This window comes from Triturus cristatus, chromosome 6, assembly GCF_964204655.1.
Source record: "Triturus cristatus chromosome 6, aTriCri1.1, whole genome shotgun sequence".
Taxonomy (NCBI): Eukaryota; Metazoa; Chordata; class Amphibia; order Caudata; family Salamandridae; genus Triturus; species Triturus cristatus.
In genome coordinates this window covers 563625960-563698048 of record NC_140589.1, presented here as the reverse complement: position 1 = coordinate 563698048, position 72089 = coordinate 563625960, and the positions used below count along the sequence as shown (strand labels likewise).

General features: G+C 44.2%; 1 protein-coding gene across 1 annotated transcript; it reads left to right on the top strand.

Annotated features, from left to right (window-relative positions):
• Positions 1-45683: 45683 nt before the first annotated feature.
• On the top strand, positions 45684-67200 carry LOC146817403 (nuclear receptor subfamily 0 group B member 2-like). The gene is made up of 2 exons (XM_085611010.1): positions 45684-46483; positions 65521-67200. The coding sequence occupies exons 1-2, from the start codon at positions 45862-45864 to the stop codon at positions 65760-65762; spliced, it is 864 nt and encodes a 287-aa protein (XP_085467136.1). The 5' UTR covers positions 45684-45861; the 3' UTR covers positions 65763-67200.
• Positions 67201-72089: the final 4889 nt, after the last annotated feature.

Genomic DNA, 72089 nt, shown 5'->3' with positions numbered 1-72089 from the left:
CCTCTGAGTCTGGTGAAAAAAGGCTGGATCTGGACACCATCCTCGTGGGTTCTCCTCGCTGCCCAGCCGAGTGGCCGCCATCTCTCAGGATCTCTCCTGTTGCTCAGCCAAGTGGCCGACGAGTCTCTAATGGCTAACGGCGATCTCCATGTTGTGGTTTCTGGCTCCACTGCGGCTTTGATTCCCCCCCCCCCCCACACACACACACACAGCCTCTAGCTCTGCGGCTCCTCCGTCCTGTCTAGATCACGCTCGACGGACTGTGGCCGATGACACCAGGTGCCCCCCAGTTTTCTGACGGACTCTGTCCTGATCCTACAATTCCTGCCTGGAGCCCGGTGGCCCAGTAACGAACACCAGTCACCCAACCTCTGGTGCCACTCCTCTCTGTGCCGCCTTGTCCTTCGGCTGCGTTTCTTTCCTGCCGGAGCGTAGCCAACCGCAGGGAAATACATGAGATTACATGGGCCAGTGCGTGACCTCCGGTTACAAGCTCACGGTGACCTCCCTTGCAGCCAGCATCTCTTGGCGGCTTTCCCCCCCCCTGTCAGCGTCCCTGGGGATTTGGTTGGCACTCGATCTGGACTGGAGGTGGGTGAGTGAGGAGCCCGGCCTCTCCGCCTCTGGTGGCCCAGGGAGTGCCCGGCCGCAGATATATTCATATTGGATTATTAATACGAGCATTGGTTGAAGGCTGCCTGGTCCCAAAATGGTGGCGCCTCGCCATTACGAGGATTTCTGTTTCCCCTCAATACTGTCGCCGCATACTTTAACAAGGCGATAGTGAATGCCTTTGTGAGACCCTAACGTTTCCAGCCTCTGTGAATTTGACACATACCCAGGACCGACCCCAACTAGCACCGCAATCCGTTCGCTGCCTGACCCTAAGATGGCAGAGGTTCAAGGACATTGTACCTGCCTCCCATTGCCTGACCTTAAAAATGGCGGCAATAACAAGTCAACATGACTACTCTCACCCCTGCTAGCTATTGGAATTGCTACTTTACCTAACAGCTTCCGCAAGCCCAGTTAGTTGCTGAAGCCATGAACTGACTTCCGAGCCTTATAAACTCGATTCCCTGGTGCCTCTGCTGCGCTGCCCCGGAACAGGACCCCGGTACCCCCTGTGGTCCGGTGAGCTCCGACGGCTACTAGCCCCTGTCTGCCTTGTCATTGCCCAGGACCAAGGCGTCGTGGCTGGACTAGTCTCTCAGTTCTCTACTGCAGCCCTACCCTTGCAGACGGCCTCTTCCGCTAGCACGCTTGGGCCTTTGCCCCAACGATCAGACAGCGGCTCAACTGCTTAACTGACCTTTGTCGCTCCTATAGTACCCACTCTAGCCAACATGGCAGGGACCAGCCTAATTGCTACTGGGGAAATCCCTCTTACTCTGGTTTACCCTCCCAACCTCTCCAAAGCCGCTGCAAGAACCTTCACGTACTCCACCCTGAAGAGTCACCCTGAGACATTGATTTCTGACCTACATTTCAGCGCGGACAATGGCACAGTCATCAATGACCTAATCTTCTACTCCAGTAGAACCCATTCTTGGCTCAAAACCTTTGTGCACCTCCTCAACGTACGTGCAACCAGGAACATTCCACACGGCACTAAGCTTACAATAGCACCCTCCGCAACCCTGCGAGCTGACCTCACAATCACCCTCTACAAAAGCGGCATTGTCTTGATCCAAGCCTCATTCAGAAACCTTAACAAACTTGCGAGCCTTTCTACCGTCCTCAGTAAACATGTGCGCGACATTAACAGGGTAACTAACACTTGCCCCAACGACCCTCTGACCAGCCTGCCTAGCATCCCTAGCACCCACAAACTACCCCTCTAAGGGTTCCCAACACAGATCATCCCATCTCCTCTTGCATGGCTCCTGACCACACCAGAAGAATCATCCCTACACCTCTGATCTCCTCCTCGCCAGTTCCCCACTCTAACCGTGAGACCGATACACCTCCAAACACCTGTGACACAGACCGAACTTGCCCATCCAGCCCATAAACCAACCCTCTTAAGAGTCTCTACCACTGATCTTCCCAACCTCGCTAGCTCATCTCCTAGCCTTGCCGATCGATTAGTCTCTAGACCTTTGGTCTACTCCCTGCCAGCCCCACACGCTGACCGTGCGACTGGTTTGCCGCCGAAAACCCATGATACAGGTCGAGCTACCCTTTCTACCCGGTCTCCTATGCATGCCGATATTATTGCTCCTCTGCCCTCTAACGCCTCCCCCTTATTGGGATACCGATAGTACTGTCCCAGAGTTACTGCCCCCCTGCCCACTAACACCTCCCTCTTATAGGGATATCGAAACCCTACACTCCAGAGCTGCCAAATTAACTCAGAGTATCCCTATCTCCATACTGGATCTAATGAACCTCCTTCACCTCGCTGAACTCTCCTTCGCCAACATCAAAACCCAGTGGAACTCCACCCCCCCATACCACAGAGATCCCCGAGCACCCACTACCGTTACCCTTGAGACATCTTCACCCTCGCAAGCAACCATGCCACCTCACGGAGGAAGAAACTCTAGCTCTCGCCCTCCCCTACAACTCTACACCTGCCACCCCAAGTCCGCTAGACCTCACTGAAGAGGATATCCTTGCCATCCTCAGCGACTGCAACTCAGCCCCAATTACCCTTTGCCCTCTAGACATGAGAGCCGAACATGCCATCTGCACGGTCACTATCAACACCAACAGATCAGCTACCTTCCGCAACAGAAGTGTGGTCAAGAGCAACCTAGCGCCTGTACACCTGTCCACCCCGACTCCTGACACTCCCTCTGAGTCCTCTCTGTCTGGCCTCTTAATCAACTGCCGATCGTTGTTTAAGCACGCTGCCGACATTACTGAACTCATCCTGAACAAAAACTTCGACTTAGCAATTCTAAAAGAATCGTGGTTCAACAATTCTTCATCTCCATGCCTGGACCTCTTAGTCCCTCCCAGCTATAGCATTGCCCGGCTGGACAGGCAATCTAGCAAGAAAGGAGGAGGCATCGCCTGCATCTACTGCTCTAACGTCAGTGTCACAGAACTTCTGGCGGATTCCACCGACTCTTTCGAATACCTCGCACTCTACATTTGTAGCAACTCCACCCTACTGTGTGATCTACACATCATTTATCATCCCCCAGGCACGAAAGACTCATTCACTGACCACCTCATGGAACTCAGTACAGCTAAGTTCTCCTCCAACTCTAAAGGTATTTTCCTGGGTTATTTCAACCTGCACTGGAACAACCCCAATGAACCCCATGTCAATGCCATCAAAGACCTCCTGACTGATCATGCCCTGACCCAAGCCTGTTCACTCCCAACATACTCGAAAGGGGCCACCCTTGACTGGATCATCTCTAAGGAATCAACAGTCAATCTTATCTCTATAGACCCGTGCGACTGGTCTGACCACCACGCCATCGCATTCCTACTACCTGGCACCCACAAGATAAGGGCACCTCAACCAGTGATTCCTAAACGCTAGATTAGAGACACTGAGAACATGGACCACAATGAACTGAAGGCTCGCTGCAAATCTGACCCCCCCCCTCGCATATCATACCGGTCAATGACCTCAATAATCACTACTCTGCAACTATTTCGAACATTATGGATAACTTAGCCCCACTAAAGCTAAAAAGAACCCAAATCAAAGACAGGAACCCCTGGTTCACTGGATCCCTCAATATTGAGAGGAGATGCCACCAGCAATCCGAAAGAATCTAGGGGCATATTATCAAGCGGCAGTGATAATTATCGCTGGCCGGTCTTAGCAAGAAACTATTTATCGCCGGCTATCGCTGGCAATTATCGCCATGCTATCGTTGTATCAACAACGCATAGCGCAATGGCGATAATTTTCCAGCGATAGTGGTGTTTTCCATGGAACATCGCTGGTTTTTCAGCGATGTTCCATGGAAAACAGTGATAATCTTGCTGATACGACCCTGTGGTCGTATAAGCATAATCCACCCCCAATGGTAAGTATACCTAAGTCAGCATTTTTGCAGACGTTACGTCTGCAAAAATGTGTGGGCCTCCTTGTAAATATCGCGATGTGCACATCAGCGATAATTTACAAGTACTGCCCAGTGACGCCCACTTTGCATCTCATTAGAGATGCAAAGCGAGGCGTGGGTAAAACGGGTGCTAACATGCGCTAATGCATGTTAGCATCCCCTTGAAGATCGGGCGATGTCATTTTTGCCGCTTTTTTGGCTTTTAAAGCCAAAAAAGCGGCAAAATGGCCCTTGATAATATGCCTCCTGGATACAGCACCCCTCCTCTGCACATCTAAAACTTCTCCGTCAGGCCAGAAATGCCTACAACAAGAACATCCTCAACTCTAAAAAATAATTTTTCAGATCTGAACTTAAGAACGCCAAGAATAGACCCTGCAGGCTCTTCGAACCGGTCAAACACCAATCCAATAAACTGGCCAAAACTTCGAAAGAAACCCCCAAGTCCTTAATATCATCTGAGGAATTCTCCTCCTTTTTCCATTATTCCTAGCTGGACTGTAATAATTAACGCCTCGTTCCAGCAGGGTTCCATTCCTGACTCTCTGAACGCCGGCCAAGTCCTCCCTATTTTGAAAAAGCCGTCACTGGATCCAGCCTTCCCCGACCACTTCAGACTCATCTCCAACATCCCTCTCCTAGCTAAAGTGTTGGAAAAGTGTGTACAACAGCAACTAAGTCAGCACATCAACAACTTCCACCTTCTCGATGACTGCCAATCTGGATTTAGACCTGGGCACAGTACTGAAACGACCATGCTCCACATCGTTGACGATGCCCTCCAAGCCCTGGACCAAGGGAAAACGTGCCTTCTAATCCTCCTAGATCTATCCCCGGCCTTCGACATGGTCAACCACGAAAAACTACTCGAATGCCTCAAACTCACGATGGATTTGGATGGCACTGTTCTAGAATGGTTTAGTTCCTTCCTCCAAAACTGATCGCAGCGATTCCTAATCAACGGCAACCTAAGTGCTCCCTCTCCGGTCAGGGTCGGAGTCCCTCAAGGATCAACCCTGTCCCCTACTCTCTTCAACCTTTACCTTGAACCTCTTGCCAAAGTACTACGCACAGCGAATATCTCCTACCATATGTATGCTGACGACTCTCAGCTCCACATCAAAACCTCTTCTCTCGAGGAGATTCTCTCCCTGAATGAGGCCCTGAAATCAACCATCCATTGGCTCACCTCCAATCAACTCAAACACAACTCAAAGAAAACAGAATTTCTCCTAATTTCCCCTCCAAAAACCAATCCCAAGATGCAGATATGGATCAAGGCTAACGCAGCCTTAGATTGCCCACCGACCATCGTGGACTCAGCAAAATCCTTGGGAATAACCCTGTACAGCAATTTGAACATGTGAGACCACATCAACTCGATGGCCAAATCAGCCAGATTCCACTTGAGCTACCTTAGGAAACTGAAACCCTTCCTCGACGCTGCCGACCTAAAAAGTGCAGTCCAAGCGCTAGTAATCTCCAGACTGGAGTATGGCTGTTCTACCCTCTCAGGTTTACCCAAGATCTCCCTGGCACCCTTAAAAGCCTGCCTTAATGCTGCCACCAGACTTCTTACAAGCTCAAGAAAATTCGACCATATCTCTCCACACATGAAAGCTTTGAACTGGATTCCGCTCGAGGCCAGAATACAACTCAAACTGGCCTGTATCACACACAAGGCTTTATACTCAAACTCCCCTGCTTATCTCGCACAGAAATTTGTGTTATCCGGCAGAATCAAAAACTATCGGTCCGCCAGAGACCTCTTACTCCAACCTGCACGGTTACGGAAAAAAACAACTTTCAATCGGGCTTTCTCTGGAGCCGCTCCCAGAATATGGAACTCTATCCCGCCCGCCATCAGAAGAATCTCTTCTCTGGCATGTTTCAAAAAGGAGGCCAAAACGTTCCTGATGAGTAAATTCCTCTCCTAAATGTTGCCTCCTACCAACACAGAGACCCTGACCAACTACTGACTACCGCCTCCCTTCGGAGTATCGAGCTACCTCACCAAGAAACCTGGGGCCTTATCTTGAGTAACTTAATTGTAAATTGTACATACGTGTCCTCTATCCATTATGCATCCAGCACCCCAACCTCTCTTTACCTTTTGTATACTTTGTGATTCCATGCCTATTGTACACTGACATGATCCCTGTAAAGCGCTCTAATACCCTAATCGGATCAAGTTCGCGCTCTATAAAACACTAAAAATAAAATAAATGAATAAAATAAAATAAAATGTATATAGCTACATGCTGGCCTTCAGAAACTAGACTAAGCACTTCAGGCAACTCGCTCAGGCAGACCTGGAAGCCAGCCAGGAGGAAATGAAACACTGGTATGATCAGAATGCCACTCTGATCGAGTTTCAGCCTGGACAGAAAGTTTGGGCCATGGCCCCAGTGAAGCCCTGTGCGCTCCGGGATAAGTGGACCAGGCCATTTGAGGTGGTGGAGCGCAAAAGCAATGTCACCTACTTGGTGGACTGACAGTCTCCCAGGAACCCTTTGCTGGTCCTGCATGTGAACCGCCTGAAGCCCCACTTGGAAAAGTCCGAATTGGGCATTCTGCTAGCAACAGATGCTGGGATGGAAGAGGATGCTGAGCCTCTTCTTGACCTCCTGTCTGTAAAGGAGCAAGATGGGTCAGTGGACGTTGTGAACCTCTCTACCACCCTGACCCCTGAACGGCAGAGTGACTGTCACCAACTGTTGGGACAGTTTTCTGACCTGTTCTCCCTGACCCCCGGTGTCACTCAGTTTTACAGAGTGACTGATGGGGTCAGAGCTTGCATCAAGATGCTGACACAAGGGGTGACTGAGCCCTCAGACAGCCCTTGGGCCAGCCCAGTGGTCTTGGTCTCGCAGGCTGCCGCACCCCCGGTGCCACCCCAGAACTCCGGTTCTGTGTGGACTGCCGAGCGCTCAATTCAGTCACCAGGACTGACGCACACCCCATCCCCAGAGCTGATGAGCTCATCGATCTGTTGGGGGCTGCCCCGTACCTCCGTTTTTTTTACTTAATGTCTGGGTAATGGCAGATCACCTTAACTGGTGGGGCAAGAGAGAGGTCAGTATTCTCCACGCTAGATGGGCACTACCAATTCCAGGTGATGCCCTTTGGAATGAAGAATGCCCCTGCCACCTTTCAGAGGTTGGTGAACCAGATGTTGTTTGGGCTGGAGGATTTCAGTGCTACCTACCTGGATGACATTGCAGTGTTCAGTGCCACTTGGGAGGAACATCTGCACCACCTCTGGGAAGTGTTGAAGGTGCTGTGGAGGGCAGGTCTCATGATCAAGGCAAGCAAGTGCCAGATCGGGCAGGGTTCAGTGGTGATCTTGGGACACCATGAAGGGAGCGGCCAGGTTGCGCCCCTACAGCCCAAGATTAATACCATTCTAGGTTGGGAACCCCCCAAGACCAAAACAGAGGTGAGAGCCTTTTTAGGACTCACAGGGTATTACAGGAGATTTGTCAAGGGGTATGGCACCATTGTAGCCCCCTTGACAGAGATGACTTCCAGGAAACAGCCCAAGAAAGTGAATTGGACTGATGCCTGCCAGAAGGCTTTCGATGCCCTTAAATCTGCCATGTGCACCGCACCCATGCTTAAGGCACCCAATTTCTCAAGGAAATTCATTGTGCAGACAGATGCTTCAGAGCATGGTGTGGGGGCTGTGATCTCACAGCTGAATGAGGTGGGCCTAGACCAACCTGTAGCCTTCATTAGTAGGAGAGTACTTCCATAGGAATAGAGGTGGAATGCGATTAAGCATGAGGCATTTGCTGTGGTCTGGGCACTGAAGAAGCTGAGACCATACTTGTTTGGGACTCACTTCCGGGTTCAGATGGACCACAGGCATCTCAGATGCAAATGAGGGGTGAGAATCCAAAGCTGTTGAGGTGGTCCATTTCCCTACAGGGGATGAACTTTACGGTGGAACACCGCCCTGGTACAGAACACGCCAATGCTGATGGTCTGTCCAGATTTTACCGCCTTAGTGAAGAGAACTCCCAAGACGGTGGGTAGTTCTCCGCACATTTCAGCTGGAAGGGACACGTGTTAGACCTGGCACCATTGGCGTGAGTCTCCCTTCCATTTTTTGCCTTTACCTCCTGTGTTTTGCTGTGTGTTGGACTCCATGTTTGCTCGTCTAGATGCTTTGGGCACTTTGCCACTGCTGTTCAGTGCCAAAGTGAAAGTGCTCCCTTTGTAAATTATTGTAAAGGATTAGTGATTACATGATTGGGTTATTTGATTTACTTGTCAGACCATTGTACAGTGCACTATGTGCCCCCAGGGCCTGTAAATCAAATGCTGCTGGTGGGCTTGTAGCACTGATTGTGCCACCCACAGAAGCAGCTTGTAAAATGTGACGACTCAGGCCTGCCATTTCAGAGCCTGTGTGCAGTCTGGGACTGCCATGTCGTCTTGGCAAGTGCACACACTTGCCAGTACCTAAACCTTCCCTTTTCTATATATGTCACCCCTAAGGTAGGCCCAAGGTACCCCTGTGGGCAGGGTGCATTGTATGTGAAAGGTAGGACATGCCCTGATGTGTGTGGCATGTCCTGGTAGTGAAATACTGCCAATTTCGTTTTTCTCTATTGCAAGGCCATCTGTTCCCATAGGACAGAATGAGGAGTTTGTTTATAACATCTTATAAACATATCTGACCCTGGGAACACAAATGTTAAAGTTCATCTTTTAGTGAGGGTGATTTTTACATTTTGTGTTTGAAAATACCACTTTTAGAAAGTAGGTATTTTCATGCCTAACCATCCAGTGTGACTCTGCTAGGTTTGTGTATTGCATGTCTGGCTTTGGGATGATAGGGACTGGAGAGGGGCAGTTGCTCCAGAATTCAGATGATTCAGGACTGGGCTGAAAAGACCTGGGCTGCATATAGGGTAGGGGGAGGAGATTTCCTTTTCACCTGAATGAGCCTGGTCTGCCTACTACAATGCTGTCTCCACCTCCTGCCAGGAAGCTGCACCAGTGAAGACAGAACTGCATTTGGCTGGGTACAGACACTCTCTGCCTTCAGAGAACAAAGGATTTTGTGGTATAAATATTGGGGCCCAGACCCCAGACTTGTAGGTCACTTATGGGAAATCAATAGGAACCTTTGCCAAGGAGAAGAGCTGAATAAGCTGAGGAGGAATAATGCCCCTGTGCTGTTTGCTGTCTGGGGTTGGCCTGCAGAAGCTGCTTGCTGCCAAGGAAAGGAGAAAAACGACTTTGCTGTTTGCTTTGTAACCTGCTTGAAGAAAAGATCTCCAAGGGCTTGAAACTGAGCTTGCCTCCTGTTCTGAAGTCTCAGGGACACAAAGACGTTCATCCCTTCTGTCTCTCTGCATCTGGAACTCCTGTCTCAGCTGCTAGAGAAGGAAATTGCAACACCGACGCCGGCAAGAGACGCCGTATGCTGTACCAAAGCCGTGGGCACCGCTCGTGAAGAGCACGATGCACCACCCCAACTTGCACCATGGGCCCGAAGCCTGCTGACGCCGCACCGCATCGACTCCGAAACCGTCATCGAGGCCGCTGCCTGCACCGGAGCCGAGGACACCACTCGTGAGATCCACGACGCACCTTCCCCACTCGCACCGCAGCCCCGACTTCATCGACGCCGGTGCTTCCTCAACGCGGAGCCAATCCTCGACGTGGGTGACTCCTGAATCCATTGACACAGCACCGTAGTAAGGAACCGACGACTGCCATCATCCGTGACGTCACCTCCCCAACACAGTAAGGAACCAACGTCTCACCTCCCCTGCACTGCAGTAAGGAACAGAGGCATCACCTCCCCTGAGGTCTTAAGGAACCAATGCCACAGGCGCCAACTAAGCATCACCTCCCCGACGCCGAGCACCGTCTTTGCTTTCATTAATTCCAAGGTACTGTTCTTTGTGGGTCTGCTTGACTCCGGGCCCGATGCCGCACACCTCTTGGTCGGCGCCGTACTTTGGAATTTTCATCTGTCACGACGTCGTAATAACTCCAGGTGGAGTTATTTGTTGCTAGAACCTTTATTTGAGTTAATAACCTATTCTTAAGGATATTTTTGATACTGTATTGTGGATTTTTGTCATTTGGTCTTGTTTTGGTTTAGAGAAAGATTACTTATTTTTTTCTAAACTGGTGTGGTGTCCATTTGTAGTGATTTCACTGTATTACTGTATGTGTTCACAAATGCTTTACACACTGCCTCCGAGATAAGCCTGTCTGCTCGTGCCAAGCTACCAAGGGGGTGAGCAGAGGTTATTTTAGAAGTGTATCCCCCTACCCTGACTAGAAGCAAGGGTCCCTATTTGTACAAAGGTACCTACCTCTGCCAACTACAGAACCCCATTTCTAACAAAATGCATACTAAAAATACTGTTAGCATTGTTAATAAACTGTATAACATGAAAAGACCTGTCATTTTATAGGACAGATTAGCTTAAACCCCCTCCTCTTCTACTGGAGCTTAATGATTATATATAAAAGATCTCTGGAATTAGATGTGGACCCCATACCTTAGAATACACAGATTGACTCTCTACATCTTAGCAGACGCAGTGATCTTGTCTCAGAACTCCTGTTTCGTGTGTGTGTTTTTAGCTCCTGTGTTACTCTATACCACAAAACATTTGTGCACTTAAACAACAGCTGCATTTCTGTGTTATGACAAGGTACTAGTGCCTGGCCAGAAAGAATAACCAGGGACATTGTTGTTTTACCTTGTCTATGATGTTCCGATCAAATACCGGGAAAAGAACAGAACACAAAACATATGCAGGTTCCGTGTAAAAGTACCATGTGGCACAAAAGCCAGTGTGTTTATATAGTAATGTGTGGAAAAGGAAATGAGGCCCACAACATGCATAGTCAGGCCAACATAGGGAAAACCACATTGGGCCATGCAGGAAACACATGACCGTATATCACTGTATTGAAATGATAATGTATTAAATGTAACAGTTTTTAAACAAGAACTAAAAATATTCCTGTCTTCCCAATCCCCCAGCATGACAGCAATGATATTAGTGAATTACAAGTCAAGTCAGTGGTCATCCGCACCCTGTATGTGGCCTAGATTCTTACATGGACAAACATTTATCTATTTAACTAGACACAGGGGAGGTGCTCATAAAGCACACACCCGTAAATCACGTATTTCAAAGTGCTCTCATATTCAATAAGGAAAAAGGAAGCAGAGTGAAATAAAATATTTGCCTAGAATCACACAATTTGATGAAGCCTGGAAAAATCCAAGGTTTTTTAAATTTCACATTGTACCTTTCAGCCACTAGATGGGTATCTATTTCCCTCTCCTGTTTAACATCATAGGTTAATGTTTTTTTTTTAATTCTTGGCACCATAGGTTAGAGCATGGGGGCACGCAAAAGCCATATTAATGCTCAGTTTGTTTTGGGCTCAAGGGTCCAAGAGGACCTCGAGCGGACCTGGAGTCAAGCATCTGGATTGAGTTTTCAGTGGCTCGTTCACCTCTAATCTTATATAACTCAATTGAGTATGATAAACCTCTAGCATAATGAGAACAGACTAGCAAGATTACTATGTCAAACAGTGAACTGTGGTTTGCTCATGAACCACCATACAACTGACAGTCCACTGGTGATGCATTGTCACTATTTTTCATTTTACTTAATATATGTCTTTAATTGCACCGCATATACAACAATAAAAAGTGTGATTTTCACCTTAAGGTTAACCATAGTTAATGATGTTCATGTTATGTAAGCCAAAGTTAGTGTAGGCCTCAGTTTAAATGACTCATGCTAGCAAGAAAATGTACCTTTCGCTACTGTGTTCTTTCTCTCTTTCTCTCGTTTCAAGAGCCAAGCTGCTGTAGTTTGTGTTAATGAGATTGTTACAAAGGTTTTGGTTTCAGAGAAAATTGGTTATCTGTATGTGTTACATAGAAAGTGAATAGTGATTTTCTACACCTGTGACTGGGACAAGCTGACTGTGATGTATCACCCTGCTACGAAAATTTTCTTGAAGGTTGTGCAGCAGAAAACTTCAATTTTGAGATGGCAGTGAAGAAGGCTTCAATCACCTTATTGAGGAACGTTCAATCCTGATTGGTCCATTCTGCCTGAAAACTGTGTGGGGGAGGGGGGTTGCATCTTGTTGAGTATTGTATGATGTAATTGTGCATTGCTGAGCTAGTTAGATTCAGATGCTCCTTTCCACTCTCTTGAGAATGTATTCCTTAATTGCTCCCTTTCAAAGAGTAAGACTCCTGAGTAAATCCATACTCACTTACCTGACAGAATCTTTATTTGATTCTGCCTTTTAGAAACTTAACCTGCTGACACCTTCTGCTTGACTTCTATGGCAAATGTCCTGGTTTCCTTTTGGCTCAGCATGTTAGGGAATCTCCCATTAGGGGCTTGTAAAGTATTTTTATTTGCACAATTAATTAAAATCATTGCAATTCATTCAAAAACAAGTTAAAAACACTGACCATATTATATTTAAAAAGAGGTATTCATGAGAGCAAGGGGGATCATAGCTGGTAGGGCAAAGATTCTTGGTGGTCGTCTTCTGGTAATAGGGAATTATTCTCAAACATGAATTTTACAAAACGGGCAGCCATCTGAGCTGAGTCACACCTTATACACTCCTCTAGAGCTTCTTGGCATGTCCGGACATTCAGGATCCGCCAAACTGGGGGCAGCAAAAACGTTTGTAAAGGGAGTAAGGTTCTGCAGATGCACCGGACGTGGATTAAGTTTTCTTCCCCGTTATTACAAAAACAGCACTGTGTGGGCACGTCTTCCTTGTACCTCCAGCCATACTTATACGTCATCAATGGGATTAGGCCGAAACGTAGTCTCATTAGGTGGTGTTTCACAGGTGGTTTCATGGATGATGACAAATAGTATGGCAGGGTTTTAGGGGCATAGAGTTTTGATGCCCAACTGCCATGGGAGAGATTCTTCACGGTTAGCCCATCATGTTCGAGTGACAGGGTCTTTGCTTGTTTGGTCAGGATTTTTGCAATAGTCCCTGTGGGCAGCGTGCTTGCCCATATATCTTGAGCCTCTAGTGCGTCCAGGCAGAATGTTAAGAATTGGCTCCAGGGAGTGCTAGGGTTATTTAACAGAGACCATATGCAACTCTTTAAAGTAAAGTCACAAGCCTTTTTGGTTTTTAAACAGTATGCGATAAATCTTGCTTTCATAACCCAATGTTGAGATGACAAGGAAAACTCCATGCGGATTTGGGCATGAGAGGTCGAGTTGGGTAGGTGGAACACTCTGCGAAAACACATTGACTGCGCTCTGTCAAGCCAGGTGAACATTTACTCTTTAAAGTTATTTGGCACCTATCATCCTAATTAGCGGCGAAAAATCTGGAGAGTGAAGGACTTTCTTGGTTCTTACGAAAGCCCCCTCCAGGCTGCGGGCGACACCGTGCATTGTGGTGATATGCTGCGCTGGTCTCCCTTTGTGATCCATCCAGACTCCCAGATACTTGTATGCAGTCAGTATCTCTATTGACTTCCCTTCAATGTACCAAGAGTGCTTTCTGACTCGTGAGCGCGAGACTATCATTACCTTAGTTTTAGAGATGTTGATCTCCAAAGCATTTGTTTTGCAGTACGGGGCCAGAGAATCGAAGAGTCTTTGAAGGCCCACCTGGGTTTGATCGAGAAGTATCGTATCGTCAGCATATTGCATCGATTGAATTTTAAAGGATTCGATTCGAGGTGGAAATGCTCGGGAGATGGCCAGCCACTCAGGCAGGTCTGCTAGATACAGATTGAAGAGTAGAGGAGCCAGTATGCATCCCTGCTTTAAGCCTCTGTTAGTCATGATTTTGTTGGTGGTTGACCATCTCGAGGAAACTCTTATTTTTACCCAGGTGTCAGTATATAGGGCTATGAGAGCCTTCAGTAGGGGCTGCGGGATGCCCCATTTTGTTAATTTTTTCCAAAGTTTGGGGCGAGCGAAGCTGTCAAAGGCTTTTCGGAAATCAATGAACCCCAAATATAGCGATTTTCCTTTGGTAGTGAGCCTACTCTCAATCATGTGAACTAGACAGATCAAATTGTCTTTGATGTGGCAGCCCTTTTGGAATCCGGTTTGTGTGAAGGGTATTCATTTACGATCTTCCACCCAGGTAGTCAGTTCTTGTAGTAGGACACTTGCATATGCCTTCCCTTCCACATCAAGGAGGACAATCATCCGGTAATTGTCGGGGTTGGACCGCGAGCCTTTTTTGTGGATGGGGACGAGAAGAGATCCTCGTCCGGATTGGGCCCACCCATTCTGGTTGCCTCAAATAAGGTGGCCAGCAATGAGTGGATGCTTTGTATATCTGTGTTGCTATGCCATTTGGGCCTGGTGCTCCTCCTGGACGCATTTTATTTATTATAAGTGCAACTTCGTTTGAAGTTATCTTAATAGTGGGTGCCAATTTGGGGTAAGAGTTAGGGTAGTTAGGACTAAGGAGGTTGGGCCAGTTGGTTCTGGCTAGCTCTACATAGAGTGCTTCAATGTAGGCCTCTCATTCAGCAGGAGAGATGTTTGTTACTGTGGGGGGTTGGGCAGATCTGACACCTTTGTTTACCCAGCTCCAGAATCGTCTTTGATCCTTTGATTTTATAATTTCATAGGCGGTTGCCCAATGATGTTCTTCAAGGGGCTTGTAAAACTTGCTTGATTTGCTTACGACAACTTAAAAATGTTTGCCTTTAAATTTGCTATTTTGAATCACTTTGATATATTCTGATTCTGGCCAGTGCATTTATATGATGCTCATTGATTTATGACTGATGGAATGATTTTAGTTTGTAACTTTACTAATCTGCAAATAAAAATTCAAGGTTTGTAAATCTGATACTCTGTCATCATTGTGGAGCCCAATGTGCTTCACTGTCCTTGATGTATTGTTAATTTGTTGATGGGAAATCTCAGCATGGAACTAAAGGTCCATCCACTCCAGTGCAGCTTGTACTTGAGTTTGCATCAACAATTTGAACCCTGGCGAGGAAGTCTGTATACCACGGATGAGTAAGGTAATGTACAGGTGGGACTCCCAAACATATCAGAAAATCGTTAATATGAACAAAACTCATATTATTATTGACCAATTGTGAAGTGCTACAGGGCCCTATAGCACTGATTGTTAGGAAAACATGGGGATACTAAAAGTGGGCAACAAGAGATAATGGAGAGCATAATAAAACAGCAGTGTTTTCTGAAGGACTGTTTCATCCGATTGTATTTTAGTTCCTATGGAATACAAAGTGTTGTTGAAAATGCAGTCTCACTCTTCTATACAGATGGAACCACTTTTTTTATAACAATGTCATGTAACACAGTATTTCACACAATTATAATGGTACTATTGATGCCAATGATGCAAACATTTTCAGAAGGGGAGAAAGCCAAGGTGAACCCAGAGTTAGCATCAATGTTGTAATTGTAAATGTGGGTGAAGACAATAGTATGACTGATGTTCTAGAGTCAGTTGAACCAGTAGTGAAACAGAAATCTTTATCCACTGTGTTGCTCAGAGTAGTGCATGGAACATCAGCATACTGAGCAATAATAAGGGCAAAGTTTGACAAAGGAGATTCGCATGTGAAGGAGAGAAACAAAGGCAAGTCAACCTTTATGTTCCCACCCCAGTCTGAAGAATAACACTTTTGTTCAGAAGAGAGTACTGAAGCCAAAATGGGATCAATTCATTTTTGATCTAGTGAATTTAAAAACTAAGCCTGTGAAACTGGAAGTATTCAATGATGTGATCTGACATTTTTCATTAGCAATCAGTCATGAAATGAACACTCAAGCTATTGTGATAAACTAAGCTGCGTTTGAAGTTTTGCATGATACTTTGAAGGTACCAGGGAGAATCTTGTCTGACTCCAGCTCCATGCTGTAAATGCTAAATCCAACATTATGCAATGTATTCAATAGATGACTGGGAAGGTGCCATGCCACTAAATAGTTCCATCAAGTTGGTGCTTGATAGTTCTGAAACGTGTCAGGCTTCTGATCAGTACCAGTTGGAGTAGGCACTGTACCCACAATAAAGCCAGACAGAAGTCTGATAGGTCCAAACCAAGGCCCATCAGCAAACAGACCTTAGATACATAAGAATTGTGTTGGCTTCCTGTTCTCTCCCCCTTCATGTGCACCCCAAGTGTTATAGGTAAACCCAGAAGAACTGGTAAGCAGGATTTGTCACTGAAGCAGGATTTTACTGTAGTGTCAAACGGCATTCCCACAGCCTCACCCGGCATGTCCTCTGGAGTTCAGAGGGGTCATCTGTGCCCATCAATGTCAGCCTACTGTTTGCTTCTGGGAAGCAGTTCACACACTTTTCACCCCTTTGACGCAATATGATCTAGTCCTGGTGTTCCAGGGGCCTGCCACCATGACATGGGAATTAGTAACATTAGTGTTTAAGTCGAGACTGTCCATAAATTCCATGAATTGTTTGAGTAAAACTTCTAGTCCAGGCCAGTACATGAAATTAGGACAGCGTTGTCTGCTAATAATAGTAAATGAGTCGAACGAGAACTGACTTTGGACAAAGCTTTGCCAACTTTAATGATTTTTCAAGGTAATTGCTATATAAAGTGAACAAAAAAGGAGCCGAGATGCAGCCTTGGTGAACTCCCTATTAAGATCAAAATGGTCAGTGTATTCTCACCATCATGAATTTCACTGAGGCTGACAAACTACAATGTAAACTACGCGAAACCAAATATCTGAGTGGTCGGACCCATCTCCGACATTAAAGACTAAAGTTTCTCCCTGTTAACCCTTTCGCAAGCTGTGCTGAGGTCCATAAATGCAACATGCAGAGCCCCTTTTTTCGCAATAGTGTATTTGGCAATAAGCAGGTACAGATTAAGTCCCTCATCAATGGTCCCTAGGCCCTGGTGGAAACCATACTGAGTATCCATTTAAACATTCTGTTCTGCTGCCCAATCCCCTAGTCTATTCAATATGCTGCAGCTCACAGTCTTTGCTGTTGAGCTAATAAGGAATATGGGCCTGTAGCACATAGAATCTTGTCTATTGCCTTTCTTGGAAATAGGAATGTCAGACCTGGCATCTTCTGGCGTGTTTCCCCTGTCTTTTTGATTTCTGACCTCCCAGTTTTTGCTGGTTTAGTGTCTCTGCACACATTCTCACTGCAGTTCAGTGTTAAAGTGCAAGAGCTCCGACTGTAAATTATGTTCTGGATAGGTGTTTCCATGATTGCCATGTTTGATTAACTGGTAAGTCCCTGGTAAAGTGCACTGAAAGTGCCAGGGCCTGTATATCAAATGCTACTAGGGGGCCTGCAGCACTGATTTTGCCACCCACAGGAGTAGGCCTGTAAAAGTATCTCAGACCTGCCACTGCAGTGTCTGCCCGCAGTCTGCCAGGCCCTTACCTTCCCTTTTATTACATGTAATCACACCTAAGGTAGGCCCAAAGGACCCCCATGGGTAGGGTGCAGTGTATGTGAAAGGTAGGACATGTACTGGTGTGTGTAACATGTCCTGATAGTGAAATACAGTGTAATTCATTTTTCACTATTGAAAGGCTATCTGTCACGTAGGATAAAATAGGGAATACTTTGTAACATCTTACAAGTATAACTTCCCATAGGGACAAGATAGTGAGATGGAGTTTAGTATGCCTGAACTCAGAATAATATAAAAATGCATCTGTTAGTAAAGATGATTTTTATATTGTGTGTTTGAAAATACCACTTTTAGAAAGTGAGTATTTTCTTGTTTAGCCATCCTGTGTGCCTCTGCTGAGTTGTGGATTGACTGTCTGTCTTTGGAGTGACAGGGGCTGGGGATGTGCATTCTCTTCAGACAGCCACTGGGGGGGTTGAGGTGTTTCCTGCCTTTCCTAGATGAGTCAGGGCTTGGCTGAATAGACCTGGGCTGCATTTAGAGTAGGGAGAGGAGATTTCCTTGCACCTGAATGGGCCTGGTCTGCCTTGGACAATGTTGTCTCCACCTCCTGCCAGGAAGCTGGACCAGAGAGTACAGAACTGGTTTGGACTTAGCACAGGAACTTTCTGCCACAAGAGAACAAAGGGAAATGTGGTGTAAATATTGGGACCCAGACCCCAGGATTTTCGAACTCTTTTGGACTCAGAAACCTGCCAAGAAGAGCTGGAGAAGCTGTGAGGAGGAACTACCACTTTGCTGTGTGCTTTTCTGCGTCGGCCTGCAGTAGCTGCTTCTGTCTTGGGCAGAGAAAAGACTGAACTTTCTGCAACTTCTTTGTTTGAGTTTCTCCAAGGGCTTTAGGTAGAGCTTGCCCCCTGTTCAAGAAGTCTTAGGAACAGCAAAGACTTCAAGTTCATCTGCTACCTGCACTGGGAACTGTGTTTTTTGTGCTGCAACAGAAGAAAAAGCAACCTGGTGCCGTCACCGACACCGCTGCCAGCTCCGTGTCCTGAAGCCACCGCCGCAATTTGCACTGAAATGCTGGTCTCCCCACCGTGCGATGCCGCCACTGAGCCGCTGCTTGCACTGCGACTTGTGGGCACTGCACTTCGCACTGCCTCGCTTCATGACGGCACCCTGCTATCCCTGATGACGAAGCTCCATAGCACCATGCTTGCACCGTGGTTCGAGGGAACTGCTCGTACGTTGCACAATGCACCGCTCTCATCTCACACCGCAGCCTTGGACTACCAATGCTGGCACCATAGACTCCAGTTTGTCAGCCGACAACAGCGTTTCCGCAACGATGACGACGCACGGCATCACTTTGCAATACAGCCCTGGTCTCTGCGATGCCGCTGGACGACTGTCACTGAGCCACTGGCTGCACCTCAACCTAGGGGCACTGCACGCCGCACCGCTGCACTTCGCACCGCAGCCCTGACGCCTTGCGACGCCGGCGCTTCCGACTTTAACCGTGAGTAGTTCGATCTGCAACATATGTGACTTGAAGGGCCCGACGACCTCTGCACTGACCTCCGGAACCAACGCCGGCTCTTCGGAGCTGAATGAGAGGTCGCCGACACCCTGCATTTCTATAGGTACTGTTTTGCGGGTCTTCCCAACACCGTAGCTGGCCTGCGATGCCGCAGTCATCCAGAACTGTTTGTATTAGTCGTTCATGACGCCATGATAGCCCCAGACAAAGCTATTGACTTCAAGGAGCTGTCATTAAAGTTTATTTTTGCTTATTGATATTTCTAAGAACTGTATGGTGGATTTGTATTGTTTTTACTCTTGTTTGCACAGATAAAATATTGGTTATTGTTCTAAAACTGGTGTGGTGTCCTTTTGTAGTGTTTTTACTGTATTACTGTTGGTTATGTGCAAATGCTTTACACACTGCCTCTGAGATAAGCCTGACTGCTCATGCCAAGCTACCAAGGGGGTGAGCAGGGGTTATTTCAGTAGTGTAACCCCCTTATCCTGACTAGGAAGATGGGTCCCTACTTAGATAGGGTAACAACCTGCCAACTAAAGACCCCCATTTCTAACATTGGTTGTCAGCTATGAGGATAGGACCTGCGTTCGCACTTGACCTACAGTGAATGGTGTACACTACTACCAGATCGCAGACCACCACGTTCCACATACTAGTTCGTTTTGGCCTATTTTTGATCTTGCCTTTGTGAGAACTTAAACTTGCTATTGAATCATGCCTGAGTCAAGAGCATCACCCGTTGCATCCTTGGAAGTGGCCTTTGAGGAGGAGAGGTTAGAAACATACAATGTGAAGGAGTTGGAGGCTATTTGCAAGAACCTCAAAAGTCCAAATCAGAGGCCTCACCAGGAAAGAGGAGCTACAAAAGGCACTGAGGGCCTGGGTAGCAGCCAGACATGCCAGTGGGCAGTCTGTGGATCTCAGTGTGGAGGTGGAGGAGCCTTTTCCCAGAGTGGATGTGCTTTAGGCAGGGGGGAACCCACCAGGCTAGGCAGCAGTGGCTTGTCCCCAGAGGAGCTGGAGGACAGGTGGGAGGCAAGGAAATTTGAGCTATAAAAACTTTGGTTGGAGAATGAGAGGGAAGATAAAAGGATAGCCATGGATGAAGGGAAGATGATCTTGGATCATGAGCGTGGTATTAAGGAGCTGGAGCTAAGAATTAGGTCCAGCACTGATGGTGGCAGCAATTCCTCAGTGCAGACAGATAGAATTGTGCACATCTCCAAAAATTTAGGAAAGGTATTCAAGAAGGTGGACTGCATACAAAGGTGGTTTCAGAGTTATGAGGCATCTATACGCATGAAGGGGTCCCTGAAAAGAATTGGGGAGAAGGATTGTGACCTCATTTCCCAGAAGAGGGGAGGGACACTTTAGTGGCTTTGGGTAAGGGGCAGAGCCTCACCTACGCTGACATGAAGGAAGCCCTTCTCACCAGGTATGGTCTCACTCCTGACAAGTACAGAAATCAGTTTAGGTCCAGTAGGAAAACTGATGCAAACACTTGGTCGGAATGTGTTGATTCTTTTTGCAGGTCACTGGATGGTTGGGGCAAAGGAAGTAATGTGACAGATTTTCACGGACTCTACAATTTGATTGCATGGAAACACTTGTCTAGTCTATGTTTTGCAGAGCTGCGCCAGCACTTGACTGATAGTAAGCTGGCTGACCCCAGGAAGCTTGTTAGGGAGGCTGACTGCTGGGTGAGTACCAGGGTCCACAAGATGGTGTATGGGGGAGACTCTGCCAAAGGTGGGCAGGGTCCCCAGCAAAAGAGTTGGGGAGACAAGGGTAAAGCACAGGAATTCTCTAATGGGCCCCAACTAATACCCAGGTGTAGGAAGTTGGCTTGGTATATGGTGAACACTCATTCAAGTGCAGCACCATGAACCAATCCAGACAACTCTTATGGTGATTTTAGTGGTTTAGAAAACCTTAGAAAGCTCTCTAAGTGGTAGCTGTGGAGAGCAGCCTTCAGGCTTAGTCTAGGAGGAGTGTAAAGCACCTCGTTTCACTAGTATCTAACCGTATAGTACAGATTAAGTGAAAAAGGACCACACTGTGTAGTTATACAAATTGTTATTTATTACAGACACTCACTAACTCAATGCAATATCTCCTACCCATGGATATAATTACACTACACACCATGCTTTACTAATACGACTTGTAAGTAGCACGAAAATACAGTGGACTCCCGGGGGAAACCAAACCATATACAAAAATAGTGGAATGCGACTACGACCAAAGTCGTTAGTGGACCCAGAGGAATTAGAAGTGCTGGTGGACCAAGGAACCACCCATGGTAAGGATCCCGGAACCCAACGAAGGCCATGTGCTAAGTGAATACACAACCTTGTGCTCAAGGTAATTCAATGGGGGAAGTCGCAGTTATAGTTTTTACGAATAAGGACCCTTTCAAGAGGACTTGGAAGGCACCCTGTGGAAGATAGACGGTTCGAGAGTCACCCCACCCCTGGATAACCAGGAGACCAGGTTGCGTGCCCCATGGAAGCCCGGTGCATAGGTAAGCAGTGACATCAGGAACTGCCGCTATCCCCAATAGAGGACTTCAAGTAGATGCTTCTGATGAAGAAGCGGGAAGAGTCTGTTGGAATCTAAGGTTGGATTCAAGAAGAAGAGTACCTGTAAGCAGAGGAGACAGAGTTGAGGTCACTCAGGGGTGACCAGGAGGCATAGGCGTCGAGTGTCCACCAATACAGGCTGTTACAGGAGAGTGGACGGTGCTCTTGTCTCTGCAGCTGTGTGGACCAGGTTCCTCTGAGGATGACCAGGACAGGAACGGTGTATGAGCTGTCCCACGTTCGATGTCGATATCCATTGGGTCGGTGTCAAGCGGGAGCACCAGTAGGCCTTGGCAACGGCTACATGTGGAAGGAGATAAAAAGGTACTGTGTCAGGACCAGCAAGGTCCAAGAAGCTCACCACGTCCAAGTAAGTCAACGTAGGCCTGAGCAAGTAGGGGAGCCTATTGGAAATCAAAAGTAGACCCTAGACAGGGTCTGGAGATCACTGGAGATGAGAGTCGCTCAACCTTAGCAAAGGCCAGCCGACGCGATGCACAGAGACTCGGTTCCGGCAGTGTCACTTGAGAGTCCTGACCTCAGACTCGGTCTGAAGATAGTGCGGGCCTTGAAGACGTTGTAGAACCATCTTGTATGTTACTGAGCCTGTTGGAGTCCCTAGGAGCCCAGGATCAGCGATTCATTCAGCTGTGTTGCGGGGCCTGTAGAAGCAGGGGAGTGATTCCTTCACTCCAAGGGAGATTCCTTAGGATGTCTTTGGATGTCCACAGGCCTAGGATGGAACCTGTATGGAGCACGGACACTGATGGTGCAGCGACTTGCAGAACGAAGAGGTCCAGAGCAGACAGAGTCTTCCCGGTTGCAGTCTCGGTTCCTGAAGCAAAGTTCAATGTGGTCAACTTGGTCGGGATGTCCAGAAGGTTTGAAGAGGACGCTGGAGTTAGATCTGAATTAAACCCCACGACAAATCTAGGGACCCAACCACAGGTTAGCCCTTAGGAACCCCAAGTTGAGGGTTGGATTCAGTGCTCCCTCCCAGAGAAGGGGCTGGACAGCGGGGAGGATACTCCCATGTCCTTTGTCCAGTTTTGCATCAGAACGGGAGCCAACAGCTCACTGAGCTGGTTTGAACTGGAGTATGAATATTACACTGAGGAGTAGGGAAAGGAAGAAGTGTACAAAAATGTGTACACTTAGAAAACACTAGCACGTGTACAATGTGGAAAAACTGCCCTCACTCACAAACTTGTGACATGCTTCATCATATGGCATGCTACAGACACCCCCGCGCAGACCAACATCTGGGGTGGAGCAACAGGGAGGGGAAGTCAATACAAGCAATGAGATATTTTGGGATCACCAAAAGAAAAAAGTGCAGATAGTGAAGGTTAAAGCTAGCACAGATGTACCCACTGCCAAATGTATTCCAGGCCATCTGGCTAGATTAAGAAACGTGAAGGATGGAGGTGAAAGGAGAAAATTAAGATTCCTTCACCCCTCCTTTACTGCTAAAGTGTCGACATGTTTCTGCCGTGGAAGGTGTGCCCATAAAGAAGGGGTCACTTGGCATTCATCAGGACCCTTCGGGACCCGAAAAGGGAGGTCCCCTCTGATCCTACCTCCGGTATCTGTGGAGAGTGCTCCTAGTCATGCAGAGATACCTTGAACAACACACAAATCGTGCGTGTTCGAGTTTCATAGATAAATTCTCTAGAACTGGCAAGGTGTGGGGGTGACCCCCTGTAGTCACACTTACATCAAGGTGGGTGTGCTGGAGCAGAGTTTTCTGTTGAAAATTTATCAGGTTTTAAACTCCAGTTTCGTTTATATGTTTTGATTAAAAATACTAGTTTATAATTACTAATTAATAGTTTTGTTATAAGTCTTGACTAATCAACATTACTAATGAGAGGAACTACACGTGGGAATGCATATATGTTGCTTAATAATAATGTGCGGTTCTAATTAAATGAATGTTGCAAAGTGCTATTTGTTTAAAGCACAAACGCTTTTTAAAATAACGTGTACTAATGCTTGATTGCGTTGCAGAAGGCTAGATAATTACATACATATAAGGGTATTAGTGGGGTTTAACACTGTACAATCATTATGATGTGGTAACGTTGTTTTGTGTTTCTTTTAATTAAGATGGTCCGTTTTGGCCTAGAACAAGATGGCTGCCTTTTACAGCCTGCACTCGAGTGATTGAATTTTGATGAAAGGCCTTGCTGAATATGGTCGAGAGTCACCTGATCGCAGCCTTTGCCTGGTTAGAAAACTTTCTGTGAGGACAGTAGCTCTGGGAACGATTCCAGCTGCCCTTGGACTAGGATAAAGTCACAATGGACAATAACCAGCCTGCGGTGGCTCTGCTAAGATATCAAGGAAAGAACATTTACGAAAGATACATTTGCAAACTCGAGTTTCCTTCTTCCGTCTTTTTATTTTTGTGATTTTTCCTGAGCGGAGGTTTTCTAGATGTAACTGAGTGACATCCTTTCCTGCTCGCTCTGCTCAGCGGCTCAACGGATATTCAACATTTGTTTGTTACTTTTTTTTTTGTTATTTTTCCTATAAATATGTTAGACTAGAGAGGGTCTGTGTTCGTTCATTCTTTGGGTTTCCATTGCGTCCATCGCGTTCATTGCGTTCACATGCGTTTGGACTTCTTCCTGAACCTATGCTGAGGACAGCAGCTCGAGAGACTTTACCGAGAGACCTGTCCTGACCCATTTAGCTAGAATAGGTAACTATGAGAATAATGATTTTGCTAATGATTGACTTTCATTTGAATTAATTTAGATAAATAAGCATTTGTTTGAATTACAGTGTTGGGTGTTCATTTCTTGTCATTTATTGAGTTTCCAATGTATCTTCTATGTTTAAAATCATGACTCAGGACAATAACCTTACGGTTATATTGACCTCATTGTAGATGCAGATTGGTTTAGGTTTTCTCTCCTATATTCAGTGTGGATAGAGTAATAGCGTGAATTTAGTGTGATGGGCCCTAGCGTATGATGTATGTATGTGCGTGTGGCTGTAGATTTACTCTGTCCGTGGAAGCAGGGAGATTTTATATGTGCCGATCTGCAGCAGTTTCCTGGTAGCAGTATGATGGTTAGATTATTGTCTTGATCTGATTAGATTGCTTGTACATTGGCTTTTGATTTATTGATTATTGATTGATGTTGGTATATGTACTAATACTATATGTTGAAGTCGTCGTGTTGAGTTTTATGTAGTGCTTCTGGAATTTGGGAGCTGGTAATGGTTCCGTAGTAGGGCAGAGGGAAGTGTGTGCTGCTCTCGGGAAAGACGGGATTGTTGGAATTACCTGTACGTATGCAGGAAAAACGTGTGACAATTGAAGTTGCGCGTCACATTGTCTGGGTTCGGAATCAGTGACATCGTCGTGTGTTACTATTAGGGACATATTTTCGGTATAAAAGGAGTGCGTATGGTAGTGAAGGTTATCTGTGAAACTCTGGTCTTAAGTCCCAGGGATCTGTAAGGTTCGCCGTTAAAGCTTATTGCTGGAGAAGTAATAGGTATTCTCTGAGCTTGTCTGAAGGACTGGGCAGAGGTAAGCGCTGCTTGGTTAATGTGTGTTATAATTCTGTAGTGGGACAGACTTTTTGCTGTTCTCGGGAAAGGCAGGAGTCTGTGTGATTGTGCTACATTTTCTGGTGTGAAAGTGCGTGAATGTATGAGCATTTAGTTGATTGTAAGACTCTTTGGAGCAGTCCTAGAGGAAACAGTAAATAGATGCATGTTAGAAGGGCAGAGTAGAGGGATGTGCTACTGTGTCAACGAGAGTAATAATTCCGTGGTAGAGCAGAGGTAAGCGCTGTTCTAGAGAGAAGCGGGATTCTTGTGAAAAAGGATTTCTTTACTATTCTGTGGTTAGCGAAACAGACAATGGAGAAGTTTATATGTTGTAACTAATAGATTTTGTAGAGTCTGAAACAAAGTCTACTGAGAAGGCTTTGTAAAGGAGGGGTAGACGAGTGACAGGAGACAGAGCAGAAGCTGCAGTCAGCGACTGTTGACGTCATACAGACCGCGCTCTGATTGGGTAGTGGATCAGAACAGTGCTCGCGCTAGGATTGGTGCGTTAGTGTGAGCCGCGCAGGGATTGGAAGGAGTACAGAGTGACGTAGACGCTCCAGGATTGGTGCATTGGTGTGAGTCGCGCTTTTTGGACAAAAGATCCGTAACTGTACGGAAGGGACTAGAGGATATTGGTAAACATTAAAATGTATTACCAACCGGAGGAAAAGAAGAAGAAATCCTTGTTCGGTAAAATTAAGAGGTGGTTTGACAAGGATAAAAACATAATAACTAGAGAAGGTGAATTGCTACCTCCGACTAGAACTCCTGCATCCTTCATGGTTGCGAAATATGGGTATCATACCTGTATTTGGTTAGATAACTGGGCTAAGTATACTAAGGAAGATGGTGTCTTAGCGTTCCCTGAACATGGTTCATTTAATCTGGCCGTGTTGAGAAATTTACGAGAAAAAATGATGTGTCTAGAGCCTAGACCAAGGCCGACACAGTTCGAGGCGTTGGTGGAATGGGAAGATGAGGTGCATGAGCGAGAGAAGCAGAGGAGTGGAGGCAATTATAGGTACTTTTTTGGGAGGAAATATGATCGTGAAACTCATCATGATCGAATGAGGAGATGGCGAGATGCTAGTATGTCAGAGGGACTATATCCTATGAGGGCAGTTGAAGAAGCGGAAGGGAGGAAAGGTGCAGCGAAGGTGTCTGATACAGAAGTGAGAAGGTATGGGGTTAATGATTATGAGGATGAGGTCTTGGATGACATGATTTACAAGAGACCACCTCCATATAGACCGGAACCAGAAGAGAGTACGTCAGTTGTTACTCCAATAAGAGATACTTTGCGGATTATTAAAACTGAGGTTGTGACACCAGATCTGAAAAGTGATAGCTCTTTCACGGAAAGAGAAAGAGAGAGAGAGCGAGAGAGAGAGAATCAAATCAGTGACGAGAAAACAAGAGAATTAGCCAGAACAACATCTGAGCTGACTGAGAAAATCCGAGAGCTGACGAAAAATCTTGAAGCTGTTACGGTGCCTGTAACTATTGGTCCGGTTGTACCTATTTTTGATAAGCAAAGAATGGGTGAAAATGGTTTGACAGTTCCTTATGTTGGAAATGGTTTGGTTGGTACTTGTTCTTTGGAGGAATCAAGAATGAGAACTGGTGAAAATAATTTGAGACAGTCAAGACATGACACATGTAGTGGAGGATTAGATGTGCGGTCTAATTCAGGATTGAATACTGGTTGTTTGGGAGGGACAATTCTGGAACCACAGAGGGTGACAGAACAAGTGGGTGCAGTGAAAAAGTCTACTGAAATAACAGCTGAGGATTTGAATGATTGGTTGAAAGTTCTTCAAAAGAAGGATAAAGATTCACAGGCAATTGATGTAGCCAGGTTGCGCATAGAACTGGAGGAGCTTATTGCAGGAACAATTCCTACAGATATACTCAAAAATCATCATGATGGAGAGTTGTTATTCATGTGTAAGAGCATCACCTGGAGGGCTAAAAGTACCCATGACAGGTTAAGGGCAATAGCGAGTGAACAAGGAGTTGACATGGATAAGGTGAAGGTTTTGCAGAAGTCTTACAGGATGGATTTCACCGACAAGGATATTGAAAATCTAAATGGTACTGGCAGAACAGGACAGATTAAGGAAATGATTGCCTTATTGCGAAAATGGGGTGACGTAGAAAAATGGAAGGATAGGTGGTACAAGAAAAGGGAAGATTCAGTGGATAGGACTTATTCAGCTTTTCCCATGAGAGAAAAAGAGAAAACAGTGGATGCTTATCCTATGAGAGAAATTCCTGGAGGTGGATATGTACATGTCCCATGGACTAGACAGGATATTTTGTCATTTACGAATGATTTCCCTCGACTGAGAGAAAAGCCCGTCGAGTGGTATAGGCAGGTAGATAGGTTTGTGAAATTGTCAAAAGTGCTGTGGATTGATCTGAATAGTCTGTTTGATATAATTGTTCCAGCAGACTTGTGGGCTGAGTGTAAGATAGTTATAGATTGGCCTGCAAAGGAGTATCCAAGAGATCCGAAGATAGGAGCACCAGATCCAGAGGTTATGAAGAAGTATGATCAGGTTATTGTGTTCCTGAAAAATAAAGTACCCCCGAAAGAGACAGATTGGGTTAAAATAGATCGAACACATCAGGAAGCAAAAGAATCAGTTCATGCTTTTTACGAAAGGCTGATACTAGCTTTTAAACAGTTCAGTGGAGATGAACACCTGGGTGACAAGGATTTGAGTCATTTTGTATATAGATTTGTATATGGCTTGAGACCTGAAATAAGTGAGAGAATACGTGAACATACAGTGGACTGGCAGAGTAAAAAGATTGATGAAATCTTGAGACATGCAAAATACTTCAGTGATGAGATTGAAGCAAAACAGAGAAAGTTGAAAGAAAAGGCAATGTGGGCACAGGTGAAAGTTGCTGAGAGACAAGAAGCACAGTTGATGGAACAGGCAAATAATCCAGGGATTAGACCCAGATATGCGGGAAAAGGGAAAGGGAATTTAGATGAGGCCAAGAAGAAGTTCCCTTGTCACAACTGTGGACAATTGGGGCATTGGAGATCCGAGTGTACCAATCCACCATTAGTGAGTAATGAGAATAAATCCTTAAATCAACAGGTGCAGAACGAGGGGTGTAATCAACAGCAGCAACAGCAGAAGGTTGTCAGACAGCAGAGCCAAGAGCCAAAACCGCCTTTGCCGCAGAATAGAGGGTCCCAAAAGTATAACCAGGACTGGAGAAGATGTGGGATTGATGAATAATGTAGATCCAGTGAAGATTTCAGTGAAAGAAGGGATTGTTTATCCTAATATTCCTCAGTACAGATTGACACCAGAGATAATTGAGGGAATAACTCCTATAATTGACAAAATGATTCAACAGGGTGTTTTGAGAGAGATACTGAGTAGCCCGTGTAATTCACCGATAATGGGGCTAAAGAAACCTAATGGAAAGTTCAGGATTGTACAAGATTTGAGAAAAGTTAACAAAATTGTGGTGGCATGTTGTCCCATTGTGCCAAATCCTTCAGTGATTTTGTATCAGATTCCTCATGATGCTGAGTGGTACACAGTGATTGATTTGTGTCATGCTTTCTTTTCAATTCCATTGCATCATGACAGCCAGCCGATTTTTGCATTTCGGTTTGGCCAGCATATTTTAGCATGGTGTCGTATCCCACAGGGGTATACAGAGAGTCCTTCGATATTCAATCAGTTATTGAAGAAATCTTTGGAGAGTTTGATCATGCCTGAAAGCTCAGTGCTAGTGCAATACATCAATGACTTACTTGTGGCATCGAAGACACGTGAAGCTTGTGAAGTAGATACCATAGCTTTACTGAATCATCTGGCAGATGGAGGGTTAAAGGTATCTCCAGCCAAATTGCAATTTTGCAAGAAAGAGGTGCATTATCTTGGACACAATATTGAAAAAGGTCTGAGAAAGGTGACCGATGACAGGATCAAAATTATCAGAGGAATGAGAGCCCCAATGACCCAGAGAGAAGTGAGGATGTTTCTGGGGATGGTGGGTTATTGTCGTCAGTGGATAAGTAATTTTTCCCTGATAGCAAAGCCACTGATTAAGTTGACAAAAAGTGAGGTGAGAGACCCATTGGAACTGGATGGGGAACAAATGGCAGCATTTGAGGAGTTGAAGAACAGAATGTGTGAAGCCCCTGCTTTGGGAATGCCAGACTATGAGAAAGAGTTTGAGTTGTATTGTAGTGAGAGAAATGGGTGTGCACTTTCAGTGTTAATTCAGAAACATGGACAACTGAGAAGGCCGATTGCGTACTTCTCATCAACACTTGACCCCGTAGCTGTGGGTTTGCCAGGTTGTCTGAAAGCAGTAGCTGCTACATGCAGAAGCTTGAAACAGAGTGAGGGTATAATAATGGGATATCCCGTAAGGGTATTCGTACCTCATGATGTGGCTATTCTTTTGACAAGAAGCAGGACTCAGTACATGTCACATAGTCGGTTGACTAAATATGAGAAAATCATTCTGGGAGCATCAAACGTGACTCTTGAGAGATGTGTGAATGTGAATCCAGCAACGTTGTTACCAGATGCTGATAATGTGAATGTTGGAGATGATGTTGATCATGATTGTTTGGATGTGCTTGATTACTGCACAAACCCAAGACCAGACATAAGAGATTTGCCATTGCCTGAGAGTGATCATGTGTTGTTTGTGGATGGATCATGTCTGAGGACTGATGATGGTGTGCTGAGTGCAGCATATGCAGTGTGCAAGGTTTCAGAAGTTATGGAAGCTTCGTCTTTGAAAGGAGTGAGATCTGCTCAAGTGGCTGAATTGGTGGCATTGACGAAAGCTTGCAAGATTGGGAAGAATCTGAGAGTGACTGTGATGACTGATAGTCAGTATGGATTTGGAGTCGTTCATGACTTTGGACAGCTTTGGCTACAGAGAGGTATCTTGACGTCGAGTGGGACTCCAATAAAGAATGCTGAGGTGATTGGAAAATTGCTTGAGGCGATACAGCTGCCTAAAGAACTAGCAGTTGTGAAGTGTGCTGCTCATGGACAAGGAGATGATTTTGTTACTCTTGGTAATAGATTTGCCAATGACATAGCGCAGTATTGTGCGAAGAATAATCATTCGATTAATATGGCACGAGAAAGGGAGATGTCTTTTTGTTCTGTGATGTTTACTAATGTCCTAGAAACGTGGGATGAAGTGAAACAGTTGCAGGATGAGGCGAGAAATGAGGAAATGAGAGATTGGATCAAGGCAGGTTGTGCCCCAAGAGAGACAGATCATGTTTGGATCTATAGAGATGGTAGACCAGTCATGCCAAACTCCATGCTGTCGACAATGGCAAGAATGTATCATGGCCAGGGACATCTGGGGAGGGACGCAATGATCAGGTCATTCAGGCAAACCTGGTATAATGCAAAGTTCAGGTTGATTGCAGAGAGCATCTGTCAGAGATGTTTGATTTGTCAACAGTTCAATACTGGGAAAAAGACAGTGGTGAGTCTAGGAACAATAGGCAGAGAAGGAGGTCCTTTTACCAGAATGCAAATAGATTTCATTGAAATGCCCCAAGTGAACAAATTGAGGTATGTTCTAGTGGTAGTCTGTTTGTTCTCAAGATGGGTGGAGGCCTATCCGACTAGGAGAAATGATGGAATAACAGTTGCAAAATTACTGTTGAGAGAGTTGATTCCTAGGTACGGGTTCCCAGTGACAATTGAGTCAGACAGAGGTGGACACTTCTATAATGAGCTCATGGGTTTAATTTGTGAAGCATTGAGCATACAGCAGAAGCTACATTGTGCATACAGACCAGAGGCTTCTGGAGTTGTTGAACAGATAAACGGCACAATAAAAAACCGAATTGGTAAGATGTGTTTAGCCACTGGAATGAAATGGCCTGATGTCTTGCCTCTAGTGTTGATGACTATTAGGTCTACTCCAGATAGAACCCCAGGTTTGAGTCCGCACGAAATCTTAATGGGACGTGCAATGAGACATGCATTTGTGCCTGTCAACAAGTTGATGACAATAACTGATGACATGATTTTGGATTACTGTAAAGGCCTGGCTGACGCAGTTCATTCTGTGTTTCACCAGGTTGGAGAAGACGCTACCACACTTGAGAAGAAGCAAGCCCATGATCTGAGTCCAGGAGACTGGGTGAGGATTAAGGTACACAGAAGAAGAAATTGCTTGGTTCCAAGGTGGGGAAGGCCAAGACAAGTTATTCTAACTACGACAACTGCAGTAAAGTGTGCCGGTGTGAAGAACTGGGTGCATGTGAGTCATACTCTGAGAGTTCCAAATCCAAAAGAAGGGACTGGTAAAGAGTATTTTGAAGAGTCAGACTCGAGTGATGATGAAGAAACTGAGCCAGTGAGAAGGAAGAAGAATCCTGAAAGAGCTGAAGGAGAAAAAGAGTCAGGTGATTCTTTCCTTCCAAAAGAGACTTCAAAGGAAACATTGAGAGTTTCAGAGGAGAGGTCGGATTCTGTAAGAGTGCCTGAAATTCCAACGAGCAGTGGAGAAGAAAGAAGAGAAAAGAGCAATTCCACAGGGAATACTCCTGAATTGGATGAGGAGGTTGAAATTCCACTTGAGATTACACCTGAAGAAGCAGGGTCAGTAAAAGATAGAGAGGGACAGATTGTGGAAGACCCCCGAGGAGGTGTAGGGAACACTTCTGATAAGCTAGGTGAAGGGACAAGTAGACAGCAAGAAGATTGCGTATCGGAGACCCGAGGAGGGACAGAAATAGGGAAGTCTCAATCAGTGGTGGTAAAGACTGTGGAACAAAAGAAAATTGCGGAAGAACAAAGGGCAAATGAAACAGAATCAGATGAGAGTGAAAATGAGAAATCAGAAGGTCGAGTTCTGAGAAAGAGAACTTGGATCAGAGAAAGAAATAATAAAGAAGTGAGACCGAAAAGGAGTGTAAGAGGAGATCTTTGGCCTAACAGGATAAAGAGGCTGAGGTATCGACTGACACGAGTGGATTCATCAAAAGCTGAACAAGTGAACGAGGTGTCGAGTCAAAATCAAGCGAAGGAAGAGGAGCAAAAGAAATCAAAAGAACCAGAGGAGATCAAAAGAATTAGAAAACCCAACCAAAAGTACAGATCACCGGAATGGTCTTATGTGGCACTGTCTGAAGGAGAAGAAGAGGCAGAGAGTCAAGACAATCCGGAGGGGATCTTGAGAAAAGTGGTTGAGGGAGAGGGAAAATCTGTTGGAATCCTGAAAGTTATCCTGACTGACATTGGAGAAGAGTCGGATGCACAGGATGTTGTTGAAGATCTGATACAATTTGATGTTGCTGAAGAAGAAGTGAAAAGTGATGAAAATCCAAATTGAGTAAACTAAAGGAATCACTTGGAAAAGTGAAAGAGAAAAATCTGAAATTAACTGTGTGAGATAATCTAGAGTTCCAAAACTCAGTAGTGGAGTAGAAGAGGCTAAGTCAAAAGACACTGCCAAAGTAGTAAAATGGCTAACACAGAGAATAATAAAAGTAGATGTGCCTTTTTGAAAAGATGGTGTAGAATGTGCTGCTGCTGTACTGGATTATTAATGCTACTATGGGGTGTACTAGCTTTACTAGTTACTTTTAGAGTTACAATAGTCACTTTTGGAATACACACTGAGAATATGACAAATGTAGAGAAGAGTTCACAAAAAGTAGTTCCAACTAGAATTAGTAACATTTACATACATAAAGATAGGTCAATTAATGATTTTTCTAGCAATGTTTTTTCAAAGTTGTTGTACGAATACGTAAAGACAATGGAAGTTAGGGATTGCTACGTCTGCATGCAATTACCTGCATCTGTTTCAGAAGGTGTTACTTATCACCATTTACCAGCTACGTATGGAATTTCATGTAGTGTGTTAAGTAGTGTTTTTTATTTGTTAGGGAAAATAGATTATGAGATGTCTAACAAAGATAACATTTTTGGGCAATTGCCTATGAACCAAAAGCTGAATCCAGCTAAAGAAGCTAACATTTTTGGTGAGATTTTTATTGAGAAAGAAGAATTAACATTAGATTACATTTTTAGAAACAATTTAACTTGCAGTTTGAAAGAAGAAAAAAAGGCTTTCCTAAACATGGTAGAGGAAAGGAGAATGAGCATACATGAAAAGGCAGGGAAATATAAAGTGAGTGAGACAATCTGGGACATTGAAATGGGAAGAGACTTGATGAATGGAGCTAGTCCGACTTTAGCTTTAGATGCACCACAGAGGGGTAAACTATGTATTACCAGAAAGAAGTCTCAATATGATACGTATTTTGTTGGGACTAGTGAGTGTCATGATACATACTTCATTGCAACAGGATGGGGTTTTAATGGTGGAGAAGATCCAGTTTTCCCAGGAGTGTATTATGTTTGTGGGAACAAGGCTTATTACAAGTTGCCTGACCATTGGTATGGCACATGTTATGTGGGCCTGGTCTTTCCAAAGATTTTTCATATAGATAAGATAGAAAATGTAGAACACATTAATTTACTAACACGTTTTAAAAGAGAAACTTGGTCAGAAATAGTGGGTGATATTTTTGGTGCTTTAATTCCAGCAGTGGGAATTTCTTTAAATGCATATGGGATTCGGAAACTGTCAACAGTGGTGGATCGCTTATCGACAAGTACCGCTGGAGGGTTTCTTTTGGTGAATACGGAGATGATTGCCGTACGTGCCATGTCTATGCAAAATCGACTTGCCCTTGATATTCTATTGGCCAAAGAGGGTGGAGTCTGTGGAATGCTGAAAGTTCAACATTGTTGCACTTACATTCCTGACGAAAGCAAAGACCTAAAGGTCTATATCAAAAATATTACTAATTTGCATGAAGAATTGGTACCGCTGGAAGCTGAAAGTGTCTGCACTAAAATAGCTAATTAGATAGTTGCTGTAAAGAATTTTATTGCTAAAATAGGTAGTACCTTTATTGGTAAAATATTATTTCCTTTGACATGTGTAATTGTTGCTTTATTGTTGCTAAGATTGTTGTGTTTGTGTTGTAAAAACAGGGGAGGGAAAAAGAGGAAAATTGGGCAGAATACTGCAAAGAAACAAAAGAGGTCAAAAAGAGACCCACAAGAAATAGAATTAGAAGAAATGAGGGAGAGTGTGTATTTGGAGACGAAGAGAGATGATGAGAGAGAGTCTGGTGTTTAATGTTGTGTTATAAAAGACATTTCCGATTTCTCCTAAAAAATTGGGACTACATTTTTTTTTGGGGTTGGTTTTTGTGGTGATAAGTTATCACCAAAGGGGGGATTGCTGGAGCAGAGTTTTCTGTTGAAAATTTATCGGGTTTTAAGCTCCAGTTTCGTTTATATGTTTTGATTAAAAATACTAGTTTATAATTACTAATTAATAGTTTTGTTATAAGTCTTGACTAATCAACATTACTAATGAGAGGAACTACACGTGGGAATGCATATATGTTGCTTAATAATAATGTGCGGTTCTAATTAAATGAATGTTGCAAAGTGCTATTTGTTTAAAGCACAAACGCTTTTTAAAATAACGTGTACTAATGCTTTATTGCGTTGCAGAAGGCTAGATAATTACATACATATAAGGGTATTAGTGGGGTTTAACACTGTACAATCATTATGATGTGGTAACGTTGTTTTGTGTTTCTTTTAATTAAGATGGTCCGTTTTGGCCTAGAACAAGATGGCTGCCTTTTACAGCCTGCACTCGAGTGATTGAATTTTGATGAAAGGCCTTGCTGAATATGGTCGAGAGTCACCTGATCGCAGCCTTTGCCTGGTTAGAAAACTTTCCGTGAGGACAGTAGCTCTGGGAACGATTCCAGCTGCCCTTGGACTAGGATAAAGTCACAATGGACAATAACCAGCCTGCGGTGGCTCTGCTAAGATATCAAGGAAAGAACATTTACGAAAGATACATTTGCAAACTCGAGTTTCCTTCTTCCGTCTTTTTATTTTTGTGATTTTTCCTGAGCGGAGGTTTTCTAGATGTAACTGAGTGACATCCTTTCCTGCTCGCTCTGCTCAGCGGCTCAACGGATATTCAACATTTGTTTGTTACTTTGTTTTTTGTTATTTTTCCTATAAATATGTTAGACTAGAGAGGGTCTGTGTTCGTTCATTCTTTGGGTTTCCATTGCGTCCATCGCGTTCATTGCGTTCACATGCGTTTGGACTTCTTCCTGAACCTATGCTGAGGACAGCAGCTCGAGAGACTTTACCGAGAGACCTGTCCTGACCCATTTAGCTAGAATAGGTAACTATGAGAATAATGATTTTGCTAATGATTGACTTTCATTTGAATTAATTTAGATAAATAAGCATTTGTTTGAATTACAGTGTTGGGTGTTCATTTCTTGTCATTTATTGAGTTTCCAATGTATCTTCTATGTTTAAAATCATGACTCAGGACAATAACCTTACGGTTATATTGACCTCATTGTAGATGCAGATTGGTTTAGGTTTTCTCTCCTATATTCAGTGTGGATAGAGTAATAGCGTGAATTTAGTGTGATGGGCCCTAGCGTATGATGTATGTATGTGCGTGTGGCTGTAGATTTACTCTGTCCGTGGAAGCAGGGAGATTTTATATGTGCCGATCTGCAGCAGTTTCCTGGTAGCAGTATGATGGTTAGATTATTGTCTTGATCTGATTAGATTGCTTGTACATTGGCTTTTGATTTATTGATTATTGATTGATGTTGGTATATGTACTAATACTATATGTTGAAGTCGTCGTGTTGAGTTTTATGTAGTGCTTCTGGAATTTGGGAGCTGGTAATGGTTCCGTAGTAGGGCAGAGGGAAGTGTGTGCTGCTCTCGGGAAAGACGGGATTGTTGGAATTACCTGTACGTATGCAGGAAAAACGTGTGACAATTGAAGTTGCGCGTCACATTGTCTGGGTTCGGAATCAGTGACATCGTCGTGTGTTACTATTAGGGACATATTTTCGGTATAAAAGGAGTGCGTATGGTAGTGAAGGTTATCTGTGAAACTCTGGTCTTAAGTCCCAGGGATCCGTAAGGTTCGCCGTTAAAGCTTATTGCTGGAGAAGTAATAGGTATTCTCTGAGCTTGTCTGAAGGACTGGGCAGAGGTAAGCGCTGCTTGGTTAATGTGTGTTATAATTCTGTAGTGGGACAGACTGTTTGCTGTTCTCGGGAAAGGCAGGATTCTGTGTGATTGTGCTACATTTTCTGGTGTGAAAGTGCGTGAATGTATGAGCATTTAGTTGATTGTAAGACTCTTTGGAGCAGTCCTAGAGGAAACAGTAAATAGATGCATGTTAGAAGGGCAGAGTAGAGGGATGTGCTACTGTGTCAACGAGAGTAATAATTCCGTGGTAGAGCAGAGGTAAGCGCTGTTCTAGAGAGAAGCGGGATTCTTGTGAAAAAGGATTTCTTTACTATTCTGTGGTTAGCGAAACAGACAATGGAGATGTTTATATGTTGTAACTAATAGATTTTGTAGAGTCTGAAACGAAGTCTACTGAGAAGGCTTTGTAAAGGAGGGGTAGACGAGTGACAGGAGACAGAGCAGAAGCTGCAGTCAGCGACTGTTGACGTCATACAGACCGCGCTCTGATTGGGTAGTGGATCAGAACAGTGCTCGCGCTAGGATTGGTGCGTTAGTGTGAGCCGCGCAGGGATTGGAAGGAGTACAGAGTGACGTAGACGCTCCAGGATTGGTGCGTTGGTGTGAGTCGCGCTTTTTGGACAAAAGATCCGTAACTGTACGGAAGGGACTAGAGGATATTGGTAAACATTAAAATGTATTACCAACCGGAGGAAAAGAAGAAGAAATCCTTGTTCGGTAAAATTAAGAGGTGGTTTGACAAGGATAAAAACATAATAACTAGAGAAGGTGAATTGCTACCTCCGACTAGAACTCCTGCATCCTTCATGGTTGCGAAATATGGGTATCATACCTGTATTTGGTTAGATAACTGGGCTAAATATACTAAGGAAGATGGTGTCTTAGCGTTCCCTGAACATGGTTCATTTAATCTGGCCGTGTTGAGAAATTTACGAGAAAAAATGATGTGTCTAGAGCCTAGACCAAGGCCGACACAGTTCGAGGCGTTGGTGGAATGGGAAGATGAGGTGCATGAGCGAGAGAAGCAGAGGAGTGGAGGCAATTATAGGTACTTTTTTGGGAGGAAATATGATCGTGAAACTCATCATGATCGAATGAGGAGATGGCGAGATGCTAGTATGTCAGAGGGACTATATCCTATGAGGGCAGTTGAAGAAGCGGAAGGGAGGAAAGGTGCAGCGAAGGTGTCTGATACAGAAGTGAGAAGGTATGGGGTTAATGATTATGAGGATGAGGTCTTGGATGACATGATTTACAAGAGACCACCTCCATATAGACCGGAACCAGAAGAGAGTACGTCAGTTGTTACTCCAATAAGAGATACTTTGCGGATTATTAAAACTGAGGTTGTGACACCAGATCTGAAAAGTGATAGCTCTTTCACGGAAAGAGAAAGAGAGAGAGAGCGAGAGAGAGAGAATCGAGTCAGTGACGAGAAAACAAGAGAATTAGCCAGAACAACATCTGAGCTGACTGAGAAAATCCGAGAGCTGACGAAAAATCTTGAAGCTGTTACGGTGCCTGTAACTATTGGTCCGGTTGTGCCTATTTTTGATAAGCAAAGAATGGGTGAAAATGGTTTGACAGTTCCTTATGTTGGAAATGGTTTGGTTGGTACTTGTTCTTTGGAGGAATCAAGAATGAGAACTGGTGAAAATAATTTGAGACAGTCAAGACATGACACATGTAGTGGAGGATTAGATGTGCGGTCTAATTCAGGATTGAATACTGGTTGTTTGGGAGGGACAATTCTGGAACCACAGAGGGTGACAGAACAAGTGGGTGCAGTGAAAAAGTCTACTGAAATAACAGCTGAGGATTTGAATGATTGGTTGAAAGTTCTTCAAAAGAAGGATAAAGATTCACAGGCAATTGATGTAGCCAGGTTGCGCATAGAACTGGAGGAGCTTATTGCAGGAACAATTCCTACAGATATACTCAAAAATCATCATGATGGAGAGTTGTTATTCATGTGTAAGAGCATCACCTGGAGGGCTAAAAGTACCCATGACAGGTTAAGGGCAATAGCGAGTGAACAAGGAGTTGACATGGATAAGGTGAAGGTTTTGCAGAAGTCTTACAGGATGGATTTTACCGACAAGGATATTGAAAATCTAAATGGTACTGGCAGAACAGGACAGATTAAGGAAATGATTGCCTTATTGCGAAAATAGGGTGACGTAGAAAAATGGAAGGATAGGTGGTACAAGAAAAGGGAAGATTCAGTGGATAGGACTTATTCAGCTTTTCCCATGAGAGAAAAAGAGAAAACAGTGGATGCTTATCCTATGAGAGAAATTCCTGGAGGTGGATATGTACATGTCCCATGGACTAGACAGGATATTTTGTCATTTACGAATGATTTCCCTCGACTGAGAGAAAAGCCCGTCGAGTGGTATAGGCAGGTAGATAGGTTTGTGAAATTGTCAAAAGTGCTGTGGATTGATCTGAATAGTCTGTTTGATATAATTGTTCCAGCAGACTTGTGGGCTGAGTGTAAGATAGTTATAGATTGGCCTGCAAAGGAGTATCCAAGAGATCCGAAGACAGGAGCACCAGATCCAGAGGTTATGAAGAAGCATGATCAGGTTATTGTGTTCCTGAAAAATAAAGTACCCCCGAAAGAGACAGATTGGGTTAAAATAGATCGAACACATCAGGAAGCAAAAGAATCAGTTCATGCTTTTTACGAAAGGCTGATACTAGCTTTTAAACAGTTCAGTGGAGATGAACACCTGGGTGACAAGGTTTTGAGTCATTTTGTATATAGATTTGTATATAGCTTGAGACCTGAAATAAGTGAGAGAATACGTGAACATACAGTGGACTGGCAGAGTAAAAAGATTGATGAAATCTTGAGACATGCAAAATACTTCAGTGATGAGATTGAAGCAAAACAGAGAAAGTTGAAAGAAAAGGCAATGTGGGCACAGGGGAAAGTTGCTGAGAGACAAGAAGCACAGTTGATGGAACAGGCAAATAATCCAGGGATTAGACCCAGATATGCGGGAAAAGGGAAAGGGAATTTAGATGAGGCCAAGAAGAAGTTCCCTTGTCACAACTGTGGACAATTGGGGCATTGGAGATCCGAGTGTACCAATCCACCATTAGTGAGTAATGAGAATAAATCCTTAAATCAACAGGTGCAGAACGAGGGGTGTAATCAACAGCAGCAACAGCAGCAGAAGGTTGTCAGACAGCAGAGCCAAGAGCCAAAACCGCCTTTGCCGCAGAATAGAGGGTCCCAAAAGTATAACCAGGACTGGAGAAGATGTGGGATTGATGAATAATGTAGATCCAGTGAAGATTTCAGTGAAAGAAGGGATTGTTTATCCTAATATTCCTCAGTACAGATTGACACCAGAGATAATTGAGGGAATAACTCCTATAATTGACAAAATGATTCAACAGGGTGTTTTGAGAGAGATACTGAGTAGCCCGTGTAATTCACCGATAATGGGGCTAAAGAAACCTAATGGAAAGTTCAGGATTGTACAAGATCTGCAGCAGGTGCACCGCTCTGAAGATTTCCAGGTCCTCGCCGCAATGTTGAACTGGAGTATGCAAGGAGGACACCAAATGTGCCCTTCTAGCAGACTTTGTGCCGCTGGCAAGCACCCCCACCCCGGCCTAATAAACATAATCCTTTCTGGGAGGTGGTCACACCTCCCTGTGAGAGGAAACCTATTGTCCTACCTTCCCCTGCTCGGGCTTGACCCAGCAGCAGGAGGACAGAATCGTGTCTGTGGTCGGCAGTAGCCCTAGGTTGCTCTCAGGCTCTGTAAGATCAGTCCCAGGAGCATTGAGGGCTCCCCTGAGGTGCCCTACCACGGATCGAATCATACCTCCAGCACTGGATACGGTGCTGGGGTATGATTCCAACATGTTTGATAACAAACATGCCCAGGTTCGTTCCAGCCAGTTTAGAGATGGCTCTCGCATACTGACGCATGGCCTCTCTATATCATAATGGCTGATTCACTTACAAAGCCTGGAGAATGGACTCCGGGATTTGTAGGGGTGGTCTGCTCATGCAGGATCACCCTCACACTCAGGACAGAGCTCTCTGCCTTTGGGACTGAAAGGACTGATAGAGGGGTGACTTATAGGTTTCAAGTGCAGTGATGTTAGAGATAAGGAGACTTATATCTTTCGTGAGAGATGCATGCACCAACTTACACAGCCTGCAATGGCAGGCCTGTAGTCAGAGTTTGGAGGGTCCCTTATGGGAGAGATAACACATGCTGCAGCCCATGGGGGACCCCTGGTGTACCTAGGCCCTAGGTACCTTAGTACCATATACTAGGGACTTACTATGGTAGACCAGCAACCAATAAGGAATGTATCAAGATACTCGCCATAGCCATTTTAGGGAGGAAGCACAGTGACTGGGGTCCTGATAAGCAGGATCCCAGTCAGACTAGTATAAAAAACAGTATAACACCAGCAAAAAGTGGGGTGACCATGAAAGCAGATCCTACTTTCCTACACCAGGGTGAAGGTTCCCATCCCCCAGGAGATAAGAAACAAAGGGAGTCTGCAGGGAAGCCTGCAGAGACAAACACTCGCAAGGGCTATGCCTGTGAGCAGGTGGGTCCCTTGAAGGGGACCCCAAGTGTCCCAAGAGGGCACAGCCACCCACTGGTGAGCAGTACAAGGTGTTGGCTAGTGTAGCGCTTGAGGAGGAGGGGCACCCGCAGGAGGGTGGGGATCCTGCAGAAATGACCCTCATCTCACGAGGGGACAGTGAGATGGTCCCAGAAAACCAGATGCCTGCTAACACTAAAAAATACAGCGCCTGGGTGACCATCAATGGGAGAAGGTTAGAGGCTCACAGAGATACTGGAGCCAGTGTGACCTCAGTCCAGTGTCACCTGGTCTCTGAGGAGCAAGTAGTCCCCGAAGCATTCCACCAAGTAGTTGCTATGGACAACTCAGAGCGCCACTGTATGGTGGTGCGGGTTCCCCTTGAATGGGGGTTCTCAGGTCCCTTGAGGGTGGTTGTGAGCCCTACCATGCCTGTAAATTGTTAACGAGGTAGGTAACGAACTGGAGCAGTCCTTGTGGAAAGATGTTGAGCTTAGGTCTCACTTGGAGATGCTTGTGAGTGGGCCTGTGTGACCACTCAGTCTATGGCAGCCAGTAAGGGTCATAAGAAGTACCTGGAGCCTGAAAAAGTGGCCCAGAGGAGGGGGCCCGGGTAACCCGCCCCTGAGGTTCCCACTGTCCGGGAGGAGGCTGGCCTTGAGGGGGACGCCCTGGTACCTACAGGGGAGCAGGTAGCTGAACTGGGGGACTTATCTGAGCTAACCCATTGGCAGCAAAAGGGTGGTCCCACCAGGGAAGAACTCTGCAGGGAGTAGAAGGAATGCCCTTCCCTAGAGGGTTTGGGGTTAGAGAGAGAGAGGACGCCGGCATGCCTTCATCCCGAAGAAGGGTGGGGAACCCAGCTTCCAACACCTTACCATCCCGAGTCCTAGGCTTAGATGTAGCCATCGGCGTCTGGGCTGCTGCAAGCACGGTATCAGGCCGATCCAGTTCAGTTGTTCCAGACGCTACCTGCGTCTACCGATCCTGCTTCCGAGCTGACCCCTTCAGCAGCTCCACCACCGTGGGGCCATCTGGATGTTGATTGCTGGTGGCCCTTCTTCTCCCCTTCCTCTTGCAGAAGGCTCCATGTCCTGGGTCGGAGGAGCGCGTTGTCCACTTGGCTGCGAAGTCAGCCCCCCGTGGTCTTGTTCCCCTGCTCCATCGAGCCTGATGCAGTCATCGCAGGGGGCGGACGACCTGCCCCTTGTGAGCTCCATCCCTGCCATCAGCGTGGCGGAGCGTGGCTGTGTAGCAAAGAGTGCAGTATAAATGGCTCAGGACGGCAGCTGCGAGACGCCTGAAGGCAGAGAGGCTCCCCAGGATCCACGCCACCCGAGAGCAGCTCCTAGGATTGCAAGGACGCCCGCAAAAAGCATTGAGGGACATGGGAGCATTTCAGGTCAGTGTATTATCAGTTTAAGCCATCCACGGGTCAGAGTGCTGCTGCCGGCCACCTCAAGCGATTGCCATCTTGCTTCTAATTGGAAACTCCAGTGTGTCATTCTCCATGCACAGATACATCTTACACAGCAGTGTGTAATTCCCTATGCACAGGTGCATCATATGCAGCAGTGTTTTACTCCCCATACACAGCAGTGTGCCATTTCCCATGCACAGGTACATCATACGCAGCAGTTTGCCATTCCACATGCACAGATGCATCATACACAGCAGTGTGTCATTCCCTATGCACAGGTACATCATACGCAGCAGTGTATCACTCCCCATACACAGCAGTGTGCCATTTCCCATGCACATGTACATCATACGCAGCAGTGTGCCATTCTGCATGCACAGATACATCATACGCAGCAGTGTGTCATTCTCCATACACAGGTACATCATAGGCAGCAGTGTGTCATTCTCCATGCACAGGTACATTATACGCAGCTGTGTGTCATTCACTATGCAAAGATACATCATACGCAGCAGTGTGTCATTCACTATGCACAGACACATCATACGCAGCAGTGTCATTCCCTATGCACAGATACATCATACGCAGCAGTGTGTCATTCCCTATGCACAGGTACATTATACGCAGCTGTGTGTCATTCACTATGCACAGATACATCATATGCAGTAGTGTCATTCCCTATGCGCAGATACATCATGCGCAGCAGTGTGTCATTCACTATGCACAGATACATCATACGCAGCAGTGTCATTCCCTATGCACAGTTACATCATACGCAGCAGTGTGTCATTCGCTATGCACAGATACATCATACGCAGCAGTGTGTCATTCTCCATGCACGGGTACATTATACGCAGCTGTGTGCCATTCACTATGCAAAGATACATCATACGCAGCAGTGTGTCATTCACTATGCACAGATACATCATATGCAGCAGTATCATTCCCTATGCACAGATACATCATACGCAGCAGTGTGTCATTCGCTATGCACAGATACATCATACGCAGCAGTGTGTCATTCACTATGCACAGAACCATCATGCGCAGCAGTGTCATTCCCTATGCACAGATACATCATTTGCAGCAGTGTGTCATTCTCCATGCACAGGTACATCATTCGCAGCAGTGTCATTCCCTATGCACAGATACATCATTTGCAGCAGTGTGTCATTCACTATGCACAGATACATCATACGCAGCAGTGTCATTCCTCATGCACAGGTACATTATAAGCAGCATAATACGCAGCAGTGTGTCATTCTCTATGTGTCATTCCCCATGCACAGGTGCATCATACGCAGCAGAGTGTCATTCCCATTGCACAGATACATCATACGCAGCAGTGTGTCATTCTCCATGCACAGGTACATCATACGCAGAAGTGAGTTATTCGCTATGCACAGATGCATCATACGCAGCAGTGTGTCACTATGCACAGATACATCATACGTAGCAGTGTCATTCCTCATGCACAGGTACATTATAAGCAGCATAATACGCAGCAGTGTGTCATTCTACATGTGTGTCATTCCCCATGCACAGGTGCATCATAGCAGCAGTGTGTCATTCCCTATGCATAGATACATAATACGCAGCAGTGTGTCATTCTCCATGTGTGTCATTCCCCATGCACAGGTGCATCATACGCAGCAGAGTGTAATTCCCTATGCACAGATACATCATACGCAGCAGTTTGTCATTCTTCATGCACAGGTACATCATACGCAGAAGTGTGTCATTCGCTATGCACAGATGCATCATACGCAGCAGTGTGTCACTATGCACAGATACATCATGTGCAGCAGTATCATTCCTCATGCACAGGTACATTATAAGCAGCATAATACGCAGCAGTGTGTCATTCTACATGTGTGTCATTCCCCATGTACAGGTGCATCATACGCATCAGTGTGACATTCTCCATGCACAGGTACATCATACGCAGAAGTGTGTCATTCGCTATGCACAGATGCATCATACGCAGCAGTGTGTCACTATGCACAGATACATCATGCGCAGCAGTATCATTCCTCATGCACAGGTACATTATAAGCAGCATAATACGCAGCAGTGTGTCATTCTTCATGTGTGTCATTCCCCATGTACAGGTACATCATACGCATCAGTGTGACATTTCGCATGAACAGGTTAATAAGTATCAACTACTGCGGCTCATCTACTACCTCTTTTTCTAGTACTCCAGCTTGCAGCCATATTTTCAATAGCAACCTTCAAAATACTTATTCTAATTAAAATTAAGAAATGCACGTTCTTTATAGACTTATACATAAATACCTTACTACAGATAACATAAAAACAACTTTTGATGCACAAAACTCGAATGCCCGCATGACAATCTTTACAAACGTTAACACTGAAATTATATGTGCATGCAACTTTTCCTATATGTTGCATTACATATAACAATTTAACATCACATAGTGTGCTTCTATTTGAACTACGTCAACATGCCTCCCCTCGTGCTGCCTTCTCCGCTTGCCCAGATGCACTCATTAAAAGCTTGAATTACCGGCTTTCTCAATGAATCATTAACGTGAAGAGGGGAATGATACAGCCATTTCAACGTACATTTCTCATTGTCAAAACGTGCATGACAGGGCTATCTATATCCAAATGTTATTTTTTTTTTAAAAAAAGGGAATAAACAATGTGGCCACCTTGCCCGCTTTATTTACTTCACAGTGGGACTGTCACAGACCCCTGGCAGCATATGACACTGGCTGGCATGAGTTGAGGGGCGATGGCCTATCGAGAACGCCACCCAGAGAAGCGGCCCTCGACTTCCTACCACCCCAACTCTCTGTCTGTCGATAGTGCTTGCGGGATTGCCGTAGAGCACCATGGAGGCACTAGATTAAACAAATCCGAGGTAATCGCCAGGGTTAACGAAAATATGCACATGCAATTTCTTCGAGGGCTCTTAAATTGGGCAGTTTATCGTAAAACAACCCGAGGTACAGGATGTTGACGAGCAAACAACAGTTTCAAATATGACTTTCAACCTGGACGTCCCTGAGCATGCTTGCTAATAAACAAGGTCATCTATCTTTAACAAAAAAGAAATCACAAGGGGTTTGCTGCTTCGGCAATTAACATATTTTTCTGTTGACTTTTCTCTCAAGGCCAGGCTAAATATGATACATTACTCGCAATTGTAAACCGAGGACTGTTGGCAGCCTCAGAAGAGAGTCCTTGGTCGCTCGGAGCCCAGATAGCTGCAGCATTTCAATGATGTCAAATAGTAAAACCTTCACATCCCCCCGGGCCCTTTGTTCCGCCAGGCGCGCGCGGGCGACAGTCACAAGCCCTTTCCATTCAGATAATCATAGGCTGCAGATACCGCCGCTGATTCGCGCGGGCCCCGCCTTGTTTGGTTATGAATGAAAACACTCCAGAGCAAATAAAGTTCAAGGCGATTTCGCTGCACAGGGTCACAGGCTGCCGTTCAACTTGGAGCGGGTAATAAAAAGCGCAGGGCGCCTACCGGTTTGGCAAGGACAGCCCGCGGGCCTAGACGCACGCACACGCGGCGCAGGGAGGCAGGTGCTGCGCGCCGGCTGGGGCTCAGACGGCGCAGGCAGCTCGAGGAGCGACATGGCCTGTGATGGGAGGCATGCGAGCGTTGGCAGATGTCAGTGCAAGGCCGCTCCTCCTGACAGCATCTTGCTCGGTATCCTCAGCGCGGAGCAAAGGTCAGAAGGAAGATGGCGACCTCGCGCGGAGCAAAGGTCAGAAGGAAGATGGCGACCTCCTTCCCTCCGCTACCACCAGCAGCAGCGCAGGTCTCCGACTCGGGAGGGCTGCCCCTGTCACGAGAACCGCCAAGTGGTCCTTAAGTCCCCGGAGCTCACCTGCAAGCGGGCCTCGGAGGTGCTTCTGAAGACCGCGGCCTTCATCCAGAACCTGCCCTCTTTCTACCAGCTGCCAGCGGGGGACCAGCGGCTCTTGGTGCAACAGTGCTGGGCCCCGCTCTTTGTCCTGGGACTGGCTCAGGAGAAGGTGGATTTTGACACGATAGACCTTTCGGCACCCAGTTTGCTGAAACAGATCCTCATGAACCAATCTGACACTGAGGATGACATACGGAAGCTTGGCCCTCTTGGCGCGCCGTTCGCAGAAGTTCAGAGGATGAAGAGTTTCATGGGCAAGTTGTGGAGCTTGGACATCTGCGCAAAAGAATACGCATACCTTAAGGGCATTGTTCTCTTTAATCCAGGTAGGAGCTCCCGAAATATTTGTAGCACAAAAGCAACGCAGGTGCAAACCTGAGCAGATAATTGCACTGGAAATGTAGAAATCGGGTGTGCATCTGTAGAGGGTTTGCTCACACAAACACACTCGATAGGCTTCATATACAATGTATATATTGACACAAAACGAGAAGGATGTTGTATCTAGAATGTACGCTTATGTTGCAATGTGACTGTAGACATCACAGTGTAGCACGTATGAGGCCTAAGTCTATGCTGAACAAATATTGCTCCAGACATCTCATACTGGGCGCAGGTGGATCATTGGGTTGGTGTAAGTTGTAAAATTGTAAAAACGCCTGCTGCTGGTATAGCACAGCCGCAACAACACAGGCGTGTCATCCTTATCCAGCCCTTCAGCCTTCGGAGGATGATCAATTGGGTATTATTCAGTTGTATTAAAAGTACAGTCAAATATGTAGAATGCTTTTAACCTGCACGCTAAGATTGTAAGGGGTGATTGTTTGAGCTTTTTATAAGGCAGACAAATATAAACTAACACTAGCATTAAGCACATGAAAATAAAGTAAAACCCAAAAAGGAGCCATTATGATTTTAAATGGAGCGTTTGCTTCCCTACCTACTTCTTGCCTGTGGCAGCCAAATATTTGCAGCGCTGCATAGCAGATACATAGATTGCTAATGACAACCAGGCTGCTGTCCATCGTCTTGTTGGTGCGTGTAAATGAATGTGTTATATTGCTGCGGATGACTCGTTCAACCAATCACAAAATGAGTAACCGCCAAGATAAGTTTATGATTCGCACTTTAAATATTTTCAGTACAGCACAAGAACATGAATGCTCAAATAGGGGATGGGCCGCTGTGTTCTTTACCACACCGGACACCGTTTAAATTGTTGTCAAAATGTCCCAGACTTGGCCAAACAAATATCATTTGATGACTCGATGTCTTGTAAAACTGGGCGAGTACCAGAAAAAACAAAATACGAAAGAAGCAGAAACAATCAAAGATACTAACATAAAAAATACGCTTTCTGCGCCCTCCTAAATGCCACTTTTAAATTGCATTGATTGGCCTTTCTCTTGGTCCAGTATCAGTCTCTGTTGCTCATGTGTCTCTCTGCTCGTCAACATGTTTCTCGACAGTGTGTTCTTCACTAGCTGCAAGTCTCTGTTCTCACTCATATTTTTTGTAACGCTTTCTTATGACAGATCATTATTTCGCAGCGCTGTTGTTGGCGGAATTGGTGACATTTATTTGATTAACCAACCAAAATCCATCTTGAATGAGGCCGGTCTGAAATTGCTGGCAGTCGGATATTTCGTGTAGTAGATCGGATTGCGCTTTTACATTCATGTTGTTTCTACTTAGCCCCAACGCTCGTTTGCCAGACCCCTTTTCTCCTTCGTGATCGATTTTGCACAATGCATCGATTTTATATAACCAGCAGTCAGTGCATCCCAGTGCGTTATTTGGAAAAGCCTATATGATTCTCCTTTCACAATTGTGTCTTTCCAACATTTTGCAGCACTGTCGGGCTTTGCGCGATGTAGTAAAAAAAACATAAAGCGAACAATTACTGGTTGTGAGGAGGTCACGATAAACATCAGTGTGGACTGTGGTACCCACCAGCAGCGCACACTCCATTCAACTACTTTTCAGCGTGAATGGCACCTACTCAGGAGGGTCAGAGGGTGCGCTCGAGTCTATGCCCATTCAGTCATTGGCCGCTTTGCTAAAAATGTCAACAGCACTTCCACATGCTGTCAATCGAGATAGGGCTTTGGCATTCTGGCCCATGCTCACCAAGACCCAGACTGAGACTTTTCACACACCACAAAAGGCTCAAGGGACACAATATTCCTGGGAGGACAGTCTTGGGGAGAGCGGAACCCGAGTCTGGCTTGGCTCTAAGACCCAAAGCCCGAATTGAGCCATGAAAAGCACGCCGTACTGGGAAGTACTTGTAGCCCGTTAAAACCAGTTCCTCTCTCTCCCTCCTCTCGCCTCTCATCTTTCTCTTGCCTCTCTGTCTTTTTTCTCTCTCTTTTTTCGAAGCACCAACTATGCCAGATGTAATTATCCGGGGAAGCTGAAGAAAGTGACGGAGGTGCCAGCGGCAGCCCTGGGCCCTCAAAAACCGACCTCCAAGGGCTCCAGGCCTCCAGCCCACTGGGGAAATGCCCAGTGACATAAACGGGCAGTCCGACCCTGCTCAAAAGATGTAAATCAAACAACAAATGTCATGAAAAAATATGCTAAAAACCTAAAAACGTCTGTGTCTTAAGTACATATGATTATATTGCTAAATTGAGTGACATTTATTGGAAGTGCTATGTTTTTTAAAACATGAGACATTCATGGCCCAAGGCATTGAAGACTATACGTTTCGTTTTTTGGGGAGTTTTATGTAGCGCAAACTACACCCAAAGGTACCAGATTGCTTTACAGGAGCACCAGTACAGACGGACACATTCATTTTGTACATTTTCTGTTAGGCACGGGGAGATTAACCCCTTCAGTGCCCCGCCCTTTCCCCCTCCTGTGCCGGGCATTGTATTAGCGGGCGGGGTCCATGACGAGATAGTCTCGTCATGGGCACAGCGCAACCGCGCTCCATGACGAGACTATCTCGTCATGGGCATAGAAGAGGTTAAGTGATTTGCCCAGAATCACAGAATGTTGAGCGTCCCTGCCGAGAGTCGAACCCAGTTCCCCAGCTTTGAGGTCGACTGTTCTAGCTGTTAGGCCACATCCTCTCCCCTTTTGCCATGAGTTATCAAAAATTAAACATGACTGAGCCAACAAATTATCTGGGAGAGCGGAGTGTTGGGTCTCGATTGTCTCTCTCTAGCTCCCGTCTGCCTATTTCTATATCTCAACTTCTCTTCTCTCTGCCTACCTCCAACTCTAACTCTCTTTTCCCAGTGTCATCATAAGGATTTTAGGGGCTACTGCAAACACATCTTTCAACTGTTTTTACGTGAACTTCTTTTGGAAAAAATTGTTTGCCATTAAGCAAGCTCCAATTAGAAGAAAATGAGTAATAAAATTCAAAGTTGTTACAAACGGAGGCCCTAAAAATCCTGACACTGGACTACGGCAACGCTCCCTTCGCTGGAAGCAATAAGAAACTCCTCTGCAAACTCCAGACTGTCCAGAAAGCCAAAGCCAGACTGATCCTCAACATCCCCCGTTGCAGTCACATCACCCAACACCTGCGCAATGTCCACTGGCTTCCAGTCGAAAGAAGAATAACCTTCAAACTCCTCACTCACACATACAAGACCCTTCACAACAGTGGACCCACATACACGAACAGTCGCCTCTCACACGCACCCAAAAGACACCTTTGATCGGTCCAGCTCCCTCTGGCCACCGTCCCCGGTATCAACAAGACTAGAATGGGAGGAAAGTCCTTCTCCTACCTCGCTGCCAAATCCCGGAACACCCTCCCCCTCCACCTTCAGCAATCTCTCAAATTGCCCCTGTTCAGGAAGGACCTCAAGGCCTGGCTCTTCGGATGACCCCAGCACTCAATGGAGCCACCCTCCTCTTGCCCCCAGTGCCTTGAGACCCTCACTGGTGAGTAGTTGCGCTTCACCAACCCTGCTTGATTCATTGACTGGTGCCTAGGTCATGCTGCAAAGCCAGGATTGATCCCAAGTTTTTTGGTTTCACATGTGCAGTTTATCCACTAAATGGATGTCTCTTCCTCTCTCCTGTTACATCAAAGGTTAATGGTTTATCTTTAATTCTTGGTTCATGAGGTTAGAGCGTAGGTGTCAGGGCAGCTTGAAAGCTCGGCCTGTTTTGGGCTTAGGGGTCCATGAGGACCTCGATCTGAGCCACAGCTAGGCCTTTGATACAGGCCTTCAGAAGCTCACCCACCTGCACCCAAAATGTTTCAGTTTGGTATGCTCTCTATTTATATAGCCTTTATTTTTTTTTAAATGTGAAGCCAGATTATTTTACGTTAACCAGATATAAGTGGGGTTGTTGTAGAGCACATATCTTGTACTAAATTACTTCAGCGTGTCATGGTTAAGGAAAACAATAGCGAAATTAAGTGATGGGCAAGGATCACACTGTTTGGGAGAAAGGTGGGATTGGAGTTCAGGACTGCATGTTTTGCAGTTCAGAGACTGTAGGATTACAGCCTTCTCCCTTCCGTTTAACGCCAAAGGCCAGTGCTTTGTGTTAAGTTATTCAATTAGTGTTAACATGTGGGGTTCAATAATGACAGTTATCCCTGATTGATTGATTAAAACTGATACTAAACACACCTTCATGCATGTGCATGGGCGCAGTCATAAGATTTAAAGATGTGTTTTTCTATTTAAAGTGTTCCCACAACCACCGAATCTCAAACACAGGGATAGAACATGTCTGTCAAAAATCACACTGCAATTCCCAAGCCCCTCCTTGAATAGACATAACCTAAGGGACAAACGCCGAAGGGGCTTCATGACCTCTTTGTTTTTGTTAATTATTTCATTTCGGTCAATTAAGTGTTGAGACTCTCCTTAAATTTATTAATTTTTTTTAAAGATTTTTATTAAAGTTTTCAATCAGTGCAATGAAGCCAAGTACTGAGAAAAGTAAAAGGACCCAATCCTCAGTGTACCTATCAGGAGAAATCCGTTCTTCCCACGCTTCCCCCCTAGACCCCCAACCCTCCACCCTCTCTACCCCCACCCCCCCTGTCAGTGCGCCCGCGTCAACCCCTTCTTCACTTCTGCTGGGGGGGACCCGGGGTCCAGGAAGTCCGAGCCCAAGGCAATCCCAAGGGCATGTCCACTGTTCAGTTGAGACTCTCCTTAAATTGTTCTTTTTCTGAAGTCAGAAAGCCAGCAGTAACATTAACATAAAAAAGCATCTCATTTTAGGAGAAGCTGAACACCTCAATAACCGCAATAAAACACTTAAACAAAGAGGTATTGGATTCCCCACAAAAACTGTTCCTCCGCTTCCAACGCTTCACGGAGGCTTCAGCAATGTGCAGCATGGCTCCACATTGATGCTGACACTGTTTACGTTCAGTTTCCACTGCAAAATCCTTTGGGTGATATTTTCTGCTACATTGCCCTGCTTCGAAATCTTCGAAATCTGGAGGTTGGGGTAACCTTTCAGTCCCCGACAGGTTCTACACCTATGTTCAGCCCTTCAAACAAACCCCCAGAAAAGAACAGAACAGTATTTATATACAGGGAGCAGCCAGTCTTGGCCTCGCCTTGCAAGGGACAGTCCCGTCTGAAGTCAATGGCCAGGTCCTCTTACAATAGAAGCGCACACATCCCTCTTAGAACAGAAATACAAAGAACCCTAGGAAAGTTTCAGCGTTGTTGGGCCTCATCAGTGAGGTGCGGCTTGAATCCAATGGCTCAATGAGCTTGGGACCCACATCAGCCAGAACCCTCTTAGTTAGGGAGACTCTGACAGCCCATATAGATGGATGGAATGCTTGAAGTAGTCTCAGTCACTTCTGATCACTCTGGGCTGCATTCCAGTCCATCATTTTTAGCAGACTGTGTAGAATCAGATATGGACCAGCCATAAGCAAACACAATAATTAGGTAGCTATAAGCAGCTTCATGCTTGTTATATTGCCACAATTGCACTTTTTAACTGCATATCTTGCACTTGTTTTACCTCACTGTTCTTAAATTCTGATTTTTCTTAAAAACGCTGTTGACTCGCGTTGCACAGCCTGGGGATGCGCTGAGTGCACTTTTCATTGGTTGGGGGGAACAAATTGAAGATTAGGTAGGCGGAGTCTGTAGGAGCTCCTGCCCTTTATAACACTGGCGGCAGCACGGACGCACAGGTAGCTAGAGGTAGCTTTGTGTCTGTTATAGTGCCACAATTGCACTTTGCTTTTTAAATGTATAAATTGCACTTGTTTTACTTGATTGTTCTTAAAGTTCGGTTCTTCTTAAAAAATGCTGTTGTTGACTCGCATTGCACCAGCTGGGGTCGCGCTGAGTGTGGTTTTCATTGGTTGGGGGGAGGAACCAATTGAAGATTAAGTGGGCGGAATGTGGAGAAGAGCTCCTGCCCTTTATAACATTGGCAGCAAGACCGTCTGCACCCGTCCGCTGCCGTCTGGGGACAGGGGCCAGTCACTAGCTGGTCTACTCGTTTGGGGATCTCAGAAATGTCTTTTTGGAAAGCTATCAACTAGAGTCATCCACACTTTTAAAACACAACAATCTATGCAATCTTAATCAGAATTTACGTATGGTTTAGTCGCTTAACCAGATTTTAACCACCAATTTAACTAGTGATAACAATGCCATCCTTGTGCCTATTAGTAAGTCCTTGCCTGAACTTCTCAAGTGGAACACCAACCATCATACAGATCACTTAGCTTAACGCGCAGTCGTTGGTAAAGCATCAACTGGAGATTTTCACTTTTGCTTAATTCTGAATTTCGAGATATCCTATTTATGATAGAGAACTGGTTGACGGATAGTTCTGTGCCAGATATCTTAGAAGCCCTCCCTGAAAATTTGTATCTACTTAACACCAATTGGTCACAGGGGAAAAAAGGTGGAGTGGTTGGGGCAATTGTCAAAAACACCTTATATTTGATAGACTTACCCCGATATCGATTCCAATGGTGGACACTATCGTGATCAAACTTGATTACCCTACATCTTCGCTGCTATTTGTCCTCATGTACAGACCTCTGGGATATATGCAGAACTTCCCCTCCATCTTTTGGGTGAGTCGCTATTCGCGCTGGCCATTGATCACACAAAAATTCTACTCCTTGGTAATTTTAATTACTGGGCGAATGAGGTCATTGGTGCTCAAACGTCTTTAGACCTGACTGATATACTAACCAGTTTCAATTTTGAGCAACACGTTTTTGGACCAACTCACACTAAAGGTCATACTTTAGATCAGGTTGGGTCCTCCAGTTTAACCATAGCTAAACTTACTGTTCCCCCTTGCATTTGTTCCGACCATCATACTCTCTCCCAAAAACTGGAAAGGTACAGATCTCAATTTGTTTTGAAACACACTGACTCATTCTTTACCTACTCCCACTAAGAACACGGAGGTCTACAAAGAAGTAATATCGGACTGGCTACGAGGAAGTAATATCGGACTGGCTAATGGGAGCCAGCAATATTCATGCTCCTCTCTGAAAAACGAAACTTATCCATTGGCATGAAGCGTCCAAATAGTTTTCAGCAGAGTCGAAAGCTGCAAAACTGGAACTCCGGCAGGCAGACCGGAAATGGCGTAATACCTACCTGCCTGAAAGTTTTCGCCTAACGACTAAAAGCATATAAAAAAATTATTCTGCATGCAAAATCTATCTTCTTTTCAAATAAAATTCTCAATTCTAAAAATAAAACTAAGCTCATCTTTGAGATGGTCAGATAACTTTCTAATCCCGACAGACTAACTCTACCTGTGGTTCCCACTCAAAATCTATGTAATGACTTGTACTCTTTTTTCATTCAGAAAATAAAAGTAATAGATGACAGTATCCCATTCAGTATATGAACCATTGCCACATTACCGGAAGACAGAAATTACATGACACTCTTTGCCTTTCCTGTTATTAGGAAATAGCATCTTACTAGGTTGATGGCCATAGTCAAATCAGGCTCTCTGAATAATATCTGCCACCCACATGTTCAAAAAACACATTTCTCCTGCCTTCCTGATACAGTCATCTCTTTTCCTAATTTATCCTCTAGCCAGGGCAAGGTCCTTCATTCTTTTAAGGAGGCTGCCGTGCTCCCTCTTTTTAAAAAAACCTGCGTAGGACCCCACCATATTAAAGAATTATAGACTGATTTATTTTCTTCCCTATTTAGGAAACTATTAGAGACTCATGTTGCCCAACATCTTTGTTCTTTTATGGAGGAGCCTGGCTTCCTCAACTCCCATCAGGCTGGCTTTCGTCCTGCCCCTTCAACAGAGACAGTCATCTTCGCTGTAATGGATGACATGAGGAAAGAAGCGGATAACGTTACCACTCCGGCTCAGATCCTATTAGATCTTTCAACAGCCTTTGGCATGGTCGCCCATGCTATATTGATCGACCGTGTCAGCACCAAAGGATTGCAGGGTACTGCCCTTGATTGGTTGGCCTCATTTATTAAAGACTGGGTCCAATCGGTCTATCTTCCCCCGTTGCGCTCAGCTAAGGTTCATCTAAATTGCGGAGTACCTCAGGGATCCTCTTTATCCTCTCATTTGTTTAATCCTTATATTCGCCCTCTGATACATTCCTTTCAGGAGAAAAAGGAGAAAACACAACTACGCTGATGATATGCAGTTGATTTTCACCATTGACATTACCATGGAATCTAAGGTATTCTTTCGAAATACCATGCTTTATATTCGGCACTGAATGAATAGTAACCAGTTGAAGTTAAACTCTGACAGAACTTAAGTTGTGGTCATGAAGAACAAACAGAATCCCTCCCTCTGGCCCCTGAGATGAGATCCCCTTGCATGTCCAAGAAAACTGTGAACAGTCTTGGGATTCTCATTGATGAGGATCTATCCCTAAAACATCAGATAGGAGCTGTGGCTTCCTCCTGCTTTCTCCAACTTCAGAGAATAAGGAAAATTAGGAGATACTTCACAGTGGAAGCTGTCATCAAAATTCTTATTGCCTTAGTGATACCTGGATTGATTATGTATGTCAACGCGCTTTGTCTGTGACTCCCTGTTGGCGTAAACCACATGTTTCAATTAGTTATAAATCAGGCAGCCTGGCCGGTCTTCTGTCAGCCTAGACACTATTACACTAAGCCTTTGATGAAAAAAGCTACACTGGCTTCCAGTATTCCGATCAGCGGTTCGGGCTGCAGTCATGTTCAAAATCCCTATGGGAAATTGCTTAGGGAAAAAGAGTTTTGAGATACCCGCTTTTTCTTGGCTCCTGCTTGATGAATGACCCCCGAAACTTTAGAGACAGCAGCTGAACCAACTGCTGTAATAAATTTGAAAAGTTCATAAATTCATCAGACGGCACCAAAGGTATTGGCAAAACAAAAAACGCTTTTCTTATGGAAACAAGGTCCCAACTATAACTAACTTCTGGCGACCGCCAGTAGATAATATTTAAAGGTGCTACGGTGCCTCCATTGCACCTTCCTGCTCAAAACCAACCCCGAGAGACGTTTTCCTCCAGCATACATGGAAAGAGTGAAAAACGAGGAGAAATAACAATATTTCTCCTCGTTACGCCTTCTTTGGAGCGGTGTAAGGTTTTTGTGCAGCCCCAGGTTTACGTAATTAAGTAAATCTGGGGCAGCGTCAAAATCCATGGGTGCTGTGTGGGAAAACCCACTGCAGTGCTCATGGAGCGCCGCCGTGATGCAGAGCAAGGCAAGGCAGCGACTTGCACAGCTGTGTCTTACTCCATATCTATGAGGCCACGCAAAGCCATGCAGAATTGCTCCGGCGGCGTAAGCCTCTCATAAATAGGCCCCTCGGAGCCTAAAATAGAGGCGCACCAAGCATTCCTCTTTCAGCTTTACTGTCGCTGATTTTTGAGGGGCGCGTTAGTCATGCAGATTGTGTCAGGCATACTGTTACTATAGTGTTGCTAAGGTGAGCGCATTACTGGAAATAATTCAAGTAAATCACCCTTCCTTCTCAATGCAGCAAAAATGTGCTTGTAAAACGCAGTAGTTTATATTGTTTTGTGAATATACATGTTGAGAAGCCCCATCTTTTTTAACCTATGCTATTTTTCAAAATACTAGAGAAACGTTATGCTCACAATGTATCATTTAGCAGTGCATTTTGAAAAAAAGACCAAACATAGGATTCTTCTAAAAATACTTACGAAATTATCTTTTTAAATTTCCCCATTCAAATATTTTTCAGACATTTCTGTGAAAAGATAAATATTTGATATTGACGGCCTCTGTCAAACCTGGCATATTTTGCTCGGAACTTATGTATTTAAATATAAATATTGCAAAACAATTGAATGGCGATGATGAATAACCCCACGTTTGTGCTTCTGAAAACCCAGTCTTTCTTCACGTGAACAAAATGTACTTTTAAAACGCAACGTGTGCATCCAGTTGTAAAGATAATGCAGCAGCAGAGAATACTCAAAACCTGCCACCCACAGACACAAAACCAAAAGCCGATACCAATTGTTCTCGAAATTCAGGCGCGGGATACGCATGTCGTTTATTTATTACTTCTAAATTAACCCACATTTTCACGGCTTAAAATTTTAAAAACAAGCTTATTTAGCACCAGTAAGAAGGCTGGATGCATTTAAAACGGTGACAGCAACAGGTGGAAAAATAAACAATGTCAGTTAGGACTGCGTCAACGAAAGTCGAACATTTCAAGCAGGCCTGTCATAGCCTACTTTATGATGGAGCGACAATTAACCATGAGGTGACAATGGAGTTGGTGTGACTTGGTATAAGCTTGAGTTGTGGCCATGCAATAGTAGTAGAAAACATACAGACACAGAGCACTAGTTCATTACATTTCAAAAAAGAACTTAGAAAATCAGCCAACTAAATAATAATGACTATTTTACACAGTCTTGTTTATTTATTGGAAGGTTTTGCAAACCGCCATGTCTTACCTTTTGTTACTTCAGAATGTTGACGAAGACATGGTTTAATGAAATGAGATGGAGGTTAGAAAACCCATCCGGTAGGGTGGGTTTCAGAATCGGACATTCAACAATTTCAAACCCTATTCTGTGAGCCAGTGGTGCTGGCATTTCCAGGGGTGGGGGGAGGGGGAAGGGGGGGCGGTGCGGCCAGCAATGTTACACTCACTGAAGTCATAGGGATTGTAAAATATCCACGTCACACAAAGAACAAGTGTAGGAAATTGTATTGTATTGTAATTGCATTTATATAGAACTTACTACCCCTTACAAGGCATCGAAGCACTTTTTCAGCGAGTAGCACACTACTCCAGGACCCATAAAGGATTAGTGTTGAATTAGTATAGTGAAATATGAAAGTAATTTGAGTGGTGGATATTAGGCAGTTATTTAGATTGAGAAGGATAGCGGAGGGATAGAAGAGGGAAAAAGGTTTGCATTTAGATAGCGCTTGTTACCCCTGATGAGGTGTTGAAGTGCTTTTTTGGCAAGTAGTACGCTACTCCGGAACCCATAAAGGATTAGTGGTGAATTAGCATAGTGAAATACGAAAGTAATTTGAGTGGTGGATATTAGGCAGTTATTTAGATTGAGAAGGATAGCGGAGGGATAGAAGAGGGAAAAAGGTTTGCATTTATATAGCGTTTGTTACCCCTGATGGGGTGTTGTAGCGCTTTTTGGGCAAGTAGCACGTTACTCCGGAACCCATAAAGGATTTGTGCTGAATTAGTATAGTAAAATATGAAAGTAATTTGAGTGGTTGATATGTTAGTCAAGTCAAGTCAAGAATACTTTATTCGGTTTTAAAGACAAAAACCATGAAAGTTACAGCATTAAATTACAATTTAAATACACACACAAGAAAATATAAAGGGAGAAAGGTAAACTTAAAATACATCTAGACTCAGTGTTTTCCTAAGTTAAAAAACGTTTTTTAAATAAGTTAAAACTGCGGTAACAGTAAGAACAGTGTCCATTATCTCTGGAACTCTAAGAAAGCCAAGCGACATTTGTTAATTTTCCATTCTTTGAGGAGTGGAATAATGTATGTCTTACGTGGTAAGGTATAAAAGGTGCAGAAAAACAGAATATGAATATCTGACTGGGATGAAAAGTCATCACACGGACATAATGGTAAGCTCGGTGACCAAGAATTCATAACTGGAAAAGACAATAATCTAAAAACAATAGACAATCTAAAACGAGTCAAGATAAAACGTTCATAATTAGACATCGGCAAAGTTAAGTATGGCTGCAGACTACTGCTCGTTAAGAGGGAAAAATGCAGACACACAGATTTTTTCTTCAATTCCTCTTGGCTTCTATTTTCAATAAGGTAATCCAGGGATAGCTTGGACAAAAGGTTCCTGGATAAACCTTCCATTGAGGATGGATCTGCAAAATGGTGTTGGCGACCAATTTTGGCAAAAAATAATTTAATGTAATTTAGCCAATCTAAACGGTCCACATTTTCCAGTTTTATAACATCCCGAAGGATGGCTCGATTCAGGGAGCACTCATCAGTTGTCCAGACCCTGTGCCACAAAAGAATAGGTTGAATTCTGATCAAATCAGATATATAGTTTAGGCCAAGTTCAGAATGACAAATGTAGGTCGCGACACATTGGGGGACTCTCAAAACGTGTCTCAAGAACCTGTTCTCAGCTTTCTGAAGTAGATCAATGTTAGTGTGGCCCCAGAGGCCCGAGCCATACATAGCAACCGAGGTACATGTAGCTTTATAAATAGTTAAAATTTCCTTAATTGGTTTCTTTCCCAGTTTTTTAATAAAATTCATTAGGGCCATTATAGTTTTTTGAAACAAGAGAGTTCTAGCCTTTACCGCGTGAGACCACACCCCAGTTTCATGGAACAGTACGCCAAGGTATGGGAAGATAGAGGTAGATTTCAATAGGACGTTATTTAAAAACATTCTTTTTGCATGATTACCAGGTTTAGTGCCACAGTTCATTGAAAAAGTTTTAGTGCAATTAACTTTTAAGTCTAGACTAGACATAAAGCACTCAAAAGATTTTATCAAATTTTGTAGAGCCACGGGAGTGCGGGCCATTAAAACCGCGTCATCCGCATACAGGAGCGCGGGGACAAACCTCCCCCCAACCTTAGGAATGTCCCCGCGATCACTCAGAAGATGACGCTCAAGGCCATTAATATACAACAAGAATAAAAAGGGTGCCAGGACGCAGCCCTGGCGAACGCCCCGGCCAACCTGAAATGTCCTTGTGCATTGACCCTCACGGCCGTAGCGGACCGAAGCTGAGGCCCCTGAATAAAGATCCTTCAAGAAACAAACAATGGAATCTTCCACGCCTATCTCTCTTAAAATGGTCCATAATTTAACATGGGAGACGCAATCAAACGCCGATGAAAGGTCGACGAATGTGAGATACAGGTGCTCCCCCTTAATCCTCAGGTATTTTGATTGTATAATCATTAAGTTTAGGCACTGTTCCAGAGTTCCAATACCCTTTTGAAAACCGTATTGTAAATCGCTCATTATTTTATTTTCTTCTGCCCAGGTTTGCAGTCTGACCAAAATGATTCTCCCAAGGATCTTAACGGACGAATCTAATAGGGAAATTGGTCTGTAGCAGGCGCAGGATTGCCTGTCGCCCTTCTTATAGATAGGTACAATCACGGAGGTGAACCAGGACGGATTTAGGCCCCTAGCCAGTGCTGCATTAAATAATTGCACAAGCATGGGGCCCCAAAGCTCAACATTGTCTTTAAACAGGTCAGCAGGGATTCCATCAGGCCCTGCAGCCTTGCCACCCTTCGTTGCATTCAAAGCCAAGTTGACTTCCTCCAAGTTTACAACCAGTTTAACTGCCTTGTCCACTATATGGGCCCCGGTAGAAATATCAGTAATATGGAGATTATCATGCGGTGTATAAAGACAAGAAAAATGCTTGACCCAATCCTCCTCAGTGATGGCATTTTCTATACGCGCCTTGGTGTTATCATAGAGAAGAGGGGTATTAACAGCCTTCCAGAAGGCAGACGCATCCTTCTGTTGTGACGCTTCACATAGCGCTTCCAGGGCCTCCTTTTTTATAACCATCTTCCTGTTTGTTAGGGCTTCATTATATGCTTTCCTGCAGATTCTTATTTCAGTAGTATTACGTGGTACTTGGTGAATAGCTCTTTTCAGGGAGGTTAAGGAGCTGGTGCAAGCGTTATCAAACCAGCTCCTTTTACCCTTTGCCCTATCATTTGCCACAACCCATAGCTCTTCCTTAATGGTGGAAGCTATTAAGTTAAAATGTTCAATTATCGAATCAGGACTAGAATTGTCGTCCAAGCATGTGGCAAAACTGGTAGAGCAGATACCCAGTAATTTATCTAAAAACCTTTCCGGGACCACCTTATTCCATTTTAAGCTGTACCCGTTTTGTCTACCAAGGACCACGTCCGGAACTACATGAAGCGAAGGCGCGTCCGTTTGTTGGTCCAAAAAAAGATTTTCAATCTCCATAATCTGAGGCAGGTGGTCACTCACTGGCTGGTCTATAATATTGGACTTAATAATTTTATGGCGACAACTATTAGAGGCAATAATAGACAGTGCTCCTCTACCAACAAAAGTTGGCACAAAGATGGAGGGCGTCTGAGCAATTTCATTTACAAAGCCTAAGTCATACATAAACAATATGTCATTTAGTAAATCCCCAATCAGAGAATGTTCGAAATGAGTTGAATTTGTTTCCTGTTCGATAGTTAAACCGCATAAACCCTGTTTACCTTTAGTGCAGAGTTTACAATTAAAATCCCCCCCCCAAACAAACATAACTTCTCTATCGGTTTTGTCTATTTCATAATGTATATCATCCACATATGTTAGTCAGTTATTTGGATTGAGAATGGTAGGGGAGGGGTAGAAGAGGGAAAAAATGGCATTTATATAGCACTTGTTACCCCTGATGAGGTGTTGAAGTGCTTTTTCGACAAGTAGCATGCTACTCTGGAATCCATAAAGGATTTATGGTGAATTAGTATAATGAAATGTGAAATTTGAGAAGTGGACATGTTAGTCTGTTATTTTGATTGAAAAGGATAGTGGAGGGATAGAAGAGTGAAGGATTTAGACTTTTTCTTTTTGTTTGTTTTGAAGGTCATGCAAATGTGCCACGCTCATTCAATAGGAGAGCAGTAAAGGGGTGGTATGTAGTCAGTCGTGCATTTTGGAATACACTGTCGCAAATATGTTAGCAAAACATGGGGCCTTATTTATGAGGTTTTGGCTTAGGGCAGTAAGGAATCTTGCTGCACTGCCCTACGTCAAACCAAAAGGGCAGGAATGCATCATATCTATAAGATACAATGCATTCCTGTCCTTTTCTCCTGTGCTGGCGCAGAATGGGCTGCCATGCCCCAACGCAGGCACCCTTGTGCCATGCTGCAAGAGTGCCTGTGTGAAATATTAGTACAGTTTATTGGCAGGTATTTGCATTTTGTAGTGTGTTAGGAAAAAACTGACAACCTTCAGCCTTTCCTTCCACTCTCAGTACCTCAGCACGGTTATCAGATTGTTCACTTTATAAAACAGAACTAAACATCAATCTCCAGGTTATAAGACTAAGCAGCAATTTTTCAGAAAACAGAGTCAGACATTTGACCTCTATTTTTAAATGCACAGCAAATGTGACAAGATAAACCACAACATTTAAATGCATCTTGATTTCTCCTTCATCTTCCGAACTTCACCACTCCCACCCCCCACACCTCTATTTCTAGCACCTGTGCTCTGATCGGGTCTAGTTGAAAGCACATTCAAATAGCTACGGGGCACATCAACAAGCCCCCGCGTTAAAATTATCGCCGCTTTAGCGTCCGTTTTTGGGCGAAAAGCAGCAATAATTTTAACGCCCTATCAGCATGGACACGCTAACGCGTGAATCAATGTCTTAACGCCCATTTCCTTTGCGCCTTGCCTCGCATCGCTAATGAGATGCGAGGTAGGCGTTCCTGTCTGGAATCCAGCGAAAATAATTGCTAACACGGCTTCCCCCTATTAACAATGAAATCGCTAAGCCGTCTAGCGACATAAAAAGTAGCGCTAACCGGGTATATCGATGGTTTCTTACACCTGCTATTTTTCCTACTTAGGCATATATATCATGGGAGGTGGATTGTTAAACTAAGTCCACATCTCCATATCTACAATGTTTCCCCTAACGCGGTTTTTTATCCCTGGAATTCCTGCGATATTGCCGCTTTCCGCCGCTACTGCCGGGATTTCTATCGCCTCGGCGATGCACGTTGGTAATAGTGTGCTAACCGGGTGATAGAATCCGGCGATAGACGGCGTTAGGAATGTGCACATTAAAGGCGGCCAGCGATAAATATCGCTGCCGCTTGATGATATGCCCCTACATTTTCAAAGAATTTCTGAAGTGCACGTATTGGGTTGAGATCTCAAGTCTGGGTTTAGAAAGTTCCACAATCTAGGGACCTCCACACCATGTGATTTGCCTCTGTGTTTCATTCTCTTGAAAGGTTGTTTGGTCATAAGAGCTTGAACTCAGGCTTGAGGGCCAGAAGAAGGGTAATGCGTCAGACTCAGACCTTTCCACGTGCAGAATTCATTTGCCCTTTGCTGTTTGCCATTTATGGGTTAGATTGGACTAGGTTTTCAGTCGAATATTTGTGTTTATGAAGGTGTTTCCACCCAGCATCATGGTACTCTTATTTTTGCACTCAAGACGAGAGAACCCTGCCAGAGTATGAATTTAGGAACCTGAAGTTACATAAAAAGTTCAGCAAAAAAACATTGAACTTCTAAGCTGTCTTAACAGCAGAATGCATCAAATAGCTATTTATGCCTGGGTTAGTGTCATGCCACGTGTTAAAAACATAACGAATGGTAAATACCTGTGGATGCAAGTGCTAACTTACATTTTTTTAAATTTAAATTTGAACATAGAATCAGAATCCATTAACACTCCTCCAATATCAAGGCAGTCTTGAGAATTATAACTATTTTATGTGAGCCACTAGCGTTTATTTCTGTTTCTAAATCTGATAACTCATTGGTATGGTGTAGAAACAATTGATAACAAAACTCGTTGCCCACTGTTGATATGTCATACAGGCCAGGCTGCCAGGTCTCTTTGAGAGTCAGTCAGCGCAGCTCTGCTGGCTGCTCTAACTGAAAGCAGGAAGCACAACTGCAGGAGGGTGAAGGAAGACAGGGAAGGCGGGGGGTTTGGGTCAAGGGCGGCAGGTAAAGGGGTTTTGTTGTTGTCCTCCTTTGAGACAGGGATAGATAACAGAGGCCATGATATGTATATTTATCCTATGACACTGCCCTTGAGTAGCAGTTGAAAGCAGGAGCAGATGGCTTTGAGGACCGTACATAATATAACATTTTAAATGGGTAAAATGTGAATCACGGAATGATTTTCACTTCTGGGTTCTGAGTGACATCATAGGCAACTCGAATTATGCTCTTGTTGTCTATTTGGCTTTACTCAGAATAACCATCTGTAATTCTGTATATAATGCATGGAATTCTGCAATCCCTGTACACAAACCTGTCTCTAATTTCTTTATAACATGTGACTTGTGATGCAGCCAATCGCCTGTTAAAAAGAAATTATAAAGCAGCTCAACTGTATTAACTTATTATAGTTGAATTCTGACATCACAATGCCTGCTGCCAGAGCCAGCAGCCAAGGGGAAAGGCAGGCCAGGTCACAGAGAATAACTAAAGCAGCTGTTTAAAAAATAGAAATGTTTTTTTTCTGCTCTGTATTTCTAGCTGTACTGTGACAAGCAGAAAGGAAATATTTATGGCAACGTTTACATTTTGCACTTCTTAGGTAATTATAGAAAATATAGAATCTTTCTCTATGCTTCTACACATTCCGAGCTACTTGTATCTTTTTGCAACACATTTTTAACAGCTTTTTTGAGGTGTTTAATTTTACACAAGAGGTTTTAATTATTCATGTTTGCAAACATGCTCTCTCTTTCATATGAAGCGGCAGGGCTTGATTAACCACTAAGCAAAAAAAGCACTTGCTTAGGGCATCAAGGGAAGGGGGACACCACAGAAATTTTCCATTGACGGATTTACCATGTACTTTATCAATAAAGCAGAAGTATACAAAAATAAACATTATTTTCCATCTTACCGTAACTTTTGCTTCATGTCGAAAAAATTTATTTTATTTTTCAGTTTATTGTTGTTTGTATTCTGAATTAGATATATATGGAGGCACCAACATCTTTAAGGGGTTAGGGCCTCTAAAGGACTTAATCCATCCCTGTGAAGGGGCTACGCACCAAGGGCCCGATTCACAGAACTAACTTAAGACAAAATCCTAAACTTACTACCATTTTGGTATTCACAGAAGGCACTAACTCATTTCGGTATTCACAGAAGTTAGGAGTCCTAACTTTAGGACTCCTAAATGCCTTCTGTGAATACCGAAAGTCTTAAAATTAGGATTTTTCTCAATTTAGTAGTCCTAAATCTAAATTTAGGACTACTAAATTGAGAAAAATCCTAATTTTAAGACTTTCGGTATTCACAGAAGGCATTTAGGAGTCCTAAAGTTAGGAGTCCTAAATTTAGGACTACTAAATTGAGAAAAATCCTAATTTTAAGACTTTCGGTATTCACAGAAGGCATTTAGGAGTCCTAAAGTTAGGAGTCCTAACTATACTACTACTAAACTGAGAAAAATCCTAATTTTAAGACTTTCGGTATTCACAGAAGGCATTTAGGAGTCCTAAAGTTAGGACTCCTAACTTCTGTGAATACCGAAATGAGTAAGTGCCTTCTGTGAATACCAAAATGAGTAAGTGCCTTCTGTGAATACCAAAATGGTAGTAAATTTAGGATTTTGTCTTAAGTTAGTTATGTGAAACGGGCCCCAAGGATTTAATTGGTTTGTAGGAAAGGTGATGACCATTTATTATAAGGAATAAAGTACCCCCAGCTGTACATAAGGATATTGCTGGTCACCTCGGAGCTACAAAACCATAAAGGAACTCGGCTTTCGGCTTCATTCATTATAATGTATGGCAGGGGACCTTTCACCCATAGGTATTAGAGGCGCATGATAATAATGTTTATATGGTGCTTCCAGCAAAAGTTTATATAGTCTGTTAGCATTGTTAATAACAGGTGTTACTTTCCCCAACTTAACAGTACTCAGTTCACCAGCTCTAAAAGGATGGATTGCTGAGATAGCGTACCAGGATTCATTCTTGTGCCCTTGAGGTGACAAAAGGCCCTAGAGACAGACATTTAACTCAACCACACCTTCTTGTATGGGGACAGGAATGAGTATAGACTTGCACAATTTGTTCTCTGTAGTGCAATGTCTTGTCTATAAAAAAGTAAATGTTTTATGTTTTAAAAATGGTTGCTTATTGTTGTTGCAGAGGTGTGCGGCCTTCGGTTTCCCCGTTTCGTCCAGACCCTGCAGCAAGAAGCCCAGTACACGCTGATGGAGTTTAGCTCACCGGTCAACAGTAGCAGTCAGGTCCGACTGACGTGGATCCTGGGGTCACTGGCCATCTTGAAAGCCGTCTCTGCTGGGACAATCACCGAACTCTTCTTTCGACCAGTCTCGCTGGACGCTAATGTTGAAGAAGTGCTCTTGGAAACTCTATGTCCTAAATGAAGCAGCGACTGGGCGGCATGGGACTTCCGAGTGGTCTTTTGGGAATAGCAGGTTCTAGCAATGGAGAGGGGAAAAAGCAGGCCCAGTACAAAAAAATGACTGAGACCTCAACAAGCAAAGACTTTAAGCTTATTGCATCTAAGAAAGCTCCTATTTATTTTATTTTTATAGCTGATGGTGGTAATGAAGACTCGAACGCATAGGAAATAATACGTACTGCTCGAAAGTCAGAGTTGGTTTGTGTTTTGAGGCAAGTGGCGCTCTCTGGCGAGACAGATCTAAACACGCTGGTGATTGCATTCTTCCTGCTGCTGGCCAAGGAGGATTCGTTGTTGATGTGTGTGACAATTATGGTTTGAGGGTAGTGCTATCAAGCCTCTGTACCCTTCCTGACAGCAGGCCACACCAATGCGATGTATGGCATACACTATGGACATGGCTCTATTGCTATAGCAATGCAGACAGGGCTCCTATAAGTACATAGCGCTGCCTGAAGTGAACCGCTGCAATGTCTCCATTTGATCTTTCAAGGAACACTTTCATCTATTTTCTTTGGCGACGTGGAGGGAAAATCGGGCTTTGCAAATTTGAAACCTTTCCAATTGTAAGTTCAACTCAGATGATTTTAGTAAGTAGCATAGCAAATACTTACAATTCATTAAACCCCCAGGGTCATCGTCACTCAAATTTACCCCTCACCAGCAGCCCACTTCACTCGTATTCATCTTGTCCCGCACGTTTCTCACACACCCTATCACACAACAGCAACATCACGTCTCCTCGCAGTGACATGCCTCTTCACACAAACACCACTTCACGGATAACTCCACTCTCCCTCCATACATAAAACTCTTCCTCGCAGGCCACCACTACCAGATATCCCCTCACTCAAACACCCCTCTTTCACGATGGCATGCTCAGGCAGACACCAGTCCTCATGCACATCTCCCCCACAGAGTCTCTAACACAGAAAGCGCTCCTCACACAGACCCCCGTCAGTGACGCTCCTTTTCACAGACATACTTCACATGGAAATCGCTCCTCAGCACACATCTCTCCCTTCTCACACAACACACACGCCCCAAAACAACTATTTCATATAAATAATATAGGCCATGATATGTATATCTACCCTATTACACTGCCCTTGAGTAGCAGTGGAAAGCAGGGGCAAATGACTTTGAGGTCCATACATAATATAACATTTTAGAGGGGTAAAAAGTGAATTACGGGATGTTTTTCACCTCTGGGTTCTGAGTGACTGGCTATTGGAAAGGGCCAAATGGAATCTCACTTCACCTTCCAGCTCCAAATATTTCAATTCAAGTTTTACAATGCTCTAATGTTGAACTCCTAACGTTTCGATTAACGTTTCTAAATTGATTTTTTATTGCTGTGTGACCGGATAAAATAATAAAACAGGTATTTCCGTTTTTAGTACTACTTGTCTGGCTATTTTAAAATTTGTCCGTTCACAAATTTATTTTAAAAAGTCAGAAATCCACTCGTAGATTCTCTACTACCTCTTAAGTAGATATATGTCTGTGTGGAGATATACAAAAATCCATAGGAATAGTCGTGGGAATGTATGCATGTTACACATTTCCAGGAGCATTCCTCCTCAGTCCTCACTCTTTCAGATGGCTCACAGGTTGGAAAATCCTCCAGAATCCCACACGAGTACATGAAGCAATCTTTTTCTTTTTTTTCTGTCTGCATAGAAAAGTCTCTGCGCGTATTGTTGTAGAATTTAGATGGTGTGTCCTTTCAGAATTTGGTGGAGTATATTTACAACTGTTTCCTAGGTGGTGGGGGAAGACAATGCATCTGCTAAGGCATGCAAACTTACCAGTTTGTGGGGGTTTCATACATGTCCCATTGCCAACCCCCTGGGTAATAGTAGAGAAAATCCACCATGCTTGCAGGTTTTCCTCATCTGGAAGTTGCATGTGCAGGTGTACAAATCTTCAGGATCTAAGGAATTACACCCGTAGATATGTTTTCTACACCCCTAAGGTGAACTTAGTGGCTCATAAAGTTTGTGGAATTGGATCCAAAATGTCAAAGTGAACAGCAGAGACTTTATATATGGTCAATTCCGTTCTACAACACTGTTTATGTAGCAATGTTAAAAAAATTGTTTCAAGTTTTTAAAACAAAGGATCTCCAGCACTTACATACACTTTGAATCTTATTTTTGGAGGTAAAGCGCAACACGATAAAAATGCAGTTTCACCTCTTAAAAAGTGTTTTATATTTCATGGAGATTATATGCATTATATATGAATTTAAGAGATACTGTTTTCATTTGGTTAATTTCAGAAAGGTGTTATCAAAATCCAGGGATAAGTGTTTAAACAGAAAGTTTCCATTAAGTTCATGATATCCAGATAGTCTAAAAATGTAAAATGTTACGTTAAGTAAACAATCAAATGTGCCTTAAATGAGGAGTAATCTGAATACATGGTGGACACAGTTCCCGGACAAATGCTAACGTTCTGGGAGAGAGGAAAAAGTAGCTGAAATGTTTTGCCTGTCCATGGTGCATTGATTCTAGGAAGAACTTCCTGACCAACAAATAACACATCCAGCATTGAGGGCCAAAGAAGACAATCTTGTTCACTTTGGGAAACAAGAAATAAGAACCACAAAAATAGTTGCAGCCGTCTATCAAAGGGCGTGGAAAATAAGAAATTGTATCACTGACAATTCTTCAGGCCCATTGAACCTTGACTGATTTTCATGTGTTTCGGACGACCTCTAGAAGGACGATGTGAAACTCACAAAGTCATCACGGAAATATTATCTCCTCTCATTTATAGCTCAACTGAAAATGTACAAACCTCAGGTCCTTTCCCTGTGGATCAGTCTAACCATTTGCACCCCCATTATTTATTTTCAATTCCATACTTGTATTAAAAAATTAATAAAAGCAAAGTTCAAAGACTGACACACACAAGAGACTGTAAGACCCGACATAGGCTGTAGATGCTCTGCAAAAAATCTTGAGAAATATGTTGACTGGCATCGCAAGAACTGCGTCTTCAATCATCAACATCTTGATCTTTTTCCAGTTAGGTTATAGACCCGGCTTTTGTAGAAACGGTCCTCCTCAGAATAGGCAATGAGAGCTTTGAAGTACCTACTGGCGAGTTCTACTTCATCTTTTCTACGTTTTTTTCACATGATTGAGTATGACATACTTCTCTCCGGCGTACATAAACTAATGGCATTCTTAAGTGGTTTACATTCTAGACATTAAATAGATTCCAACGTGTCAAACTCCATCTTTCAGAGTACCTCAAAGATTGATCCCAGCTCTGATTCTCTTCAACCTTTATACAGAGGCACTTGGTAGGCTGCATAAGTATGGAGTGCTGTTTGACCAATACCCAGTCAACATTGAGATATACTTGAGAACAAACTGTAAAGATAGCCGGTATAGTCTGACCTCCTGCATCTCTGGAATAAGATCTCACAACTGATGAGCAATGCGCAAAAATATGAATTCCTCTCCCTCAAGTAATGTGTGAGCTATTCTAATCTGCACTGATCAGAGTCATAAGAAATGTCAGTCACTTTCTGTCCAGACAAGAATTAAAGTCTATAGTGCAAGCAATGGTCGTCTTGAGGATGGCAAATGGGAATATGCTACTCACAGGCACCAAGAACCAATTTTCACTCATCAAAGCTGTACTTCAGTTTACTGCGTGGCAGATATTAGGAGTTATAAAATGTAACTATATCTCACAAATCTCAGCCTACCTATGCTGGCTACCCATTGATGCTCACAGCCCAAACAATAATGCCTGTCTCACGTTTAAGGCACAACAAGTGGGTATCCTTGGAAACCTGTCACACAAGCTGTTCATTTCTGAAATGAACTCCCATTAACAAGCAAATCTACCATCTGTCTTGAAATATCCAAGTGCGAGATAAGAGAAAAGTTCTTTCGCTGGCAGCTCTCCTAAAATTTTGAACTCACGCCCAACCCACAATCACCTTACCACTTCTCTAAACGAGCTCAAATTAAGTCCAAATGGCCACACTCTTTCTTATCACCACACTTGATCACTTACTTGTATGTTGTTAGTTTCATTGTAAATCTTATTGTTTTATACTGCCAAGTTCTAAGACTAGAAAACGTACGCCTATAACAAATTATTTTGTCATTGGTGTAGCGTAAAATGGCGGCGCCTCCTGCAGAATGTGAACAGGGGCCCCTCAGTCGTCTATATCACACAGATATTCTTTGGCCCTGGGCAGAATCAGGCCCTCTGACAGGTTGGCAGGCCCCTGAATGGTTGGGTGCCCCCTGTGCTGTAGGGGCCTGTGTTATGCACCTGGCTTTTATATCACTTTGAGAGTTGTGTTTATCCCTCTCAACCTCTTTATCTGTGTCACACTTCACTGCTGATGAGTATCTCTGTAAAGCACACTGCCACCCAGCTCAGGCTCTGGATTCCTCTATATACAAACTTATAAAATACAAGCTTTAAATAGCCAAGCTTTTGGCATTGCCAGTATTGGTTTGGACTGCATGCAAACACATGCTTTACAATGGATGTGCACACAGGCCTGGAAATCTTGGAATGGGTTTCCGTTCAAATGAAACTTATTGTACAATAGCCATAATGTGTTATGACGCATGCACATATACATGATCACATGGCCACCATTTTTTTTACATTTATAGTTCCAATCTTGAAGCAGTAAATTGAAAAAAATGTACCCGAAATCACATTTTAAGAAAGGAGAAGTCAGACAGAAATGTGCAGCTTCCAGTCCCTCCAAACAAACAAATTATAGAAACAGACTCAAAGAAGAGGGGTGGGGCACTAATGGTAAAGTGGACTTCCGTGGGGGGAGGTATTTATGCCACTGAAAGACAAAAGCAAGGGTAGCAACAGAGAAGATGGGAATATCAAATTTTTAAAAAAGCAAGGAAGGAGAAGCAATGGCTGATCAGGGTAGGGCAGAATGGAAATCAACACTGACAGAGGGGGAAGTGCAATGGGATGAAGCACACAGGGAAGAGAAAGAAGGAAAATGCAACTCCCATGCAGTGCTTAAAAAAATGAAAAAGTAGTTCCTTGAATGCAGGCAAAGTCAGCAGAGGAAGAATACAAGTCAACCAAACAGAACACTGTCAGACCACAGTCACCCTGGATGGGACAAACAGAAGAATAAGGAGGAAAGCCATCAAATCAAGAGAAGACAACTAAGATAGCCAACAAAGCCATTCAATCACGAGCAAGGTGCTGACCCAAAGCCCACTCGATGTATGTAGGAAACAGTATATCTGTGCAGCAGGCAGCTAAAGTTGTCTGTAGCTGAGACCTAAAAAAAGCACTCTAACATTAAGTGGATTCTATAAGTTTCCTCCTTAATATTAGCCTTGCTAAGTTCTTCAGCTGTACGGACATACCCACCCAGAATTATTTTACCTCAACAGAAGCAATAACGGCTTCTCTGTACCTCACAGGGAGTTGTGGTATTCTCGGCATCTCTGTTACTAGCTTTTTTTCTCACTACCCAGTGACTAATCGACCAAGGTACTGCACCAGTAGGTGGCGTTGTAAAGATGTGTTTTTACATATCAATGAATCTAGTGCATTGCCTTGGTTTTTTTTTAAATAAAAATATAGATTGCCATGTTTTTTAACCCATACTGATGCTCCCATTAGCAATTCTAATTTTGGTGTTGGTGTTCCGGTCTGCACCATCCTTCTCACTGATGCTGTTTAACTGCTTGTTATTTTTATATGAAGTGATTGCTGGATTTAATATTCCATTCGTATGCAAAGGCCAAAGTAGCTGAATGTGAAACATAAATTGGTAAGAAAAATTGATTTACTGTTCGCTTTCCCCTAGCAATAATTTTGAATTCTGTTTAGAATCAGAAAGAAAGTGCAGCTCTACATTACAAGCAGGACCACTGAAAATATACTATTTTGCAGTGGTTTTTGCATAATTAGAGCTTTGTGAGATTTACTACATACAACGCCAATTGCTGCACAATTTAGATATCTCAAAACAATTTTTCTTGTTTTTAGCTCAAACCAATCAAAAATGATTAAAAGCACTACATATGCAATTCAGTGAAACCCCTCACACAATGAAAGCACATGAAACCCTCAATATTTAAATATATTTCAAAGAGATCATTGGTCCATATTGAAAGCAAGTTTTCTGGGAGCGCTTTCTTTGTGAGACGTTTGGATTTACAGATTGGCCGATATGGGTTTCTAGTAGTGAGGGCACCACCCAAGCCAGTAGGTTTAGAAGCAAGGTTATCAGGTTTACTCAAGTAGAAGACTTTATGGA

Excerpts from the sequence above, each read along its gene's own strand:
- LOC146817403 (XM_085611010.1), top strand. The coding sequence starts at position 45,862 with ATGGCCTGTGATGGGAGGCATGCGAGCGTTGGCAGATGTCAGTGCAAG. Across the intron at positions 46,484-65,520 it reads CATTGTTCTCTTTAATCCAG|AGGTGTGCGGCCTTCGGTTT; the intron begins GTAGGAGCTCCC and ends TTGTTGTTGCAG.